Source organism: Brassica rapa, chromosome A07, assembly GCF_000309985.2.
Source record: "Brassica rapa cultivar Chiifu-401-42 chromosome A07, CAAS_Brap_v3.01, whole genome shotgun sequence".
Taxonomy (NCBI): Eukaryota; Viridiplantae; Streptophyta; class Magnoliopsida; order Brassicales; family Brassicaceae; genus Brassica; species Brassica rapa.
This window is the reverse complement of record NC_024801.2, coordinates 7,951,973-8,015,277: the sequence shown is the minus strand read 5'-3', so window position 1 is coordinate 8,015,277 and position 63,305 is coordinate 7,951,973. Positions and strand designations below refer to the sequence as shown.

General features: G+C 33.4%; 7 protein-coding genes, 1 long non-coding RNA gene and 1 pseudogene across 10 annotated transcripts; 5 read left to right on the top strand and 4 right to left on the bottom strand.

The window, feature by feature from the left end:
• Nucleotides 1-12,155: 12,155 nt before the first annotated feature.
• On the bottom strand, nt 12,156-12,693 carry LOC103828566 (protein RALF-like 26). Its single transcript, XM_009104173.3, has one exon. It carries the CDS (start codon nt 12,601-12,603, stop codon nt 12,379-12,381), a length of 225 nt encoding a protein of 74 aa, XP_009102421.1. The 5' UTR covers nt 12,604-12,693; the 3' UTR covers nt 12,156-12,378.
• Nucleotides 12,694-19,809: 7,116 nt separating this feature from the next.
• Nucleotides 19,810-20,339, top strand: LOC117126814 (uncharacterized protein At4g04775-like). The gene is made up of 2 exons (XM_033275933.1): nt 19,810-19,965; nt 20,037-20,339. The coding sequence occupies exons 1-2, from the start codon at nt 19,810-19,812 to the stop codon at nt 20,337-20,339; spliced, it is 459 nt and encodes a 152-aa protein (XP_033131824.1).
• A 9,395-nt stretch (nt 20,340-29,734) lies between these two features.
• LOC103828855 lies at nt 29,735-34,320 on the bottom strand. Of its 2 annotated transcripts, XM_033276139.1 has the most exons (7): nt 32,666-34,256; nt 32,399-32,531; nt 32,137-32,321; nt 31,923-32,043; nt 31,645-31,821; nt 31,397-31,450; nt 29,735-31,312 (listed from the first exon to the last, which is right to left on the bottom strand). In XM_033276139.1, the coding sequence occupies exons 1-7, from the start codon at nt 32,779-32,781 to the stop codon at nt 31,283-31,285; spliced, it is 816 nt and encodes a 271-aa protein (XP_033132030.1). In that variant the 5' UTR covers nt 32,782-34,256; the 3' UTR covers nt 29,735-31,282. The 2 variants fall into 2 exon arrangements, with proteins under 2 accessions (XP_033132030.1, XP_033132031.1); XM_033276140.1 differs by lacking the exon at nt 31,397-31,450 and having other exon boundaries at nt 32,666-34,320.
• On the top strand, nt 29,980-30,642 carry LOC117126893 (kinesin-like protein KIN-7F). Its single transcript, XM_033276141.1, has 2 exons — nt 29,980-30,164; nt 30,251-30,642. The coding sequence occupies exons 1-2, from the start codon at nt 29,980-29,982 to the stop codon at nt 30,429-30,431; spliced, it is 366 nt and encodes a 121-aa protein (XP_033132032.1). The 3' UTR covers nt 30,432-30,642.
• A 606-nt stretch (nt 34,321-34,926) lies between the features above and the next one.
• On the top strand, nt 34,927-36,653 carry LOC103828565 (pentatricopeptide repeat-containing protein At3g25210, mitochondrial). Its single transcript, XM_009104172.3, has one exon. The coding sequence runs from the start codon at nt 35,193-35,195 to the stop codon at nt 36,333-36,335; it is 1,143 nt and encodes a 380-aa protein (XP_009102420.1). The 5' UTR covers nt 34,927-35,192; the 3' UTR covers nt 36,336-36,653.
• Nucleotides 36,654-38,294: 1,641 nt separating this feature from the next.
• Nucleotides 38,295-40,499, top strand: LOC103828854 (annotated as a pseudogene).
• A 2,798-nt stretch (nt 40,500-43,297) lies between these two features.
• Nucleotides 43,298-51,702, bottom strand: LOC103828562. Its single transcript, XM_009104170.3, has 17 exons — nt 50,952-51,702; nt 50,514-50,883; nt 50,353-50,427; nt 50,199-50,261; nt 49,898-50,083; nt 49,199-49,822; nt 48,374-49,108; nt 47,993-48,274; nt 47,634-47,786; nt 46,958-47,343; nt 46,228-46,675; nt 45,716-46,033; nt 44,675-45,425; nt 44,527-44,585; nt 43,944-44,408; nt 43,824-43,862; nt 43,298-43,675 (listed from the first exon to the last, which is right to left on the bottom strand). The coding sequence occupies exons 1-17, from the start codon at nt 51,305-51,307 to the stop codon at nt 43,502-43,504; spliced, it is 5,484 nt and encodes a 1,827-aa protein (XP_009102418.1). The 5' UTR covers nt 51,308-51,702; the 3' UTR covers nt 43,298-43,501.
• A 3,710-nt stretch (nt 51,703-55,412) lies between these two features.
• LOC108869089 lies at nt 55,413-58,423 on the bottom strand. Of its 2 annotated transcripts, XR_004449627.1 has the most exons (3): nt 56,325-58,423; nt 56,075-56,262; nt 55,413-56,002 (listed from the first exon to the last, which is right to left on the bottom strand). It is a non-coding gene; the product is annotated as an uncharacterized LOC108869089 (long non-coding RNA). The 2 variants fall into 2 exon arrangements; XR_004449626.1 differs by having other exon boundaries at nt 56,075-58,423.
• A 1,169-nt stretch (nt 58,424-59,592) lies between these two features.
• LOC103828561 (serine/threonine-protein kinase OXI1) lies at nt 59,593-62,016 on the top strand. Its single transcript, XM_009104168.3, has 2 exons — nt 59,593-60,833; nt 60,910-62,016. The coding sequence occupies exons 1-2, from the start codon at nt 60,475-60,477 to the stop codon at nt 61,793-61,795; spliced, it is 1,245 nt and encodes a 414-aa protein (XP_009102416.1). The 5' UTR covers nt 59,593-60,474; the 3' UTR covers nt 61,796-62,016.
• Nucleotides 62,017-63,305: the final 1,289 nt, after the last annotated feature.

Here is a 63,305-nt window from a genome sequence, read left to right as displayed (position 1 = left end):
TATAATTTGTATTGTGATGCATTTACGTGATTTCTTTATAGGTAAGGTATCAAGTACGACAATATTTTCTTTTGATCAAACAAGTAGGACAATATACTCAAAAGTATTATTATCAGGCCAAGCCATTGATTTAGAAGAGTGAATGTTTAACTGTGATGGATAAAACACACTTACAGGAAAAAAAGGAATAAAACAATAAACCAGCACAATGAATTACAGATGTGAATAGCAGAAACTCCAAAAAGAGAAAGCTTGATAGCATTTGAAGAAAAGGATGTATTGCTCTGAATATCATAATTACCCATGGTTTAAGTAATCGGTGACTACCATCTCCAATTGGATGAACATTGTTTGGTGACAATACATCTATCTACATATATATATATATATATATATATAATATTTTTGTTCATCTAAATAAATACCTAGAAATGAAAAGATATTTTGTGAAATCATTTTAACAGTAATAAAAAAGTGAGGAAACAACCAAACTTATAATATCTACGAAATAAATATCAGTCCCATCTCTTACAACAATATTATACGTCTATCACCGTAGCTTGAATTTGCGAGCATGTAACTTTGTTCAGCATGGACAACTGTGTAGTTACGGATACATATGAAAGAAAATACCTTCAATAAAATATCAATTATGACCACTTTATTTGAAAAAACCACAGATCAAACCTAAACAACTTACATGGATTCATATTTTAAGTACACAAATATACTGAATGAATGAAATGTAAAAAAAAAAGTTTCCTAAGCAATAACTCAGTTATAACTCCAATCTATAGAAAGAAAATAAGAGTAACTAAAAATTAAAACAACACAGACATATAACTATATTTTCTTCACCAAACATAATTTTTGTATAACGTTGATATTTATCTATATGGTATGATATAATTAAGAAAAAAACTCTACCATGATTCTTTTATTAAAATTGAAGTTAAAAAAAATATTTGCATAGTTTGGATGAACTTGGTAAAATACAATGAACATACAAAAATACATAAATCTAACATGAATGTACATAACTTAATAAAGCGACTCTAAAAAAATAGCTCTTCGTGTAAATCAAAACTGAACAGTGCTCTCTTTCGAACCATTTAAGTATTGTATTATAAATTTAGCCAAATAAAGCGACCTAAAGATCCAGCCTCCTGTCGTTCAAAAAAAAAAAAAAGATCCAGTCTCCTTACATTCAACAAAAAATCTATCCCTTGAAATTTAAAATTCACACATATAACCAAACAATAGAACTAAGAAAATAAAAAACAAATATCAAAAATAGCTAATGAATATAAACGATTTTTTTATTAAAATTAATGTTTATCCATTATTTGTTCGTTTATAATATTATTTTCAATCAATAATAATTTTAAAATGTATAATAAATTAATATAATATATATATTTATTTATTTATAATATATATTTATTTATAAAATAATTTTTAATATAACTTCCCGTCCGTAGAGCGGGCTAACCCCTAGTCCTAAATAAAATTTGATAATATAAAAAAAACTTATTAATATGACAATATTAGTTTATTTTCGTCATTAATAACATATTATAAGTTTGTGTTTTATTTTAGATTTAAAATTTTATTTTAAGATAGTTTTTAAAATATTATTGAACACTCGTAATTATCATATCAATATTATTTATAAAATGACATTATACATGAAAAAATGATATTCAAATATGTATATAATATATGATGTAGGATATAGGATTTTGGTTTGTATTGAAAATCTGTATAATATTCAAATGATCTATTTTGAATATTGATATGTATATTTAAGAAAATAATGTTTTCATGTTTGTTAATTTATTTATAGGTCATAATACATTTATACCTATGTTAAATTTATAGTTAGTATATCTTTTAAATATATATATATATGGGCTCATTATTTATAGATTCATTTAGGTATATATGTAGGTCTAAAACCAAAAGACTTAAATACCATTAATGAATTTTATTATTCTTTTGTAAAAATAAATGGTATTTTTTAGAAAATTGCAATTTTCATTAAAAGTATAATTTGGGAATGATCTTTAATGGTATTGATTAAAAAAAATCATATTTCAATTTTATTATGTATGCTATAGTTGTTCCTATTTCAAATATATTTATTATATAAAATGAAATTCATAAGTTTTTTGTTTCGTTATGGTGAACATACTATTAGAACTATTTTTATATATTTAAACTGATATATAAATATGTATATAAATATGTACATAAATATATGTTTTGATTGCAGTTTCATTATTGATGCTATAAGGATTTGTTCAGTTACCATTAGATGATAATGAAAAGGTGATATAGCATAAAACAAATTGTGTTTAAAATGACAAAATAGTAGTATATTATTTATTGACGAACCGTTATGAAACAATCACTATTTAATACATTTTAATATGGCAATGGTTGTTCAAAAAAATATATATGGCAATGAAGATTCGGAGAAAAAATAGGAACACACATTTCTTGTTGTAATATCTTAGTTTAATTAGTTGTGTATAATAGTGTAATTAATGGAAGTAATTAATAGTAGAACCAAAATTAATTAGTTAATGAATAGGTGCAGCAACTTTTTTTAAGTAGATTTTTTAGGACTCCTTCCCTTTTAATAGTATTGATACTAGATTTTGACCCGCACTTAGAAAGCGCGGGTTTGTTTGTTTTTATTTATTGATTGAAAATTGATTTATAAACTACTAGTATTTTTGTTTTGAACCATAACAATTGAGTTTTTAGGTTTTTATCATTTTTTTTTTCAAAATATAGTATTTCTTCGAAATACAGTAGTTGTTATATAATAATGTTTGAGTTTTAAGATTTGCTTTCATATCCGACCTAGATTTATGGTTGAACTTATAGACCCGATACATTTTATATAATTTGGTTCAGATTTAATCAAAAATTTGTTAATTAAAAATCCGATATACCCCGGTAAAAACAAAAAAAAAACTCACTATTAACATGCGATATGATACCATTGATACGACAAAACATAAAATATATGTTAGTATTTGTAAAAAAAATTGATTAAATTACTCATATTTTTTTTTAATATTACATAAATTAGTGATTCCTTAAAATTTGATGAAATTTTATTATGTCATCCAAATAAAAAATGATAATATAAAAAAACTTATTAATATGACAATATTAGTTTATTTTAGTCATTAATAACATATTATAAGTTTGTGTTTTTATTTTAGATTTAAAATTTTATTTTAAGATAGTTTTTAAAATATTATTGAACACTCGTAATTATCATATCAATATTATGTATAAAATGACATTATACATGAAAAAATGATATTCAAATATGTATATAATATATGATGTAGGATATAGGATTTTGGTTTGTATTGAAAATCTGTATAATATTCAAATGATCTATTTTGAATATTGATATGTATATTTAAGAAAATAATGTTTTCATGTTTGTTAATTTATTTATAGGTCATAATACATTTATACCTATGTTAAATTTAAAGTTAGTATATCTTTTAAATATATATATATGGGCTCATTATTTATAGATTCATTTAGGTATATCTGTAGGTCTAAAACCAAAAGACTTAAATACCATTAATGAATTTTATTATTCCTTTGTAAAAATAAATGGTATTTTTGTGAAAATTGCAATTTTCATTAAAAGTATAATTTGGGAATGATCTTTAATGGTATTGATTAAAAAAAATAATATTTCAATTTTATTATGTCTGCTATAGTTGTTCCTATTTCAAATATATTTATTATATAAAATGAAATTCTTAAGTTTTTTGTTTCGTTATGGTGAACATACTATTAGAACTATTTTTATATATTTAAACTGATATATAAATATGTATATAAATATGTACATAAATATATGTTTTGATTGCAGTTTCATTATTGATGCTATAAGGATTTGTTCAGTTACCATTAGATGATAATGAAACGGTGATATAGCATAAAACAAATTGTGTTTAAAATGACAATAGTAGTATATTATTTATTGACAAGCCTTTATGAAACAATCACTATTTAATACATTTTAATATGGCAATGGTTGTTCAAAAAAAAAATATATATGGCAATGAAGATTCGGAGAAGAAATAGGAACACACATTTCTTGTTGTAACATCTTAGTTTAATTAGTTGTGTATAATAGTGTAATTAATGGAAGTAATTAATAGTAGGACCAAAATTAATTAGTTAACTAGATTTTGACCCGCGCTTGAAAAGCACGGGTTTGTTTTTGTAATTAAATATATTTTAACCAAATTTCTATATAAGATAATGTATAAGTTTGAGCACATTTATCCAAAAACACGGACCAATCCGTACTAAACTGAAAAACCAAAATTGAACTGAATTTGCATAAATAATAGAGCAAACTATATATCTATGACTGAAAAATTGAAGCCAAACCGAGAACCAAATGAGTATCTGAATTTTCAAATAAAAATTATATATTTAAAAATATTAATTACATTCAATTTTAAAAACTAAATATCCTAAAAATACTATTTATAAACCGGATAACTCGAAAACTTGAATTACCCGAATATTTTTATTTGGTTGATAAATAATTTAGTTAACCAAAAGTATAAATTATGTATATAATTATTTATTTACAATATATATATATATATATATATATATATATATAATTATGTTTAATATAACACATAGTATCAAAACTATTTTCAAAATAATATTATGTTTTAAAATAAGTAGATTTTGTTCTAAAACACAATTCTATTGCTAACCTATTTTAAAGTATCAATATAGTGTTGATAAATAACAATGTGTTTTCAAAGTTTTTATAAGTTATCACTAACCGATTTATAATTGGTTAGACTAAATATTTAACGGAACCAAAGATAAATAGCCATTTTCTGAAAATATAGGAGATGGAAAGATTGAACCGGTTTTATGTAGACCATAATCATATATATGAATTCGTATAGGAACTGGTTTGGTATTAAATGGTACAACCAATTTGGAATATTAAGTTGTGACAAACATCGTTTAGTTTGTGAATGATAATGCTGAAGTGTTCATATATATAACATGGTTAATGAAATCAGTTTAGTTAATAAGGTTGGTATAAAATAATGGTTGATCTCTGTAAAAGATGCAAATTTTTTTTACAATGGATATTGTATTATGTTTATAGTTTTCGAAGGTATTTATTATTAAATAAATCACAAGTAACCATATATACAAATATAGGGTGGACATTATTTAATAATAATACAAAATAATTATGATGGAATAATGTGTATATAGTAAATGTATATGTAGAGAATTAGGAGTATCATTTTTTATGACTAATTTGTCTTTAATGAAGAATAATGAAGTTAGTAGTATGAGAAATAATAGGAATTCTAGTTAAATGAAATGGTCCAACCATGACTTGTTTTAAGTAGATTTTTTAGGACTCCTTCCCTTTTAATAGTATTGATGAATAGGTGCAGCAACTTTTTTTAAGTAGATTTTTTAGGACTCCTTTCCTTTTAATAGTATTGATTTGGTGATAAACATGATACTAAATATTATTTAATTAACAAAAGAAGTTTAAAATTAATATGATACGAATTGTAAAAATATTTATTTAAAATTATTTATTAATAACTAAAATAATTATTTGATAGCAATTTATTTTTTTCTGAAATTCTAAAGAGAAGATAATTGTAATAGGTTATATGACAATAATTTTCTTTTTTTCTAAAATCTTAAGCAAAATTGAAAAAAGTATTTAATATTATTTTTAATTTTTAATTTTAAATAAATAGGAGATTTATAAAATAGAATGTTTTCCTTTTTTAAAAAAAATAATAGCAAAATAAAATTGTAAAGACTTATTTAATAAAACATTAAATTAATACATAAGAACATGTATAATGTTGTTAGTGACTCGATTGGTGTATTTGACTTTCATTTTTTTTTCATTCAATTTTTATTTATTTCGGGTTTTGTTCAGTTTAAACGTTTAGGTATAGTATTTTCTTTAATCCTAAGTACAAATTTTATAACAACTAGGTGTTGTGCCCGCACATGCGGACATAATCATCTTACGAATATTTATTATTTTATGTTTTATTAATCCAAAAATCGGTATTATAAAACTCTAATTGGTGAACATGTCGAAGGAAAAAAATTAGGGTGAATTATTTGTTCCTCAAAATTTATACCAGTTATGTTGAAATTTTAGTAAAATTATTGAAAGATAGATCTTTTTTTTTCATCTTCTAAATTCTCCATGGAGGAATGAATTTATAAGAAAAAAAAATTCCCTATGCAATTTTTATAATGAACAAATTAAACAAAAATTCATATTTTTTTTTTACTTTTTCAATTCCTCAAATGAAATTTTATTTTTTATTTTGTTCATTTTTTTCATTCTTCTAGTGTTCCCCAACTGAAACTATAGTGTTTCACGTATTAAACGTAAACTGGTTTAAAGTAAAAGCAAGAAAATTTGTTTTGAACTTAGTCACAAGTTATGTTATTATTTATAATTTTAAATAGTTAAATCAAATATCAATTTATTTATATATGTCAAAAAAACGTTCATCAAACTATGTACTTATTATTGTGTTAAAAGTTTTAAAACACTCATATATATTTTTTTTTACAGCAAAAAACATTTACAGACTCAACTTGACTCTGTAAACCAAATCGGTAATTCCACATCCATGTGAACGACGAAAGACGGTTGTTTCCTCACTGCGTGCTAAGCTATCCGTCCGTAGGTTCTCCATCCGTGGTACATGAACGATGTTTGAGTTGAAGAAACTTCTTTTTAAGAGCTTAATGTCTTCCAGATAGCTTTCAAATGCTGACCATTCTTCTGGTTCCGAAACCATCTTCACCAATTGAGAACAATCCGTTGCAAACGTCACCTGAAACTGTCTTAAATTCTTCATACATTCCATTGCCCAAATTAAGGATTCCACCTCCGAATGAAGTGGGAGAAAACTGCAACAGAAAAGCAGCAGCTTCAAACAGAACGGACTGGCTTACAATCTGATGAGTACAGAAGCTGAGCTGGCAACCTGAAGAAAGAAGAGACTGTTAAGAGATATTATAAATAGACCTCTTGACCTTTACGGCTAGATCATCTTGTAATTGGGATCTTTATGCAAATCAGAGGAGTGTCTCTGCACTTGAGGCAAGTTCAGAGAGGTTTCTCTCTGGATTTGAAGGACCTTGGTTGGCGTTAGGGTTCATAGCCTTCTCGTCTTGGTATTGTTACGGTTTGTACGATAAGAAATTAGATCCTCTTTTCCATCTTAGAGTCTTATCACAATCATTGTAACTTCTTTCAACCTCCCAACACTTTGTTTCTTTTGTTTCATCCAAATTAGTAATAAGCTGATTTTTTTCAGTTGTGCAGAGCTTTGTGGTTGCGTTATTGGCAATGGTGATTGCAACATTTTCGACAGGAATAGACTCGCAATGTTTCCGATTCAAGAAAGATGTGTGTAGTGAAGGAGAGGAGGAAGATGGTGTTCCATATGGATATGGATTCTTCCATTTTGTGTTTGCGACAGGAGGAATGTACTTCGCTATGCAACTCATCGGTTGGAACACTCATCACCCCATGACAAAGCAGATTTTTTTCAACATTCTTATTCATACTAGCGTCAGTACAGGCTTGAGACTTCTACGTATACTAACTTTCTTTTGGTTCAGGTGGATAATTGACGTGGGATGGACGAGTACTTGGTGAGGATTGTCAACGAGTGGGTTGCGGTTTGCGTATACAGTTAGTACAAACAACTGAGATGAGAGACAATTAGAATGAACATCCTTAAAACTCCAAGATTGGGAGACAGTTTTTAGTATTTTGTTGATGACATGTTATGACAGTAAGGATGCCAATCATGTTGAAGTGCAGAAGACAAAGAGCAAGTGGGACATGAGCTTTAGGTTATATCCCCCTATATATTAAAAGAGAAGTCATTTTAGTGAGGTCTGGTGACGTGTCGCTCATAAGTGAAGTTTCAAAAAAATTGTTATAATTTGATTGGTCGATTGTTTTTAATTTTTATTTATTTAAATTAGATCTAAAAATTTAAGGTAAGTCAAAAAACATTTAACATCACTTGCCATATAATCTTAAAAATATTACAAATAACAATTTATGGCAACTAAATCTCGAAATTATAGAAAGATTAATAATGTTATATTTATTACTTTAAATATTTATAAACTATAAAATATAATGAACAAATTTTTATATAAGATAATTATAATAGTTTTATACTCTACTTAATGAATTGTATTCAAATATAATTATATAATAACTATTTTAAATATTACAAAATCCAAACATGTTTATTAATATGATTTTTTAAATTATTTATCGTTGGTTACAGAATAAATTTATCAGAAGTTTAAAATTATTTATATAATGTTATAAATTATTTATAAAAATATAAATCCTACTATATATTGATTGAGAAGTCACATAAGTGATTTTTTATTACGTGTTGATCAAAAATGAACTCTTTAAATTGTTATAATTTGATTGACAGATGATTTTTAATTTTATTTATTATAATTTTATCTAAAAGGAAATGATAATTCAATTACCACTTTCCAAATAATCTACATAATATTAGAAATAATTATGTACGGTAATAAATTGTTGAAACTATGAAAGAGTAATAATGCGATCAATTTTTTTTTATATATTTATAAATTACATAAAATAATAAACAAAAGTGTTAATTTGAATTGATATAATGATTTTATATTTGTATAGAAAGAATTATATTTGTATATAAAGTATCATAATAACTATTAATGTCTAATAATTCAATGCATGCTTTATAAATCATTTATAAAATTATAAATACATTTATAAAAATCAGACATTTTAAATTATTATAAGAGGTTCTAACTCATTTATAGAAGCTTATACATTAATTTATAAAATGTATTTTGAAAATTTATCCTCCTATTACAATATTTTGAATTTTTTTCATTTTAATGGTAAAATTCCTCAACTATGTTTACTCAGTATAGAAATCACTAAACTAAAGATTTACTAGTAGTAATAATAATTATGACCTATCAGAGTTTAATTCATTAAATAAAGTTAGTTTAGGGGTTTTTTCGTTAAATACTTAGTTTGAGATTTTTACTCAAAACAAATTTAGTTAGGGGGTTTAACATTAAAATTCTTTATTCTTTTCTTATTATCTATTATTTAAATCTTTATAGTGAGATTTGTTTTATCAAAAACCAGTTGCAATCAACTGACGAGATATATTTTTTCCTAATATCATGCATTTAATATTTAAATATATATATAGCAAGATTTGTGTTACCAAAATTATGCATATTATAACCAAAATATATTTAAAAATTTATTAGAAGATATTCTATCTCATAGCTGAATTAAAATTTATTAGAGAATATTCTATCTCATAGCTTCTCTCGAAAACTAGGCATTTAGAAACTTAAATTAATTTTCTATATAAATATCATGCCACCCCCCATTAGTTTCACGCATCTATCTTTTAAGTTTTCATATATTTTTGATCGTTATAATTTAAATTCTACTTTTGTGATCTTGCGCAGGTGTATGATAATCAATAAGTAACTCATAGACGGGAACACCATTACTGGTAATTTTATGGGAGATTCTTCTTCTCCGTTTATTTTTGTTCTCTTCCTCTCCATGTTGTATTTCTATCTATATTTTTGCATCAGTAGTGATTCAACTAACAAAAAGAAACGACTTTGTTTATCCAGGAACTGATCATCCATTTCGAAAAAGATAATTCTTTTTTTTTATAAAGTTAAATCACTTATCAAGGATATAATATAAGATATGTATGCTAATCAAGTGAAATTTATTTATTGTGCGTGATCTTCTTCGGTACTTCTGAGAGCCAAAGGTAATCTCAAAGTTTTTTAAAAACTTTGAAACTCATTGACGTTGTTCTATCAATTATATAATTTTTTATTTTTTGGGGATTGTTTACATCTTTAAATATTTTTGTTAGAATTACCTCTTTTCTGACTCAAGGCTTAGAGAAGGAGACCGTAAATCATATCTGCTATTACAATGAAACCATTGATAATAAATCTCAGGTAATTCAAATCTCTATTTTATATTTCATGGCTGATTTTTTTTTGGGGTTATGCGTGAAATATTTATTTTTTCTCAATTATATTTTTTTGATGTTTTAAGATTAATGTTAAATGTGATTGTTTTCTAAACATTCTAATGTATTCTTTGTTCATATGAACATAGTATAAATATCAATATGTAAATCAAATCTTTCATATTAACCATATACATGTAACATAAATATTATATAGTTGTAAATATAATATCAATTTAATATTAATGTTAATGCCCGCACATGCGTGCGGGTGGTCCACCTAGTTTTAAATAAATACACATAAATATGGATTGTTAAACATTTATGTATTATTAAATAATCAAATTTATCATATAGAAATTTGTTAAAATAATTGAAACAAAAATTAAGTACATAAATACCCTAGAATAACATTAAAAAGTTTATATCACAAATATAGACTCTAAGACTTAAAATGATCAAAATGTTTCATTAAAGAGGTAAATATACACTTATACTCCTAGGGTTAACTAATCCAAAACTTAGGGTTTAGAGTTAAGGGTGGAGATTTGAGTTTGAGTTTTAAAATTTTATAAAACAGAAAATAAATATTAAAAATTTGAAAATAAAAATTTTAAAAATAGTTTCAAAAAATATTTTCGAATTACAAAAAGAAAATTTGAAACAAAAAAATAAAAAACAAAATTTCGAAAAAAACAATTCAAAAAAAAAATTTATAAAAAACTTCGAATTTGAAAACATATAATCTAAAACTATTTTTGGTTATTTTTATTTTTTAAATTTTTTATATATCTATGATATTAGTGTCTTTTTACCTATTAAATGAAACATTTTGGTTATTTTCCTCCTTGTGGTATATTTTTGTGACCAAAACTTGAAAATGATCTATTTATGAGAATTGCCCAATAACCTAATAAATGATATAAAATTTAATAAGATTCTAAAAAACTTTGATATTTTTCAGATACACTTTTTAAATATTCTGTGTACAACGCGGATGAAACTCTAGTTAACAATAAAACAAAGATCTAAATGATGGAGTACTAAACATATTTTAAAGAGCTATGGCGCAATAAAAAGCAAAGATTCATTAACATAAGCATCATCAAAGTATAAGAAGAGTTCTCGACCAGTTCTACCGAGACTATTCGACCAAGCAAGGTCAGGTCGATCCTAACAGACAACAAGTTACATGAGGTCAATGAAGCATTAGTACAACTCCAAGTCCAAAAGAAAACCAAGAAGAATGCAAGAATTGTCTAAAATTCCGCAAATCACAATCTTCCAAGGAAATATATATTCAAGAATGATGTTATGACCCCTAATTATAACTAATGAACATATAAACCTGTGGATGGATAAGAATGTTATGACCCCTATTTCACATGATTGTTGTGATCTGTCAGGTTGTTTTTGCATGATCATTTAGATTGGTAGAAATATTTTATTCGGTATAGGGCTTGACAGACTAAAGGTTCAAAAACATTTAGAGCTAAGATAGACTAATCCAGACTAAGTTTGAAATATAGGTTTACAATCATGAATAAAATGTAAAAAAGAGGAGCTAGGTCATCTCTTCATAAGTAGTCAGATACTGGAAAACCAGCGATCCTTGAGAAACTTGAGATGGACAAGACCAATCGAGTATGATCCATAAGACAAAGGTTCTTTGATGTCACCAAGTACAACCCAGTTTTCCTAGATAAGTTTGTTACAGTGCAGTTTACTCTGGGGATATTTGTATTTTGTTAGTTTTTGTAGGCATAACACATTTCAGTTTTTAGAAAAACGTGTTTTGATTACACCTTTTTGTTGTTAAGAAGATTATAGTTCACTAGAATCAGATATTATATATATATATATATATATATATGAGAGAGAGAGAGAGAGAGAGAGAGAGAGAGAGAGAGAGAGAGAGAGAGAGAGAGAGAGAGAGAGAGAGAGAGAGAGAGAGAGAGAGAGGTTGTTAGGATGAATGCTCATAAAAAATCTCAACAATAATAACACACTCATACCAGTTTTAACGCAGCAATTAAATTATTATTAAAAAAATATGAACTTGTGAACTGAATTTAAAAGAATAAATTTATAAATAAACATATATAAGTTCTCATATACATGTACTTATGCAAATTTGTATATCAGTTATACTTGGTGTTGACAAAAAAAAAAATCAGTTATACTTGGTATAAATCATATAAGAGAAATATGGATCATGCAAAGGAATATCATGTTAAATTTACCCTCCACCTCGGCATCGGTGAATTTTTGAGCAACCACGCGTGTATTTGTTGGCAGGGACAGGAGGTCCATCGTGAGGAGGATGACATCCCGCTGGAGGGTTAGGACCATGGCATGGGTCAAAGATGTGTGGACTTAAATATTTCCTGTCTTTTTTAGCCTCCGATTGCTCCACAATCACAGCGGCACAAATCACCAACATTAATATCACACATGCCTTCATTTTCTCTTCTTAGGAGAAAGTGATATTTTCCCCTGTTGATCTAATTTCTCTTATTGATCTTTCTTCTTTCTGCTTTTTGTGGGAATTAGGTGAAAGGGGGTTTATATACACAAACAATTAGGCTGTACACTAAACTTAGCCAACCTATGTTTGAAAAATCCAATCTAAATTAAAGATGCTAAAACTGAAAATCCAAGGTTGTGTTTGGTTTTGGTTCCTATTTTTAGTAATATGGTAATAATATCCATTTTTGGTTTTTGTTCGATAAACAGATTATACATTTTCTTAGATACAAAAACATTTGCAATATCGAAGACTACAAAAAGATGAGATAGGTGAAATACAAAACCTTTTTATGCCTCCAAAACTACTATAAAACATAAATTCAAGAGTTGTTGGAGGTGGGTTTACTCAGACAAAGCCCGTCAATTAAACTGAACTCTGCCACTTAGTCAAAGGACGGTCAAAGATTGTGCCGACTTAGAGACAAAAATAAAGTAATAGGCTATAAAAGAGGAAGACCGGACGTTGGGGATAAACAATCCAAAAAATCATTACTTCTGATTCCGAGCAGGACGCTGACATTTGATCTTTGCCTGGAGAAATCTCGGCTCAGTACCTAGTTTCTACATCCGGATAAAATGGAAAACTTCCAAAGAGAGATCTGCACATATTAATTTCTAACTACTACGAACAAGCTATATAAACAATATATAGCCACATAAATAACGTGGCAAATCGTGGCTATAAAAACAGTCACCGAAATGACGTGGCGACGTAATGGCTAAAACTATAGCCACATAAATGAACATGGTAAAATCATGGCTAGATGTATAGCTACTATTATTCTGTGGCTAAACTGTCCCTATTTTAGCCACATTTATTATGTGGCTATATCGTAGCTATTTTAGCCATGTCGATTTTCTTGTTGTCGTAGCTATTTCTAAATCATGTCTAAACCGTAGTTAAACCGTGATTTCTTTGATTTAGCCACGATTTTCCTTGCCAGCTTCGTGGCTATATCGAAATTTTCTAGCAGTGTTGTTGATCGCTCTTTCATTTTACTGTTCCGGTACTTATTGTATAAGTGAAAAGACTAGACATCCGAGGAAAGTCTCTTTACAACTGGTTAGAAAAGAGTGTTGTTCAAGTACAGTATATCTAAACTCGAGATTAATAATGGGTGTGGCGCGGATAATAGTAACAATTTTGTATGATTTTTGATATTGTTCTCCAATCCGCTCCACACCTTTTCTATTGGGAGTCTTCAAGAAAATATTTATGCATCGCCACATGTAGTATGTATTATAGTGGCCACGGACCTACGAAAATTAAGTGAAAATAGCCAGACATCTGCTTAAAGTCTCTCTTATAATTGGCTACTCATGCAAGCAAACTAACTCTAGAAAATTTACCCAAAACGTGAGTGCAACGACTGTTCAGAAACTATAAAGCCTATTGTTTTAGTACTCCATATCTTAAATTTAGACTAGTTTAAAAAAAAAATTAGACTAGTTTTTGATTTACAGGAGAATGGTTTACTGTAACTCTGACTGTAAGTAACCCGCCGTAACTATTATAATAATTTGTTACGGACCTAAGAAACCATATCCTTTATTTACAATCTGAAATATAGAAATAAAGAAACTATGACTTGAAGGTTGAAAGTTTGAAGAAAATGTTGGAATGCATAGATTTACATCAGATATAGTCTACTCAAGTAACTTTCGGTAAACATAATACAAAGAATCTTTGTAATTATTCCACAAACCACTAACCACGGTTAATACCATTTCAACAAATCCGTCGAAAACTTTCGGCCATTCCTCAAGAAATTGATTAAGCCATGGCATTCCTTTCTCACTCACATTACCGATCGTCAATAAAATCAAATCTGATATTTTCATGGCTCGTCCTTTCGCCAGGTCAAACAATGTAGTAAACATTTCACTGATTACATCAACACCTAGTTTGCATAATTTGAGAAAACAAGACTCGGATGTATCTCTTACCAGCTTGATCAAGGCATAAATGGCTTCCCCTGGAATCTTGAAGGTCTGAACAAATAGACAGAAGGAACATGCTGCGACGTGGAAGATCACATAAGAAATCGAATTGGACAAGAAAGTTACAGTTGAAAAGATCAAATTTGCTAAAGCAGCTATCATCTTCTTTGATTTTTGTACTCTTTGTTTATTTTGAGAAAAGGGGAAACAAGTAAAAAAAACAACGTGCACCGCTTATGACAATTTATATGTCAATGCTTCGATCCTTAAGACTATGTAAATGGTGACATTCACAATTTATTAAGGGCTTAGTTTATTTGCTTTGATCAGTAAAACATAATTAGTTAATTGACTTTGAGGCTTTCAAAGACAGACTAATATCACTTTATAAAATCATAATATACAACAAATATATATATATATTAAAATAGATTGTCCCTTTGCCATAATATAAATTATAAGTTGTCCCAATGCCATATTTTTTTATGTAAACCCAATTAAACCCCTAATCTAATCTTTTAAACGTTTTTATTAATTTAATTATTTAAAAAAAATAAAAAAAAAATAAAAATTTTTGTTAATTTAATTATTAAAAAAAAAGAATTACAAAAGGGAAAATTGACAAAGCCCGACGAACCCGAATTGTTGTCTCCTCCTTTGGCGATAGAGAGAAAAGACGATTTGAAGTGCTCCAAAAGGGGATCTCGCCGTCGCCCGGTGTCCTTCTGGCCGGTAATACTCCGCCGGTATTCTTCTTCTTCTCAATCGAAGTCTCAGAGACCTCGTCTCACTTCGCGACTCGTTCTCAAGTAAGTCGCCGAAGACCACTGAAGCTCGTACCTCGCCGATAACTGAACTCGTGCCTCACCGCTCCGCTCTTACTCTCTCAGCCATAGTTTCAAGCAAACCAATCGATTCTCCTCAGGTTTGTTTATGAATTTTTGCATGTCTTTGTATCTTTTACTTGAGTCTTTTTAAGAGCGATTTTGACTGTCATAGGTTTCGATTTTTGTTTCTGTGAATTATTTAGGCTTCAATCTTATCAAATTTTCCTACTTTTTTGAGTTTTGGTTAAATTGTTTTTGTGGCAACCGATCTCTTGTAACTGTTGTTTTATCTTGTGACTTGTATTATGATGCATTTGTTTTATGAATATTAACTGTAGTGATTGTGTTTCTTTCATTGTCTATAGGTATGACGATTGATCAGTTGCCTAATTATTCAAAGAGGGAACTGAAACACAAGTTGAGAAGGTCAGCAACAATTGTCGAACTTCCATACTCCAGAAGGTGGAGAAGTACTGTCCAGACGAGTACAAAGAAGTGTCGGAGATCCGCTATTTGCTCAGGTTGTGGCTATTTATGTACACAAGCTTCAGTTTTTGGCAAGAGCGATCCACACCTTCGTTTGTAAGCAGCTTCTGACCGCAAAGCGTTATGAGTTGTGGTTCCATTATGCTAGGAGGCCTTTCAGATTTTCAATGCAAGAATTCTATGCGATCACAGGTCTGAAATACAAAGACGAGCCTGAGTTGGAAATTGATGACTGGGAATGATCGAGGGTTTTGGAGTAAGTTGCTAAGGAGACAAAAAAATATTTCGGTTCAGCAAATCATGAAGGTGCATCTGAAGTTGTGTAATACCTGGTCTCGTGTTGATAGGCTGAGGTTGGTGTATTTGTGTGTGATTGCCGGTATTCTTATGGCGAAGGATGAGAAGATGTGGATCCCACACAAGTACATCAAGCTTGTGATGGATTTCGAGAAGATGAGGAAATATCCGTGGGGTCTTCACTCTTTTGATATGCTGGTGAGTTCCATTATCAAAGTTAGGGACAAAGTGAAAACGCAAAAGAGTTATGTCGTAGATGGATTCTCGTATGCACTTCAGATTTGGTTGATGGAGGCTGTTCCAGACATTGGGTCTCTTTTGGGTTAGAAACTGAGAGAAGGCGTAACTACCATGAGGTGCAGGAATTGAAAATGATCTGATAAGATTTCCTGTTAGGATATTATTAGCATATAGTCTAATTTTGCATTTACCGTAAGTTATGTTTCCTTTAATTGATGTTATTGATGTCCATAGTTCTTAAATTGTTGTGTCTTTAACCTTTTTTTAAATTGTATATTTTTTGTAGGGAGATGTGTTTCCATGCATTTCTACATCTGGAAATTTCACTGACGTGATTATGCATGCTTAGTTTGCTCGACCCTCTGAGATGAAGGATGAAAGAGTCGATCTAATCATTGACATGCAGCGCAATATGTATGATTGGAGTAAGCATGTTTGGGCTTATAAGAAAATAGTAAAACCATTTCAGTACAGTTCTGAGGAAGATGGTTCATATGAAGAAGCGGCTGTAGAGACAAGTGATACTGAAATTGAAGATAAAATAGAAAGCACCCGTGTGTCTCCTGCTAAGAAGAGGAAGAACAGGTTTCAGGATACTGGTGCCGAGTCAAAGAAGAAGAGGTTACTTTGCCAAAGATCAACCGAGAAATATAGAGATCTTGAAGAGGAAATGAAGTCATATATCCAGAGTATGTTTAACTCTTCTTTTACTACCTTAGGGCTCGAGGTACGCGAGTTTATTAAAGACCACTTTATCAAATTAGAGGAGAAGATCCTTTCATCTCAGACTCAGGGTGGTGCGCCTGCTAATACGCAGACTTGTGGTGCTGATCCGTTTTGGACTGCTGCTGCTACTGCTCCGGCTCCTACTGAAGCACCTCCTTCAGTTTATGATCGTGCCCTGCTCCTACTCTGGCTTCTACCAAAGCTCCTGCTTTGGTTTCTACTCGTGGTCTTGCTCCTTCTTGCAGTGCAGCTTCTGCTCCTTCTCGCAGTCGAGCTTCTGCGACTGCTCACACTGGTGGTCATGCGAATGCTGCGAAGACAAGATCTCAGACAAAGGTAAACAAGAAGTAGATCCTTTTTCATGTCTTCAGTTGCTGTTCTATTTTCATGTCTTCGGTTGCTATTATTTTTCCTGTCCGTGGTTGATGTGCTTGCGGTTTGTAATATTATTGTAAGGATGATGTTGTCTTTTCTATGTGTAATATTTATGTAAGGATGATGTTTTGGATCATGTGTGTAATATTATTGTAAGGATGGATGTCTTGCTTTGTAAAATATTTCTTTAAAAAAATATTAATGTCATGTTTTGTGTTTTATAAACAGGATGCAGACTTATCTGATGTGTTTGGCAGCTTATTTAGCACCTTAGAAGTCAATGTAGGGACCCAAGAACATTTACATAAGACAATAGGAAACCTTACACAAGAGTTAAATGTTGACAGTTTTGATCTATCTCAAGACAAGCAGTCCGAAGAACCTTCTGCTTTTACTACGCCAATGACTTATTTTCGGCCAGAGATCTTCAAAACACCATTCTTGACTGATAGTGATGATCTAGAAGTCTGTTGCAAAGCCAAAGACTACGAATTGGTTTTCCTTCCAAAAGAAAAATGGGCCAAACTAATTGAATGGACCTTCAATCCCACATAAGTTGTATTTGAGTTGTTTTACTTATTTTTCTCAAATCTACCTCATAAACATCATCACACCAATGCTTTCTCTTTACAAAGTACTTCAGATAGGGCCATCTACATTTGATGCAGAGTTAGCTTCGCGGATAATTGGGCCTAATATATGGTTGAAGAACTTTGTAAGTTTAGCTCAGAATTATTTTGCAGATTGAAGTTTGTTGTTTGTTCTCATTTCTAAACAAAATAGTATTGTATTTTTCAGGACATGGACACCATGATGTATTTGTTTCGGGAAAGAACCGCATTGCGTCGGTGGAGGCCAGACCGAGTCGCATTTATGAACTGTATGTTCAGTAATCATATCATCACGGCCTATGGCAAGTTTGATGAAAACAGGAGAGGGTACAAAATCGACGACAATTTTCTCGAGTATGGAAGAGGTGAGCTTCCATATCATGGAATCACAGGTTCAGTATGGAGCGTTGATGATGATCGTCTCTACATCCCTATATGTGTTAACCAAATCCACTGGATCTCCATTTGCGTCAATCTTGTGAACCGGACAGTTGATGTCTTTGATTGTGCGGGTAAGAAGAACAACAGGGTCGTGGAAGCTTTTGCCGTCCTCATTCCACGAATCGTCAAGGCTGTCCAGTCGCCAGAGAGGAAGAAATATTTCAATGTGAAACAGTATACTGTTTCATATGTCCCCATGTGCGGTCTAAACATGAGTGGTAATGATTGTGGTGCTTATTCGTTGAAGTTCATAGAGTGCCATCTACTTGGCTTAGATTTCTCTTTGGTGAATGACGAGAACATCAAAGAAGCCCGACACAAGATAGCTTATGATCTTTGGGAAGCAGCAAATGATGCGGTCTTGCAGTTTCGGATGTCCACATTTAAGCCTCCAAAGCGTGCTCCGATGAAACCTGTTGAACTCGGTTGAGTTTATGATGTTTTTGCTTGATGCTCTTAGATTTCTAGTTTGTTTCATGTTTGGGTTTAAGACATGGTTATTTGATTCTTACATTACTCTTATTGTTATAGAATTATCGCTTTGCTACTATTTTATTGTTTTACGAATTAATTTTAGGAAATAAATCACATAGGATGGATACCCTAAACCCTAAAATACCCTAAACCCTAAATTAGCTATGATTCATACCCTAAAACCTAAATTAACTATGATTCATACCCTAAACCCTAAATTAGCTATGATTCATACCCTAAAACCTAAATTAACTATGATTCATACCCTAAACCCTAAACTAGCTAGGATTCATATCATAAACTTTAAAATAGATAGGGTTCAAATACAATACCCTAAATCATATAAAGAATGAATAAGAATTTTTTGTTTAAAAATTAAGAATTAAGTATAGTAACATGACGATTTTATAGATTATTAAGTTATAGTTATAGAAATTAGTATTTTCAAATTTTGTTTTCATATAGTTCTCAGATGTCGATTTTAGTGTATTAGGGTGTAGTATTTTAGCAGCCAATATAAGGGTTATAGAGTATAACCGTTTATGGTTTATACCCACTAGGCCCACCCGAAAGTTCTTAAAACCCGACCCTAAACCCGGATCCTCACACCCCCCTACACGTGATTTTCTTTTCATTTGTCGAAACTTAAGAAAATAAAGTTGAGAGAAAAGGGGATTAGGGTTCTTTGTCTGTGAATCCTGTGAATCTCGAAACAAAATCACAATGAGAAGTTCGTCGACTTCTTCTGCTCGTTTTCCTCGAATCTCTAATCATGGTGTGCCTACAAAATGTTGGTGTGGCGAGGGTATAACAACTTTTGGTTCATCGACGGCGGAGAATAGGTATCGACGATTCTACAGATGCCAAATCGCAAGAGATGTAAGTCCATGTTTCGATTTCGTGTTGCAGTAAAAACCATACTGACTGATTTTTGGTTTCCTTTACGATAGAGAAAAACTGAGAATCATATATTTAAATGGATTGATGAATCTTTGATTGACGAGATACGGATGGTAGATGCGAAACATGAGAGAGTTGCTCAAGAGATTACAAAGTTTGAAGAAAGGGTTATGGAAAAAGTGAAGTCTGAGATTGTTAGAGTTGAAGCTGATTTGTCGGAAAATCTCAAAGAGAAGGTGAACTTGGAGATTGCTAGAGTTGCACAGGGGACGAAACAGAAGCTAAAGATTGCGACGGTAGCTATGGTTGTTGTGGGAGCAATCGTAGGAATATGGACTTCTCTTACTGTCTGAGCAAGGTCCAGTGATTGGTTGCTTGTTGTCTGAGTTTGATTGGTTCAAAATAGCTTAAGTTTGCATTGTTGTTTTCATTATGATCGACTATAATACACCTGATGGTTTCTTGTTTACTTTCGGTTGCTGACTATTATCAGCTTCAGTTCACAATCTAATACTTATCGTTCGTTTTCTGTTGTTTCAAAGCTAGTAGCTTCAGTTAATTGCTTCAGTTCACAATCTTCTTGTATGAGTTTATTGGGTAGGAAAGAGATTTGTTGCAGTAAATTGCAGTAAAAATACAAGAGAGATAACAAGATGTCTAATATCCATAACGAAGAACAATAAAATCCAAAACCAAGCAAAACAAGTAAATCAAGTAACCAACACCATAATGAATAACAAGCTAATCAAAACCAAGAAAATCCAAAACAATGAACTGGCTAAATAGCTCTGTCACATGTAGCTTTGTTATGATTCTCTTCATCTGTAATGTGTGACCACATTATTCAACAAATGGTGGATGCAAATTCCATGTTGAGAAAGAGAATACATATTCTCTATTACCTTACAAAGTGAGGCATTTCTGTCTGACACAAAAGCTAGAGAATGCTCGTCCGCAACAACAACCTTTAGCTGTCTCATAAACAAATCCCATGAACGATCATTTTCTGAGTCCACAACCGCAAACACAACAAGATACAAGTTAGAGTTTCCATCTAAAGCTGTCGCAGCAAGTTATACCCTTTTGTATTTGCTCTTCAAAAATGTCTCATCAACAACAAGAACTTGGCGCATGGCTGTCTGAAAACCTCGTACTGATTGGCCAAACGAAATGAATATAAATCTGAATCTACCATCAACATCGGTTTCATAAAACGTATGCGTTCCTGGATTAGCTTCTCTCAGCATGTGCAAGTACTTTTGAATTTTTCCAAAACTCTTCTCCATAATACCTTTAACCATGCCAATTGCAAACTTCGAGCATCCCATGCTAAGGACTTAGATATCTCGCATCCATGTTCCATCGTCATAATTTGTATGACATCATTAGTTTTGGGACCTTCTTTCACACCATCATACCTATGAATTATTAGACCGCCAATTGTTTTTGCAGAAGCTGTCCGACCACCATTATTTATACTCGACGCAGCACATGTATGATCCATCGCATATTTTTTGATGATGAAATATGTGAAACCTGATAACCCCTCAGCCCGGACACTCCATTTGCAATGGTTGTCAATGCATCGGATGTACCAAAGTTTTCTGTCAGATTTCACAACTTTGTAATCGAAGTTATGCTTCTTTGCTGACATTTCTAAAGCTACTTTCAACATGGTTTTGTTTTGAAACGTTGGACCCCTCTTCACAACATCCATCAAAGAAAACCGAACACTTTTTCCACTATCATCTTCTTTTGCACTTATGGCGAGAACATCATCTTCTTCATAGCCGTTTGAGTTACAATTATCTTCAACATCCTTGCTTGATTCAGGTGAACTAACAGTGTCATCTCAAGGAGGAAACGAGGTATGTTCACCTTGCTCTCTGAAAGGCGAGTTAGATTTCTCAATATCAACCCCAATGTTGCCGTTGTTTCCACTGATAGGTGAAGTATACACATACAACCTTGTAGAAACTTTTCCACATACATATGTAAGAAATTTTTTAACTTGCCGATCACTGTCAATGATAATTGGGGAACAGTCTGTTGAACTGATTAACTCCATAGGTAAGTAGCTTAACTCAAGCCCGACAAGGTTTTGGTCAATTCCAAAATCTTTAAAAGCCATATACACCTTAGGTCTTCAAAGGAACTTGTCAATTCCATGTACAGTACTCTACATCGTTTGTTCTTATCAACCGCAAATCCCCATCCTTTAAGGGGATCAAACTTTCACAACCCACAAGAAGCATAGATATGCATCTTTTTCAACAAGAAATTCAAAATTTTTGGATGAAAAAAAAAATAAAAATCGTCTCACCAAGAAGAAGACGACGATATTTTTTAAAAAATTTAACTTGGAAAAAATAAAATTTTAGGAAAATAGATTTAGAATATATTCTCTTAACAGGTTTTGGAGATATTTAAGGAAAATATACAATTCAAAATTCGTAGAAGATACATTACGTTGTCCGTAGAATGAAGGAATTTGGTAGATTATGGAATCATATTATCGCAGAGTCATGAGACATGGCAGATCTTGTGATTTCGCCTTTATAGATATATTGGAATTAATTAGTTAATCAAATCTACCGTAGTTCAGAAATAAAAGAAATGGTAGTCGATTATTCCACCTTGTCTACTGTAGTTCAGAAATAAAAGAAATGGTAGTCGTTTAATTCTACCATGTTAGAATTATAACAAATGCTTGATTTAACGTTCTGCTAGTTGCAGATATTCATGTACTTAACCGAATATGCAATCTACATCCTCGTAGACACTATATTATGTTTTCTGCCATCGGTAGACCAAAATATGAAATTGTGATCCACAAATATTTATTCAACCAAAGTATTTTTCATATGTTTATCTCTTGTTTATATGCATTTTGTATATTTTTCCATACTTTTCTGATTCTTATAATAATTGATTTGATATTTTAAAGTTGATCAGGGGTATCTAAGTCCAAATCTGACCAAAAAGAGATTTATGGCAAAGGGACAATGTACTTGTTTTTCTATTCCGTTTTGGCAATTTTTTCATTAAAATATTGTTTATTATATTATAATGTATGGTATATATCTTGACTTCAATATAAAAGCTAACAAAATTTAAACCTGATGTTGATATGCCTTAAATCTAGATGTTATATCTAGGCGATGGATGTTAGATCACATACATCATACCGACTCGGTTGCATCAATAGTGTTGCATCAAGTTATTATGTATGTTACATCTGATCGTGGGCTTATGCCCATGAGTTTGTATAGTCTAGGGTTTTAGATGCGAGATGCTACTATATATATCTTGTATTCGAAGTAATCCTAAACTTGCACATTGTAAGTCTCTCTTTGCCTGTGAGCGTAACCCTAGGGGTGAACCACGTTAACTATTTGTGTCGTCGTTACTTTTTTTTTATTCATCTGTTTCCGCATATGTTCCTTCTCACGCCCGTTACAACAAACTGGTATCAGAGCTAGGTTCGGGGCTGGTGATCTGGTGAGATGATGTTTGCAATAATCGCAAAGATCGACAAGTTTGATGGGAGAAATAGCTTCAGTCTTTGGCAGATCAAGATGCAGGCGTTGCTGAAGCAACAAAGCATCTCGGGACCATAGTCAGAGAAGAAATCTGAAGCATCTGATTTGGAGGCTCTGGAAGAGATGGCGTTTTCAACAATTTTGTTGTGTCTAGCAGACGAGATTATCATCGAAGTGTCGGATGAGAAAACGACTGCTAGTTTGTGACAGAAGTTGGAGAGTTTGTACATGACAAAATCTCTGACGAACAAGCTACTTCTGAAGCAACGCCTCTTCGCCTTGCGTATGCAAGAAGGTATTAAGCTTCGCGACTATCTTGACAAGCTAAATTCGATAATACGGGAGCTGCGTAACATCGATGTTAAGGTGGAGGATGAAGACGCGGCAATAATCCTATTGGTATCTCTGGTAAACTCCTTCGAGAACTTCGTGCAATCGTTCATTGTTGGCAAAGATACAGTAAAACTGGAAGAAGCTAGGTCGGCGCTTCATAGTCGGGAATTGCGCCATAAGGCATCCAGCTCAAAAACATACAATCAAGCATCAGGGTTGTTTGTCAGTGGTGTGAAGGGACATGAGAAAATAAGGACTTCGAAAGATAGGCAGTCGTTTCCAAGAAGTCCTAAAGCATCTGATATTTGCAACTACTGCAAAGAGAAGGGACATTGGAAGTCAGGCTGTCCCAAGATGAGGGAGCAGCAGTTTGGGTCTGCTGCAGTAGCTGAGGATGAAACCAAGTCTGACGACGACATCGCTCTTGTTGTGCACGGACACACACACTCTTCTAATGTACGGGTTCTTGATACGGAAGCATCCTACCATATGACACCGAGGAGAGAGTGGTTTTCAGAGTACACATAGATACTTGACAGCAAGATTAAGATGGCAAACGAATTTGTCTGCAAGATTGATATGATCGGTTCAATCAAGCTCATGACACATGATGGTAGATTCTGCACATTGAACAAGGTTAGGCATGTTCATCAATGACGAAGAATTTGATATCCGTGAGTCTTCTGGACAGCAGAGGGTTCAATTCTTCGGGTGGCGATGGAGTTTTGAATGTCTACAGAGGTTCTGATGTGATTCTGAAGGGTTTCATGAACGATACTCTTTATTTTCTGAAGGGTACAACGGTTACTGGTTCAGAAAATGTTGCATCACCAGAGAGCCCAGAGGAAGATATGACTAAGCTATGGCATATTAGGCTTGGACATATGGATGAGCGTGGGATGCAACAACTGTCGCAGCAAGATCTGCTTCATTTTGATATTGGTTTGGAACTCTGCTCGGAAGAATTCAAACAGTTATGTAAGAATGCAACATCTGCCAAGCATCTTACAGACATGGGAACACCACAGTGGGATGGTGTTGCAAAATGGATAAACCAGATAATGCTAGAGAGAGCGATGTGCATGCTCTCGAGTGCTGGTTTGGAGAAGCGGTTTTGGGCTGAAGTAGTTAACACGGCTTGCTACTTGATAAACCTCGGTTCCCACACAGGCATCGAGTGTAGGATATCTTCTAAGGTGTGGCCAGGTAGATCTGCTGAATATTCACTTTTAAAAGTGTTTATGGGCTACGGTGATGGAGTCAAGGGATACATGGTCTGGTCTCCATCAGAAAACCGAGTGGTTCTAAGCAGGAATGTTGTCTTCGATGAAACATATATGGTTAGAAGCTCAGGGTCCAGTTCAGAAGCAGAAAATGGTAGCACTGATAAACAGGTTGATACGCCCTAAATCGGGAAGGATCACTTTAGCTGGATGTTGGATATGATCCGAGAAGGCAAACAATACTTCTGGAACTGAGATGGATTGAAAGGATCATCAAGAGATGCGAAAAGGCTCTTGATATACCCACGATCTAAGGCTAACCACCCAAGAAAGAACGAATGTGTTGGCTAACCACCAAACAACACACAAAGATGAATTGGCTGACCACCAAATCAACAAGCCGATTCACACCAATGAACTAGCTAAAGAATTCTCTCTCTCACTCAGAGAAGAAACGAAATAAACTCAAAAACATAGACTGATTTTATTCATAGAATAGTTTACATATTTTTTACTAGATGTGGTCAAAGAAAGGCATAATTATTTGTGAGAATCACACATCTAGGAAATGAGAAATTTGACTAGAAAATAATAAATGAGTCAAAGTTAATGAGTTTGAGGTGGACTGGAGACCTTTCGACTACTGTCCAGGTTCATTCTGGTCGTTCTGGTCCATGGTGGTAAGGATCAAGACGTGGACTGGACGATCCGTACGGCCCAAATTCGCGAGAACTGAAGATCACCTGATTTGCAAATTGCATAACTCCCACATCTGAACTCCGTGTGATCTGATTCTTCTTCAAAGAGCTCTGTAATTGAGTTGACCATATTCCCAAAGTAATTTCATGCGTAGAAGCCCCGTGGTTTGGAAGATATGAGTCAAACAATGAACTTATATCATTATTGTTTTCCATGATCAAGCCATGCATGTCTGTTTTGTCTGGTGCGCCACTCAAGGGCACATCACAGGTGGAGCTGCAAGATGATCATGAAGTGATCGATATGCAGGAACTCACAAAAAATCAAGAGGAGCGTGTAGAAGATGTTCAGTTGGAGCCTACGAAGACTCAACGGCTTGATACTACAGAGCGTAGCATCGCGAAGGATCAACCAAGAAGGGTTGATGTTAGGCCACCAGAGAGATAATGCTTCAAAATACATAGGTTTGGATCTTGATTGTAATCATCGTTGTCGATAAATTGTTGCTTTGTTCTTATCATTTTGGTGTGTATTTGGAAATATTTCACATGATTGGAAGTTTCCAGTGTTGGTGTTTTTGTTTGCGACAATTTTGGTGTGGTTTCAAAATACATAGGGTTTGATTGACCTGACTATACGCAACACGCAAGAGTTCCTAAGACCATGATTAAGAATCATGAGTTAAAAATCCCAAATTAAGACCATGTTCTAATTCCTATACGACAATTTTGGTCATGGTTTCAAAAGGCCAATAAAACCCCTTCAAAGATATGGACTAGACCATGGTACAAGGAAAAGATAAACGAGGTGGTCGAAACCGTGGATACCATCCAATTCCCTATTGATTTGTTTTTTCCTTCTCTTATTTCAGTAAGTTTATGTATCATAAGTTTTTCACTAAAATAGTATGTGTACAGTGTACTTACGGTTATTTAGGGAAATATCAAATAAAAGTTACAACTAGACAAATAAATGTAACTAGGTGAATCGCCCGCACGCATGTGCAGACATTAACATTAATATTAAATTGATAATTACATATTTACAACTATATAATACTTATTTTACATGTATGTGGTTAATATGAAAGATTTGATGTTACATATTGATATTTATACTATGTTCATATGAACAAAGAATAAATTAGAACGTTTAGATTAAAAATTTCAGTGTTTCATATAAACAATATGAGTTATGGAAAATACAAAGTACTTTAAGTCTATAAAGTAGAGAAACCAGACCTTAAGACCAATGCTTCGAGTTCTGTCTAGATTAAGGTAAAACCCACACATCATATAAGATCATATTTCTCATGTCTTGAGCGCCAGATCATCATGAAGAGTGCTCTCGATTTTCTTAGCACCAACATATTTCCAGTCTATTGAAAGCACTGTCCCAATAAATTCCACCTGTTGATTGTGCAAAACTGCAAAAGAGTCAATCAAAATGCAAAAAACATTGTAATCTCCATGAGAGAAGAAAAACTAAATAGGAATATATATAGATAGATACTCACAAATAATATCCTCATCAAAATTAAAATATATCTCACGGAAGAACTTGTTCAAAGCAGCGTCTCCTTCAAGGTTATCATCATTCTATTCTTCTTCATTTCAGCTTCAAGCTTGTCATAGTCCTTTACTTTCTTGGAAAAAGGATAAGTCGGTATCATTGAAACCTCTGCACCATTACACAAACAAATAATATAAATTTTAAAATCTCAAGAGTCTGTGCTTCAAACTTCTCATCAGGTGAAACTAAATAATAAGAAAATAGAAAGTAGAAAACCTATTTAAGAAATTTGGGTCTCGCAAAACTAATGGTTGTTTGTCATGTTCAAGAGAGGCCCATGTGATTATCTCTGTTTTTAAAAGACTTTTCTTAATTTTGGTTGATATTACTTCATATCTGCACTTCACTACTGCTATCTGAATACACACTGCAAGGAAAAAAAAGTCAATACAATGTGTACAACTCAAAACATGGCATTGTTTGAGTTTAAAAGGACTGTTTGGTACTATCTTATAAAACGTATCATGTATAACTGATAAAGCGTATCCTTTAGATACATAACTCTTTGAACTATTTATAGGTTAAACATGATTATTTTGTTAGTTCAAAAAGTTAGAGTTCAAAAGGTTTAAAAGGACTGCTTGGTACTATCTAATAGAATGTATCCTTTAGATGTCAATTATCCAATTACATCTATAAACCAATTACCTTTTCCAATAATCTCGGTTTGAGATGATACGCTTTCTCTCTTGGAACATCAGTCACAATACTCAGATGCAAAATCACTAACATAATTGACACAATTTACATAGAAGTGTTTATCATGGAGGTGTGTTCTGAGAATGCATTATGCTTCAAACGATCACATTTAACACTAATCTTAAAACATCAAAAAAATATAATTGAGAAAAAACAAATATTTCACGCATAACCCCAATAAAAAAATCAGCCATGAAATATAAAAGAGAGATTTGAATTACCTGAGATTTATTATCATTGGTTTCATTATAACAACATAGATGATTTACGGTTTCCTTCTCTAAGCCTTGAGTCAGAAAAGAGGTAATTCTAACAAAAATATTTAAAAATGTAAACAATCCCCAAAAGATAACAAATTATATAATTGATAGGACAACGTCAATGAGTTTCAAAGTTTTTAAAAAGCTTTAAAATTACCTTTGGCTCTCAGACGTACCTGAAGAGGATCACGGATAATAAATAAATTGCACTTGATTAGTATACACATCTTATATTATATTCTTGCTAAGTGATTTAACTTCATAAAAAAAAAGAATTACCTTTTTCGAAAGGGATGATCAGTTCCTGGATAAACAGAATCGTCTCTTTTTGTTAGTTGAATCACTACTGATGCAAAAATATAGATATAGATACAACATGGAGAGAAAGAGAACAAAAATAAACGGAAAAGAAGAATCCCCCATAAAATTATCAGTAATGGTGTTCACGTCTATGAGTTACTTATTGATTATCATACACCTGCGCAAGATCACAAAAGTAGAATTTAAATTAGAACGATCAAAAACATATGAAAACTTAAAAGATAGATGCGTGAAACTAATGGGGAGTGGCGTGATATTTATATAGCAAATTAGTTTAAGTTTCTAAATGACTTAGCTTTCAAGAGAAACTATGAGATAGAATATCCTCTAATAAATTTTAATTCAGCTATGAGATAGAATATCCTCTAATAAATTTTTAAAAATATTTTGGTTATAATATATACATAATTTTGGTAACTCAAATATTGCTATATATATTTAAATATTAAATGCATGATATTAGGAAAGAAAATATCTCGTCAGTTGATTGCAAGTAGTTTTTGATCAAACAAATCTCACTATAAGGATTTAAATAATAGATAATAAAGAGAGAATAAGAAATTTTAACGTTAAAACCCCTCAACAAAGTTTGTTTTGGGTAAAAACTCTCAAACTAAGTATTTAACGAAAAACCCAGTAAACTAACTTTATTTAATGAATTAAACTCTAACAGGTCATAATTACCATTACTACCAGTAAATCTTTAGTTTAGGGGTTTCTACACTAAGTAAACATAGTTGAAGAATTTTACCATTAAAAATGAAAAAAAAAAATCAAAATATTGTAACAGGAAGAAAAAATTTCAAAATACATTTTATAAATTAATATATAAGCTTCTATAAATGACTTAGAACATTTTATAATAATTTAAAACATCTGATAAGCCAATATAAATAATTTTATAAATGTATTTATAATTTTATAAATGATTTATAAAGTATGCATTGAATTATTAGACATTAATAGTTATTATGATACTTTATATACAAATATAATTCTTTCTATACGAATATAAAATCATTATATCAATCAAATAAACATTTTTGTTTATTATTTTGTGTAATTTATAAATATACTAGTGTTCCTTCCCGTGCTATGCACGGGCAAAAATCTTTTTTTTTTATTTTGAATAATTTTATTATAAGTGTAAATTTAAATAAATTAGTAATCTTTAAATATATTATAATTATGGATAATATTGAAGTAAATCTGTTGAAACCTTTTTGGCAGTAATATCTGACAGTAATATCTAAATTTGTTTTTTAAAAAGATATGTTCATATCTTTAATCTCAACCGGGATTTGAAGGCTTTTCACCTTGTGTTAATAATGATAATGGCTGCACATGGGATGGGAGGGGGCGATACGTGCACATGGGTGTATTTTAAGTGACTTAATACTAATTAATGAAGGTTTAATGTGGTTGCAGATGGAAAAGCAGATGGCAAAGTTGAGAAAACAGAGGGATCTTGCTGAGTCCATGCTTGAAGATGAAGAAAATAGAAGGAGATGTCTAAGCGTCATCAAGAGGTAACTTGAAAAACATATATAAATAATAGTAATCGATTTATTAATCTTACGATTTATTTTCAACTTTCTTTGTTTTCATTAATTAGGTCTCTAATGAAAAGGGACTTTGGTGTGGACGGGGACTTTGAGAGAAAGCAGCAAGAGATTCTGGTGCTATGGCAAAGCTGTAACGTCTCTTTGGTGCGTAGAACATATTTTTTCCTGCTCTTCAAAGGAGATGAGGCTGATTCAGTCTACTTCAAAGGAGATGAGGCTGAGTTGAGCTAAGAATACTTTTGTTTATTAAAGATCGCTCCTCTCAAAGAAAAAAGACTCGGATGGAGGAGAAACCTTAACATTGTCTTCAAGGTTAGATACCTTTTTGGTGTTTTGTATATAGTGCTTTGGTATTCATATAAAAAAAAAATTTACAGAATGATGCAAAAAACATATTTAGAAATAGTACTGCATAATCAAGCATTATAGTAGAAAGTATTATGATACTGAATAGCTGTATTAACATTAAGAAATAAAACTGAACCATAAAACGTTGGTCTTAATATGAAGTTCAATGAGTTATTTAGAAAGATGAAGGAAGAGATTAAGAATGAATCTAGTGGACACATATATAAGCCTTGTTTGTTTGTGACACATATATAAGCCTTGTTTGTTTGTAATAAGTTCTTATACATTGAGTTTCGTAGCCTCGTTTCCAAAAGTCTCTAATACTTCATAGAATCTCATTTAATGGAATATTGATATATTTGATATATTTGAATATTGATAATAATTCTTAGTTTGTTTTATGAATGAAAGTTACTTGAAAATTACTTGAAAATTCAATACAATTGCACAACTAAAGATTAGTATCCAAGGTTTTAAAGACAGCATCCTCTGTACAAACTGAACTTAGATTAAATAGAAACAGAACCAACGAATTCTACCTGCTCAGACTCCTAAAGCTTAGCCTTTGTGCTTTCTTTCTTCATGTTCTCTACTTTTCTATCACTTTCTCCTTTAGCCTTTTAGATGTACCCTTACGCTTTGTTGATGATTCTTGAATTGCTTCATCATCAAAAATATTACTTCCTTGTCGTTTTGTGCTTGGAGTCATAGGAGAGCAAGGTGGTAAATCATTGTTATTGGCTTCTGAAGATGTATTTTTCCACCTGTAATAAATATACATTCAATATAGATTGTCATGTTATTTAAAGTATAAATGTTAATGAAAAAAATCGTATTGACTATTTAACCTGCATTGCAGAACATGTACGTGAACTTAAAGGGAAATCTGAATGTGTACCAACCTAAAATTTGTAAACACAGTTATGTTCCATAAAAAACATAGCATAAGTTCCATAAATAAAGTTCCATTGACTAAAACACAATGATGATATAGGTGCACTATTGATGGCGATGTTGAATGGCAAATCATCACCATTCACATAATCATTTAGTATGACTAAGTTCCATAAATAAATAGAGAAATATTGAAACATACCTCCATTCTCATATTATCTTGAAAATTATGGATCACATCAGGCGTATCACTGAGTTTGACAACGTTAAAACTTGGTTGTCTGAAATTTTTCTCCGTACCCTTTACACGGATAACCCAAACAATCTTTCTTCCTTCCAAACCCAATAGTTCTTGAGGAATTTCATCCTCACGGTTAAACTAAAAAAGAATGGAAGAACAACATGTCTGAGATTTTATTTTATATTCAGACCATTCATCATACTAACATGAAATAAATGAAGAATCAATGGGAAACACACCTGCACTTGTTGTTCAAGCAATTCATAAGCAGATTTATGAATGAGTTGTATAACTTCTCTATCAAATAATAGAAAAGATGTACTTCCAGTATGATCAGCTACTTTGACTTGCAGTTTGTACCTGATGTTAATATAATAAAAGTCCATAATAAATTTAGGAATATAAGAGTCTTGTTAAAAGTAAAATTTAATATTATATAGAACTTACTACTACCTTATACTTGTGATGGTTTCTTCCTTCTCGCAAGAGTCACATGCATATTTGTTGGCCTCAATTTCCTCAGTCACTGGGTTGAAATATGGTGTAGCTTTCCCACAACAGCCTTTGCACCCAACATAGAACCAAGGAATTGCCTTTTGAATTGCTAAGATAGATGCTAACATAACACAAGTACTTTCCTAAAGAAAAATGAAAACAAAATATATTTCAGTATGGCCAAGATGTATATAATAGTATATAACATATTTATTATTACCTCGATGCACATGAGCTGATCGATTGTTTTGAAGCAGCTTAATGGGAAATCATCAACGGTTACCACTTTATTTGAAGTGGGTTTTACCATTTGAGTAACCGTACATGGAGCCAAATTATCAGTGTTCACCATTCTGAAATTGATTTAAAAGTCTTAGTAAAAAATAAGAAGGTGAAGCAAAATATTTTTACAAAATATTCTGTTAAAGATTAGACATTACTCAAAACGGTTTCTACAAAATATTTTTAGATATCAAAGTGTATACACCTTTTCATCCACAAGGATAGCTTCCATCCCGAGAACAACTTCAGGTTTATTTTTGGAGTAGTAGTTCCATACCCGTGAGACCAACACTCGGATTTTCCATTCTTTTTTAGATGCATTGAGCTGGGAAAGAGGAGTATACTCCAGTGGCATCTTCAACCTACACTCTGCAGAAATAGAGAGTGGATGATGTATTAGATAAGAAGAAAAGAATTGTTCTAAGAATATTGATGGAAAGCAAAAACCTGTGGAGAGTGTTTTGGCTACGATGGTGAGGAAAAAAAAAAAGAGATGAAACGATGGTGGAAAAAAAGAAGGTGAAGCGGTGGTGATAAAGAGAATGGGAACAGGGAAAGCTATCGTGTGTTCAGTTGAGAATAATTAGGCTTAAAGGTTTGTGGGATAATTAGTGGGTAGTTATTCTATATTTATCTATTGTAATTGTTAATTTAATTTTATTGAGTTGGTATTTTATCTAACCGAGTTGGTATTTTATCTAACCTTTATTATATTAGTTTTAATACAATTACATTTGTATTTGATCCGTAGAAACCATTTTGTGTATACTATTCTTTGCAAAAACCAAAACACTCATAGTTTTTAATTTCCAACCATAACAAACCAGCATGTATTTAGGATTACTCTGTATATTTTCGTTAGTTGAAAAGTTTATATTTGTTGAAGTCAGATTTTTTTTTTATAGGTTTCCACTTTGTTTGCTATAAATAAATGAAAAATAAGTAAAATTTATCATGAAAAAAATATAGTTCAAATATAGAAATGATGAATCCTTTCTTCACTGTGTTTAAAAAAAACAATCCTTTCTTCATAAAAATTACGAATTTGACAAAATAATTTGCATCTACCAACAACCCATGAATTTAGAGAAGACAATCATTAAAACACGTTATTTAAAGTTAATTTAATTTGGTTGATTTAAGAATCAAAGCTAATGGCATGAGAGGGTAATTCTTTAGAAAAAGTTAGGATTATTTTAAATTTGTACTTCAGTTTTAATAGTTTAGATAGTACACATGGGCAAATGTAAGCTTTCATAAACACGTGAACCTCATATTACCTACAAAATAGACACACATGTATAAACTGAATGTAATCGTGTCACTTTATCGCTAACAATCTGAAAATTCTCACCTTTGAATATAGGTAGTTGTTGCTGAAGACAAATGAATATAAGAGATTTAAAATATCAAAGTATTAGCTGGTTGTAGAAATAATTGTGAGTAGAATAGATGCATTTATAGGAGATGAAGAAAATAGGAGAATTATATATATCAACGTAAACAAAAATTTATGAGGAAAATAAGGAAATTGTTAGTTTATATTTAAACTCCAGAAAAATAGGAGATGCAAGAAATTTTCAGAACTAACTTCTATAATTATTGCACACAGTTTTTTTTTTTTTAAATTGCTTCACATGATTGGGTCATTTAAAGTTGGTTATTTGTTTTATTTTCAAACTTCCAAATTTTGCAAACAATAACGTGTTTTGCTTTTTGTATTTTTCATTTAAAAAAAAAAAGAAGCTTTTCCACTTGTCATGTTAGGTTGGACGTGCGACTTGCGCTTTAGTATATAAGGGATATAAAAAAATTGATCGCATTATTACTCTTTCATAGTTTCAACAATTGGTTACCATAAATAATTATTTCTAATATTATGTAGATTATTTGGAAAGTGATAATTGAATTATCCTTTCCTTTTAGATATAATTATAATAAATAAAATTAAAAATCATCGGCTAATCAAATTATAACAATTTGAAGAGTTCATTTATGATCAACACGTAATAAAAAAAATCACTTATGTGACTTTTCAATCAATATATAGTAGGATTTATATTTTTATAAATAATTTATAATATTATATAAATAATTTTAAAACTCTGATAAATTTATTCTGTAAAAACGATAAATAATTTAAAAATCATATTAATAGACATGTTTGGATGTTGTATTATTTAAAATAGTTATTATATAATTATATTCAAATACAATTCATCAAGTAGAGTATAAAACTATTATAATTATCTTATATAAAAATTCGTTCATTATCGTTTATAGTTTATAAATATTAAAAGTAATAAATAAAACATTATTAATCTTTCTATAATTTTGAGAAATAGTTGTCATAAATTTTTATTTGTAGTATTTTTTAGATTATATGGCAAGTTTAAATTTTTAGATCTAATTTAAATAAATAAAAATTAAAAACAATCGACCAAACAAATTATAATAATTTTTTGAAATTTTAACTATGAGCGACACGTCACCATAAATCACTAAAGTGACTTCTCATTTAATATATAGAGTAATCTTTTTCATATCATAATTATAAGATCATAATAAATCGGCCTTAAAAAAAAAAAAAGACAAATAAATAATTATGGTAAAATTTAAAATGCGATAACCCTGACACAGAACCCAAACGGCCACACTGGATCATAGCTTCCTCCTCACTAGAACACAATCGCCGACGTCGATCGAAGTCTTGCTCCACCGCCGCTGGTACGATGTCAGCAGCCCTCCGTCGCATCATACTCCTCTCCTCCGTAAAGCGCGCCTGGAATCTACCTCCGCCTTGCCTTTCCTCCGCCGTGAGTCGCCTACCCATATCTTTCTCCTCCGTCTCATCTCCGCCTCAATCAAACCCGCCCCCTTCCCGGATCCGAACCCGGACTCCCCTCGAAACCCAATTCGAGACGTGGATCCAGAATCTGAAACCAGGCTTCACACACCCCGACGTGGTGGCGGCGTTGCGTGCCCAATCCGATCCGGATCTCGCCTACGACATATTCCGCTGGACAGCTCAGCAGCGAGGCTACAAGCACAACCACGAGGCTTACCACTCTATGATCAAGCAAGCAATCGCCGGAAAACGTAACAAGTTCGCCGAAACCCTAATCGACGAAGTCGTCGCCGGCGCTTGCGAGATGAGCGTTCCTCTCTACAACACCATCATCCGATTCTGCTGCGGCCGTAAGTTCCTTTTCAATCGAGCTTTCGATGTTTACAACAAGATGCTTCGATCAGATAATGACTCGAGACCTGACCTTGAGACCTTTACTTTGCTTCTGAGCTCACTGCTCAAGAGATTCAACAAGTTGAATGTCTGCTATGTGTATCTCCACGCCGTTAGATCGCTCACTAAGCAGATGAAGTCGAGCGGAGTGATTCCAGATACGTTTGTGTTGAACATGATTATTAAAGCGTATGCAAAGTGTCTTGAGGTTGATGAGGCTTTAAGGGTGTTCCGTGAGATGCCTCTCTACGGGTCCGAGCCCAATGCTTATACGTATGGTTACTTGACGAAAGGGCTTTGTGAGAAAGGAAGGGTGGAACAGGGTTTAGGGTTCTACAAGGAGATGAGAAGCAAGGGAATGGTTCCTAGTGGGAGTTGTTACATGGTTCTGATTTGTAGTCTTGCGATGGAAAGGAGATTGGACGAAGCGGTCGAGGTTGTGTTTGACATGTTGGCGAATTCTCTGTCTCCGGATATGTTGACTTATAATACGGCCTTGGCAGAGTTGTGCAGAGAGGGAAGAGGGAATGAAGCTCTTGAGCTGCTTGAGGAGTGGAAGAAAAGAGATCCCGTGATGGGCGAAAGGAACTATAGAACGTTGATGGATGAGGTGTATTTTATGAATAAGGGATGATCGGGTTATGTTCATCTGGAAGGCGATCAGATGAAAATAAAAGATGGGTTACAAATGATCCAAACTATGCGGGTTATGATCAAGTTTTGTATCTTCATGATTAGATACATTCAGGTTGATTGAAAGAATGAAGACTCGGCCATAGGGTAGACATATATTCTGTTGTTTCTAGGAAGACAAGGATTCAAGATCATGTCCTAAGAATGATGTCTGAGGTCTTATGACCATATTATATGTACGACTTTTTCTCTTCAAGAATACCAACATTCGCTCATCTTTATATAAAATAGTTCCATTATTTATGGACGCCCTTTAGTATTGTGATTTTGGCTGTTACAAAGCTGTCAAATTCTCATATTCACCAAGAGAAGAAATGCGTCTTTCAGGCAATTTACTAGATTCTTTGTGAACTTGTTTGGATTGATCCTATCGTAGCTTAATATTTGTGTAGTTATGTATATATAATCCACTTTTTGTATCCCATTTGTTTGCACAATGAAGCTTTAATCAGTTAGATTGTTGTGCACAATGTTAACGACTTATGTTTTGCTCCGTCTCTCTGCTCTGCTCATACGTTATATGTCCCGCCATTTGAAACACGTTATTCAAGAGTGACATAAAAATTCTGGATGTGATTGATTACGAATTTCATGGGCTATATGTTTAATGTGATGTAGATCCATTATACAGTATTCACTTCATTTTATCAACGCGACTGTCCTGAAAAAGATCTTCCGTAAGAAGACGACAATGAGCCATGCATCTTCCATGAAAGCTGCTGGAGTTTTGGTTCTGTTTTTCTGTATATTCTTTTCCATCAACCTTTTTTTAAGAAATTGAGGTTGAATAGATATGGTTGCTATCAATCCGATCTTAGTTGATCGTTTCGTTGTTTCTGATGATATTCTTCAGCATATGCGAAGAAGAAGACAGCTGATGTGACAGAGCAGCAAACTGGTGTCAGTCAAGGTATGCGAAACGCTCTTTTGGGTCTCTTCATTGGGATTAGATTTGTAATTCATTTGTTCCATTTTACAGTCCAAGCCTCATGAATGTGATCTCCAGGCTCACGAATGGGATAAGATCAAGGTCCACTATCAAATAGTAAATATTATTGTCAAAGCTTCTACAATTTGGTAACAACATCGTTCTCTATTGTTATTGCATTGGTTTTAAAACGCTCGCCTTTTTTGACTATATTCTATGTTGTTTGATTTTCTCTAATGATGGGATTACAGATACAATGATAATATGATGAGTATGTGTAGTGCACCAAGGGCCCAAGGAGATGCCTCAGGTCGGCGGAATGAACGACGACGACGACATGGACTTGGGTGAGGACGCATCGTTTCTCAAAGTGGGCGAGGAGAAGAGGATCCAACAAGGCTTGAAGAAGAAGCTTGTTAAGGAAGGTGAAGGATTCGAGACTCCTGATAAATTTAAGGCGATGAAGTTGAAGGTAAAAAATTGATTCCATTTAAAAGCTGCTCCAGATTTTGTCTATGTGAGGAAGAAGCTGAACTTGATCCATCTCTTTCAAACACTGGTACTTTGCTTGATGGACGATTCCAGCCGCGACAGACAGAGGAGGCACGCCTTTCAAATTCACTCTAGCTAGGACAAGGTGACTAGTGCATTGAATCTCTTATCTTTGAGGCCATTGTTTAGCTTACTGTATCTTGGATTTGAGATTATGCTAGTATCAAATGTGTAATATGGAGACTAGGTTTGGAAGATTTCAACTTGAAAACGAGTTCTCTGAATTATCAAGTTGAGATGTAGTAATTGTTGTTAAGCTCGAGTTCTCTGAATTATTGAGTTGAGATGCTATTGTTCATCTGTGTCATTGTTGGTCAGGTTATTGAAGGATGGGATATTGGTATCAAGACAATGAAGAAAGGAGAAAACACTCTGGGTATGAATGGTGACCAAGAAACGATGAGGAACAAATGTATTCTCTAATATTCCTTAAAAAAATCACCATTCATAAGGAATAATTTTTCTTTCACATTCCCTACCATTCCTTTTTTTTGTAGAGAAATAAAAAATAAATTAATTCTTTGTTAAATATGGGATGGAACAACCATTCCTCTTTATTCCTGCAATTCTATTCCTCTACGTTTCTTTCCTATTTGTTCCTGTTGTTTACTGAATGGTCACCGGTCGGACCCAGATCTGTTTTACTGTCCCTTCGGAGCTGGCGTATGGGGAATCTGGCTCTCTGCAAATGCCACACTTCAGTTTGATGTGGAGCTGCTCTCGTGGTCTAGTGTGAAGGACATATGCAAAGATGGCGGTGTCTTTAAGAAGATTCGAGAGAAGAGGGAAACCCCAAAGGATCTCGATGAAGTTCTTGGTGAGTATCCACTTTCTTTGTGGCTTACGTTAGAGATTGGTGTGCGCTTCCATTTCTTTAACCGTATGTTCCTGCGTATCTGTTTATTCAGTGAAGTATGAGGACGGTACGGTGGTTGGGAAATCTGATGGTGCAGAGTTTCACTGTTAAAGATGGTTAGTGCTTTGATTACTTCTGAGTAATGATGGGTATGTCAGATAGTGTATATTCCTTCTCTGACGTCCTTTGTCATTGATAGGTTATTTCTGTCCTGCGCTTGCTAAGGCTGTGAAGACCATGAAAAAGGCTGAAATGTAAGACAATTTTGATTCGATTGTAATTTTTTTTTTTTTTTTTAAATCTTGGTATGGAGTTCACCTCACACCTCTTGCTCCAACTTGCTTATAAATGAGGCAGATGGTTTTCGGGAGAAGGGCAAGCCAGCCTCTGGTGGGTGAAGGTTGCAGTTCCCCCAAATGCGACACTTGAGATCACTCTGGAGTTGGTTTCTTGGAAAATAGTTTCTGAAGTAACTGATGATAACAAGGTTATCAAGAAAATCTTGAAGGAAGGGGAAGGTTATGTGAGCATCCCAACGATGGGGCGGCCGTGAAATGTTTGCATTTCGAAATTCGGTGCATTCATCCAAAATCAGTTTCTTATGTCTTTTATCTGTTCCTTTCTGGCAGTGAAATTGATAGGGAAACTTCAAGATGGCACTGTATTCCCGAAGAAAGGTCACGGTGAAGGCGAGGAACCCTTTGAGTTCAAAACAAATGAAGGTAAACTACGGTTCTAAAAGTATCTTCAAAACTTTCTGTGGGATGCTCCGGACTTTATCGTTGTAACTCATTTCCTGGATGCTTAAACAGAGCAAGTGATCGATGGACTTGATAGAGCTGTGATGAAGATGAAGAAGCAAGCAAAAGCATTGAAAGTGGCTTGCAATCTGAATGATGCAGCCTGCAAACCGAAGTTGCAAGACTACAGGCAGGCTGAAAAGCTATGCACAAAGGTAAAACTATTTGGCTGTTAAGACTACATATGCTTTCTTTTAGAATTCAAAGCCTAGCTAGCTGAAACAAGGGGGTAGTAATGGAGAAATGGTTGTTTTGATATATTTAATAAGTGTTAGAACTGGAAAGCACCAATGTGAAAGCCCTCTACAGGAGAGCGCGAGCTTACATGGAGTTAGCTGATTTTGACTTGGCTGAGTTTGATGTCAAGAAGGCCCTTGAAATTGATCCCAACAACAGGTTTGTGTTTTTTCTTATACTACTAAGTGAGCATTATGCTAGAAGATAAAGGGAAGTTAAATTTAATTGGCATTTTGGATATTTTTTGTATCAAAATGATATAGGGAAGTGAAGGTGGAGCAGAGACGGTTGAAGGAGAAAATGAAGGAGTTCAACAAAAAGGAGGCCAAGTTTTACGGGAACATGTTTGCGAAGGTAAATGTAAGTATCTCTAGTTTTAGGTGAAACATGTTCGTTGATGCAGTTATAATGGATAACCAAATCATTTTTTTTTTGGGTGGGAATATGCAGAAGTGATAGCATCATGGCGGGAGAAGAATGGTCTACTGGCTTTGGATGTTTTTATCTTTCTTAATTTCGATTTTTAACTTGGGTTTTAGATAGACTTCTCGAGGTGTTGTTGTTCTCAAGATATTTGCCTGTACTTGCGTGAATCGATTAAATTCATCAGGCAAAAAGATGAGTCTTAAATGGACTAAGAATCTTTCTAGTTAAATAGTTTTAGTGGTATTTTTGTTTTGCAAAATTGCAACTTTTCTTGCAAAATATTTCAGGCTCCTTTTTCCCGTAACTCATCAACATGTTCTTACTAAGATAGTTTATGTGATGTGATGAAGCGCTTTTGTTCAAACCGTCCTATTTTAATTGCTGTGACCATTGAAGAATCACAAATGTCAGCGACTGAAGCTTAGTATTGTGCGTGGTGGTACGGTACGTCACCTCAAGGCACGCTCAGCTTCTTTTATTGTGGAATTTGGCAGTTTAATAAGCAATAATCATCATCGCTGGTTGCTTCCGATGATACTGGACGTTAAAATAGTTTACAATGGATGTGAATGGTAATCAAAGAATAACTTCGAGCTGATTCTTGATATTATGGAGGGCGTGCTTTACATCTTGTCTTCAACCAAAAATATCACAATGCAACAACTTTATTTGTTCGTGTTGGTTGGTGGGAAAGTTTATAACTTCACAGTCTTCACTATTCAGGATGGTGCCATAATCTGATAGAAAAAGAGGCAGTAGAAAAAATCTTCGCTATATGAAATATCTTGCTTCGCATAAATTGACAATTTATATACCTTGACGTACTATTTATTGCTAAGTGATATTCCGTTACTAATAGATAAATAAATATCTGAATAATGTTTTGGCCTAATAACCTAAGAACTCTCTCTTTCTTTCAATCAATGACGTTTAAAATGAATGGAGAGAATACAAGATTAGAAGTATTAGATGATGAAGATAGTGAAGATGATGAACACGAGTGAGAGAGAGAGTGTGTGTATCAGAATGTGTAAAAATGTTCTTACTCATTTTAACCGTATCTGTACAGTGTTAGTTCTACTTATATACAACATCTAATACCGGTTTAATCATATTTGTACATCCGGTTTAATAACGTTAATAAGAAGCAATAACCTCTAAGCCATAATTTCTCTACTTCTTCTATTTGATTGTGCATGAATCTCCTTTGTATTGGCTAACTCTTTTATATTTCTCTTGACAGCTTTCTTTTTTCTCAAACCGGTTTTTATATTTAGCCGAGTTCATCATCTCATGAGATGGCCCCGATGAAAGTTTGAAGTCCATCTCTAACCATCGTTACAATCATATCTAAGAGTTATAAATATCCACGCAGTTGTAGTTGTAGTAAACGAGACCATACTGTGTGTCCATATATTATTCTTTTGTGTCTCTTTCAATTTTACTAGTTCAAAGTTAAAATTTAGATTGAATTCGTAAGTTTTTAGTATATTTAGTCATCTCTTTCAATTAAAAGACTTTCCATGACTCAAAATTTTTAAATAACTAAAGGCAATTTAGAACTGATCTCAAATAGAAACATCAATTTCTCTCATATGATTAACAAGATGAACGCAGACAGAAAAAAAAAAAAGATTAACAAGATGAATATAGAGAAATTAAACATGATCAATCAAATTGACGTTGGTTTTACATATAGGAGAATTAAGAAGAAGAACAACGAACAATTAAGCGTAGGGATTAATTAGCAGAGAACATGTCACTGACGTAGCCACCAAGCAAAGGATCCATCGTCACTGACCTAATCTCCCATGTAGGATCAAACGCTTCCCATGGCATACTCTTGAGATCTTCCACCGAAACACCCAACTCCTCAAGTGACACGTGTCGAATACCCTTATTACTGCTATTATCAGTACTCTCACCGACAATCTCGTCCTCTCTAAAACCAATGAAATTATCACCGTGATGATTTGATGATGATAACTGGCTTTCGTAATCCTTGTTTGTATTTGTCTTCTTCTCCAGAAGACCAGTAGACGAAGAAGGAAAGGAGGAATCCACAGGAGTTACGATGTCTTTGACGTAGCCGCCAAGACTTGGAAGCGACACGTGGCCATATCCTAAACGATCTTGATTTACCTTGTTGTTACTAGTAACACTATCGCTGTAACCAAGCAAATTCTCATGATCACTTGAAGACAATGATCTCTTATCCTCCTTCGTCTTCGTCTCGGGAAGATTAGTTGAGGAAAAGCTTGAATGCATTATTGGTAACCTCTTGAACACGGAACTTAATTCGTCGAAGGAATCAACCTCGTCCCACCAAGACCCCAATCTTGGCTTCTTCTTTGAAGGCTCTTCCTCATCGTCGTTTATGATGATGACTCCACCAGTACTAGAAGGTATCAACGAGTTAGAATCGAGGTTCTTTCTCTTCTTCGACTCTAGGGTTTCCTCTTCGTCATCGTCGTCTATGATGATGACTGCACAAGTAGAAGGTACGGACGAGTTAGAATCGAGGTTGTTTCTCTTCTTATTTGTAGAAGATGGTGATCGCAAGGATGTCTGGAAAACGAGAGAGAGTTCGTCGTCCGAACGAGAGCACTCTTGTTTCTCTATCGCCATGTTTCGCTTCGAACGAATTATTGAGCCAAAAGAATATGACTGAGAGAAGAAACTTGGAGAGATATAAAACTAGTTGAGACTTCTTATAAGAGATACTAAAGCAAAGTCCTTAATCTGGTGTTTGGTGGTAGAAAACGTATGCGCTACTTAGTTTATATAAAGAAACGCTAGAGGTTGGAAAAAAAAAAAGGAAATAACGCAACCTTAAAAAAGAAAATTAATTTCTCAGATAAGGCAACAAAAAGGAAACTCTTTGATATCGTTTCTTAATATTTTTAATTTAATAATGTTACTACTATCCTAAACTGTTAAATCTATCGCATAATTATTCTTATTTTGATTTTTAATACCAAAAAGCACTATATTAACCAGTATTCTTTTATTCATAATTAACACTAAATCCCAAAAACAAACACTAAATCAGTAAATAAATAAGTCAAACCTATTTTTTATTTGAAGTTATTTGTATCATACACTATGGTTAATGATTAATATTAAACTTGGTTAAATGAAGCTGTTCGACCAAGAAAGATTACATTTAACTTTGTTTTGAAAGATGTACATCTTCTATAAAATGCTACTTCAGACTATTTTCCTAAATGAAACTTGAAAGAAGCATACAATATTCTTGAAGATATGAATCTAGAAACAAAAGTGAATTATTGCATATCTTACTACATTCATAAGGTAAAGAGTCCCTTGGAGTTGGCAAACAAGTGTTTGCGGCTGATAAGCTCCTGTTTTTTGGGGAGACTGTTTAGCAGAGACGGAGGACCGGTGAACTTGGTTTGCATCATTTCCCTCACTTTCACATACCCATCGAGTCTCATCAACTCCAGAAGCTTCCTACAGCTCTGAGAATTGCAAAAAGAGATACATATATAATGTTATCAGAGACCAACCACAGATCATATATATAGAGACACAAGACGAGCATTAATAAGTTTCTGCATATGAAACCGTTGGAGAAGAGGTTTAGGATACAGATGGGTTGTAAATTACCTGAGGATTTAGTACATCCATTAGGTTTATGATCTCGTCCTGCCACAAATGGAATGATTTTGATTAATAATTAATAAAGATTATATAGTTGTGAGGAAAAGGGAGAAGCATTTTTTTTACCTCAGGTATACCGGGATTTTGCATCACGGTACCTAGAACACGGCGAACAAGTCCATCAAAGACGACTTTATTTATGGACCCATCTGCGTTTACCCATGGATATATAGGCACAGGTGATTTTTCACAAGTAGATTCCTTTGTTTCACCTCCGAAACTCATTCCAAATGTAACAGATGGACTTTTCATAGATGCTTCGTGCAAACCGCTTGTTTGAGCCGTTTCAGGAAGGTTAAGAATTGTAACCTTGTGAACGCTGTTACCAGCAACGTGCTCACGCTCGTTCTGTGAAGCAATGCCGATCCTAGAGACATCGTTTGACCTATGTTCCCCAACAGCTTTCTCTAGGTAATTCACTGGTAAAGGCCGTTGAAGATTATCGTCTGAGGTTTTCCCTTCCTCCATTGTCAAGAAGTACTTTGATCGGTAGAAGGAATGGACAACACGGGAATCATCATACCCATTTACCTGGATGTTAACATAATAGAGTCTTGTTTAGAAAGTTCCTTGTTAAAAAAGGATACAAACTGTAAATATTCCGCAGAATATGGAAGTGATTGACAAATAAGAGATGTAAAGAAGAAACCTTCAAAGCTATCCGAAATGTTTGAAGAACATTTACAACACAATCAAAAGTTTCCTCGCCTGCAGATGAACAAGCGGCAGAGGTTAGAAATAACACTGAAGAAACTAGTTAACACATGCGTACAATCCAATTTGCCTGATGCTTTTACCTGGAATATCAATAAGACGTTGAACTTCTTCAATGCTCAGACCATGGTCACCAGCTTTCTGAAGGGCATCGGAAACGGTTTCAAAAACACCAGGAGTGAATACACCCACTTGCTCGCCTGCAGATTTGGCCATAACAACACTAGCATAACTGGCCATCGCTTGCCAGGGAGAATCACCTAGACTGCCTGGTACGACTGTAGCATCTGTAGAGTCGAAAAGTTCCTTCAAATCATCAGATTCACAGCCACTATTTGCTACTACCCGGTTGAAGTGAAGTTCACCAGTGCGAGAGTCATCGTCTTTAAACAACTCTATTGCGTTAGCTGTTGGTAGAGTTACACGGCGAACAGATACTGCTATACCAGGGAAACCCTTTTCCTTTCGGAAGTTGATTTCACCTTCTCCGAGTAGCTTTTGTTTCTTAGCACTATCCGCTTCAGATTCCTCTATCTCATCAGATCTTCGTTTTAAACCTCTTCGATCTCCGGGCTCTCCAACACCTTCTTCGGGCAAGGATACAGATATAGAGAGTTCACCGGAAGAAACCAGTGAAAAGAAATTTAAAACATCGCCACATTGCAAATCCGAAGTAAGAGCGACTCCCCCAGCCATCAGGTCTCTTTCATTTTCGAGAAGCCAACGGGAGAACTTGGCTGCTCTTGTCCCAGTATTAACCGGGAATGGAGACTTTGAAATACTATGCAAGAAGTTCTGCGAAAGCACAAATGGCTGTCCACCACTTCCACCAACCTGGAACGTATTAATAAAAGTAATGACCTTCAGTTTGCTTTGATATAGAATATTAAGAAGAAAACATCAAAGTGAGATTAAGGAAGGTGTTTCTCATCCACCATGTCATCTAAACATCAAGTATGCACGCAATGTGGTTTTGACAGCAAAATCAAACCAACAAAAGGAAGAAAAGATAATACATCAAAGTCAAACATGGAGCTTCACCCGGACACTCATATGCCTCTTCATAAAATCTAGAAGTAGCCATCAATTTTAGTTCTGCAACAGGAAAGTGATAAGTAGTTTACCAGGAACTTCTTGTCTCGAAGGTAGCTATAGGCTGTAAACAGGTCTCTCTCTGAATATCGTCTTAAGGTATCTTCCAGCAGATTTGGCATACCAGGTGCAGTGGGCATGCTCAGAAAGACAAGCTTTAACAGCTCTACAGCAGTAGAAACTGCCAGAGACTTCCTTACTTGTATATTACCATTGCCGTTTCCATCTAAAGGGTTAAAGGTTTGATGAAAACGATAGTGTCCAGATCGTCGAGATGTATCTTTAACTTGATCCACAGAAGGATTTTCAATGTCGTCTGAGCGAATTGCAGGTGGAACAGTTTCACTCCCCTGCAAGTTCATAATTTTAGTTTATCATAAATTGCCCAAAAAGGACGAACCATTGAAATTAAGACCTTCCAGGTGAGGACGAATGAGATGGCAAAAGGCTCCAGTAAATGTAGCAATAACATGAAATATCAAAGTGAGGCGAAGTAATTGTAAGGATGGTGAAAAAGAAAAGAAAAGGAAGTAAAAGTATGCACCTCATCAACTATATCTCTGTTTGACCATTCCCGAGAGCTAGGCTTCGCCCGTTTAGGGGCCACCAGTTTAGCCATCTTCTTGAGCTCAAGAATATCATCAAAGGCTTGACGTATACTATTTTCACTGAAGTCGTCCCATTTTTCATCATCAGAAAAAATATCTTTACCATGCTCAACAAAACCAGAATCCGTTCTGACAAGAACATGTGAACTACTGCTCTCAGGCAAACACTTCTGTTTCGTCTCTAGATGTTTTGCGTAGCGCTCACTGAGTATATTGCAAAGCCTCAAAACCGCCTTCCGAAATTTATCATTCTTCATCAATGTTTGAGTCCGTCGCTTGCAAGCTAAAGGAGGTGCGGGCAGTTCACGAACTTGAGCCCAGTTTACTCCATGAAATTTTGCCCCCAGAGCTGCGCGGTGTCTAACATATTGACTCAACAATTTCCTGACAAGAGAATATTTGTCAGTGGTGTAACCCAATCAGCTATAATACCCTATCTCAGATAGGAAAATGCCTAAAGCATGAATTAATGAACACTCAATCGTATGGAACTCTTAAGGTATTGAGCCCACCAAAACATAAAGTCTCTGAAGAGAGACTCCTAAAACCAACATTACATTGGACATTTGCAATAAGAACACGTTGTTTTTTTTTTTTTTCTACCACTACTCATATAAACACATAGCTATCTATACTACTGAAGTTTCATTGGTGTGTCAAGCTTACCTGTCCGCCTCATCTGTCCATGAAAATCTTTGTGCAGGAGTTGATGCGGTCTTTGAACTTGCATACTGGTTGATTAGAGAAGAACACTGCCCCTCATCTTCAGTAAGATCCCTTATCTCTTCATTTTCTTGTTGATTCATCCGAATGTGGGTTTGGTCTTCTTGTATCGTATTTCGAATATTCTCACTATTTGAGGCATCAATAGCATCTGAATTTAGAACGTTCTGTTCATCTATTATTTTGGATCTGGCACCTTTTCCAGTAGCCTTTACGGGAGTTTCTCTTTTTCTTTTCCCAGAAGATGGAGAAGGGCTATTTTCTACAGCGTGATTTTTATCTTTTGATTTCAGGCGTCTTCCACGCTTCGCATGATAGACATGCATAACCTGAAGTATGCAAACAAAAATATAAGATATCTCACCCAAAAATCAAGAAGAAAAAAAAACAGAGAACATCCAGGTCAGCTTTATTCCTGAACCAGAGATGAGAAAGCTTTAAATAGATCTTTAATTAGATTCAAACTGAAAAACTACAGAATGAAGGTTCCCAGTCGGCATGATTTCTAAGATCAAAAAGACCATAAGAAAACTAGTGGCGAAATTACCACCTGGTCTCACATAACGAAGTGACCATGACATTTTTAACAATTTATACAGCACCGCACAAACATATTTACCTGCTCTAAACTCAGGTTCAGATCCTTGGCGATCTTCTCACACTCTTTGAATGAGAGTTTTTCCTTCTCATCAGTTGCAATACGCTTTAAGAGCATAGCACGCTGTTCTGCTGTCATGACGCAATCTGAGGCCCAAGAACGAAAACGGAAAACCTAGAAGAACTGACAGTTAGAAGCTGTTTTCTAAATACCAGGCAGCTGAAAATTAACATCACATGATAATATAGAAGACAGATATACGCGTAACATGCATATATATTATGATGAGTGTTATAGTTTTTTTTTTGTCCATGAAAAAAATATACAATCAGCTGTTGTATCTATATAATAAGCCATGCTATAGAAGATCAAGCTTATACCTCTTGAACAACAGATCCCGGAAATGCTTGCTTAGCAGCTCTGTGATCAGCAGCGGCATAGCAATACTCTAAAGTTAGCCAATATTCATCTACAGCATCTCTATTTGATAGAATAAAGTCATGCCGAATACGTGGGCGAAGATCAAGAGACATGACACTAGGTGTAGCAGCAACAAACACAGGTTCCTCTATATAAGGCATAAGCTCCATTGCATGTGTCAAATTGGCATACTTCTCTTCAATCTCGTCATGTCTGAATCTATTACTTACCATCTGAATCAACTACAAAACAAAAATAGGCACAAGCAATAGAATTACCTGGTTTTTGAACTGCACACTTTCATGAAATATGTACTTGAGATGCAATTCGGTTATTATTACCTTTAATCGGCGTAAAATATCAATAAGCATTGATAATCTACCAGTCGCAAGAGTATCCATTAGAAGCTTATACTCTTCGCTAGGAAGCTCGGAAAGACGCATACCCTGTTTGCATTTCTTCATCATATCATCAGCTTTCTGAGTAGATCCAACAACTTGTAAAAACAGTTCGAGTGGCATGGCTCTAAAAGCATCTTCAAGTGCAAACAGATTCTCAAATTTATGATCATGTGAAGAAGAAAAGGCATTGTCCCAGCCAGGTAAGGAGCTAAAATAGTCCCAAAGGAAACAATGTAGGAGCTTCACGCGAACCATCTTTGCAAGCACGAACCCGTTGGCTCGCATGGCTCCTGATTTGCTAGCTCGTGCATCCAAATCCACATTACTTTGACCTCTCTGAATGTCATTCAATATCGGAATTGGTTCGTTGTTTTTTCTCTTTGACAAACTCTGGCCACGGAGTCCCAGTTCAAAAGACCTAATCTTATCATGAATAACACCAAATTCTTCTGGAGTCAATCTTTGAACAGATGGATGTAAAACTACCACAGAGCTACGGTTACGACCACAATTAGTTACATTTGGGACACTAACAGCCATGCATTCACAGAGTCCTTCTTGTTGAAGCCTTCTAAGAAGTCTGTCAATGGTTTTTCGATCCACCTTGGTGCTCCTGTCTTTCTCAAGACTGACAAGCCATTTGTGTAGTTCTGCTCTCAAAACAAACTTCTCCTCCTTTGACCAGCCAAGAAAGAAGAAACAATCAGTTAGTTGGAAGGGAGCAGAAGAAAATTATGGAGAAAATATAAAGTGAACAGTGAGTACATTCAAGCGCTCAAGTATCCTCCGCTCTCTTCGAGCGTTTTCAACAGTGATAGGAAGTTGTTGATGCATTTTTGGTTTAGACGGCTTCGGTAGAACGAGATGATTCATTTCAGATAAAGCCAAATCAGCGGATCCCATTGCAGTGTCAACCACCTTATCACCGATCTCATGGAATGATTCTTGCAGGTTACGACATGCAAGCACATTTCTTCCTGTGGCATTAGATGGGGAACAATGGAGGACTCCTGAACTTCTTTCAGAATCAGTTAACCGTCCAGGTGTAGCAACTTGGCCTGAGTTGCATTCAGAATCAGTTAACCTTGGAGGCGTAGCAAAGTCAGCATCAGCCACTGCAAGACTGTGTTTGATGAAAGGCTGAGCCAATCCACCAGTAACATGAGGTGTGCTGGAATCATTAGTCGGTACGTTACTTTCCCTGCTAATAGTTTCAGCTCTATCTGGAAACAAATCAGCAGAATCGGTCCCCGCATTACGAGAAGTCCAAACTCTGTACACTGTAGTCTTTTTGTGGCTTTCTGCCTGTAGATGCATCCCGACTCGTGAACAGATACTATGAAGCCGAGAATAGCTCTTCTTCTTATCAATGCCAAGTCTTTCGCATACCTGGTAAAAGTAACAATTTAAGACTCTTCAAGTATTCAAATTTCTCCAAAAGACTGTAAGCCATCAAATGAATACCTCCGTCACAGCTAAGCCTTTAGATCCTTCAGCATCAACCATATCATAAATTTGATTATCTATTGGAAGTTCCAAAGTTTGTTCTGTTTTTTGAGTACTCCTTCCAAATTTCAGGAATTGCTTTTTCCCACAATAGATAAAATCTTTTTCTGAAAAACTTTTTAGCAAACGGAGGCATCTTTCCACCTACAAAAGGAAAACCCACACGGAAAACAGTATTGAATTCAAACACAGAAATGCTTCATAAAAGGCAAATGGCCAGCATATACAGAGAATGACGGAATGAGATAATATAGCTCACCTTATTGTTCACCACAGCATCAAACTCCTCTACTATATGAGACTCCGTCAATCGGCGACAAACCTGGTGTCATTCAGAATATCATCACTGAACTCGAATTAAGTTCTAAAGATATGTCTATACAATTAAACAAGAAGAAAAAGTTATATATTACACTTCTCCAAGCTCTATGCCTTGAATGTGAACCCAGATAACCAAGGTCTTGCTTAACGTCTGAGACGACTAGAACCTGCACAACAAGAATTTTTTTTATATGGAGCTAGAAAGATCCAGCTTGATTTAAAAAAAAAAAAAAAAAGAGTAGTTGCACTTAACCTTATCATTAGCTTCTTCAAGCTTATCACAAATTGCTTGCATTGCTGGTAGAAAATCTTTTATGAGCGTATCCTCTTTTGTAATCTCAGACTGAGTACTTTTTTCTCCGGGAGCAGTAGGGTCCTCTTTACAGATTTCAAACCTCTGCTGAGAACCCAAAGGCTTGGAGTAACTACTTAAGTAAATCATGTTGGTGCTAACGCATGAGGTGGTTTTGGAATCTCCTTCACCATCAACTTCCTTTGTTCTCACAATCGCAGGTTGCCTAACAATCAAACCTCGAGACTCGAGCTGCTTCACGATATAAAAGAAGTTCCTCCCTTGGATGTTAAACTCTTTAGCAAGTAGATTTTGTGCAACACCGTTGGATCTGCAATTACAATTCAAAGCTCTCAATAGAGTAACTAAACTGAATTTGAAGAACCAAAAAAAGCTTACCGAGCAACAGCTAGCCGCTCGAGAACGCGTCGTTGAACGGCTGAGATAGTCGTGTTATTGGACTGAGCGTCGTACAAGCCTACGAAGTTACCTCGGAGCTTCTCATTCGCGATGATCCTCAAATCGAGTCTATGAGCATCTTCCAGCAGTTGAATCGAAGGATCTGATGATCCGTAGACAGTGTTCTTCGCCTTGAACTGGAGCTGAGGGATTGAGAGCAGGTTTCTCCAGACATGTGACTTGACGGAAGGAGATAGAGGAGGAGGAGAGAGCCGTGACCAGAGGGAAACCAGAGGGATCCCTGTGTTTCCCTCACAACAGATTTCCTCCAGTGCGGTGCATACAATCGAGTCCATTCCACGGTGAGGTAGGTCAACGGGAAACTCTTCCCTTACGAAAATTTCTCGCCGGTGAGGTTTTTGGGAAGTTACGCGACGATGACGGGGTCAGAGGAGGGTCGCGAGAAAGAGAGTTTGAGTTCTTGGTCACGGGATCGATCCCATTGAGCTGCGAACAATAACTTAATTAGGAGGTTATTATCAATTAGGGGTGTGACTTGTGAGAGAGATAGGGAAAATCAAAATGACGATAATGCACCTATTCAATAAATTGATTTCACCCATTCATTCTCCCTTCAAACTACGTGTTGTTTATTTTAGGCCTTCACATTCAGGGTCCCAATCGGGTTTTAGATTAGTTCAATCAGGTTTCGATTTTTCGGATTTATCAAAATCAGTCTCATTCGGATTATATGAATATTTGGTTCTGGACCGGTTCGGGTTCTATCGGGTTTGGATCGGGTTAGTAAATCTTCAAAGAACCGGTACAACCCGATGTACTTTCGGGTTCGGGTCTCAATCGTTCTGCGGTTTAAATGTACATGATTTATATCTATTTTGTAACTTTAAAAACAGTTTCAAAAAGTATTTTTAAATTACAAAAAGAAAATTTGAAAAAAAAAAAATTTCAAAAAAAAAATTTCAAAAAAAAAATTATAAAAATTTCGAATCTGAAAACATATAATCTGAAACTATAAAAAAAATTTATTTTTTATTTTTTTATTTTTATTTTAATTATTTTTATTTATTTTTGTTTGTTTATTTAATTTTAAACCAAGGGTATTAGGGATATTTTACCCTTTAATGAATGTCATTTTTGTGACTTTCTCCTTCTAGTGCTATTTTTGAGACATAAACTTCAAAAGGTGTTATTATTGACAATTGCCCTTTTAAAATACTTGATTTGTACATATTTTGTAATCAAAACATAAATAAAATCGGTTCAAAAAAAGAAAGGAACATCAAATGTGTTCATTCAAAATCAAGTGAAAGGTAAACATAGTTATTGATTAAAAAAAACTAAATAAATGAAAGCATAAAAAGAAAACTAAGTTCTCATGAAATGAAAAACATTATTCAATGAAAACAAAACCAAAATCTAAAAACTTCAACTTTCAACTGCCACCTTCAACCATCAATCTTCATATAATAGATAATTATTTTAGATGTTCAATATATTTTGAATACATATTAGGAATTGAGATCATGTTATAGAAATTTTGAATGTTTCGGATTCTATCGGGTATCCATTTAGGTTCGGTTCGGATAATACCCATAATCCGAAATACCATAAAACAAGATCCATTCGGTATTTATGCCGGGTTTGGATTTGTTTTTATCGGATCGGGTTTGGTTTGGATTTTGGGTTCCCCTAGTTTATTTACCCTCAACTGCACACTAGGCCTGGGACGGATCGGCTATCCAGACGATTTTAAGGTATCTGGATCAGGATCCTTATCCGGCGGATCCATAAGTTTACTATCCTTATCCAGATCCGGATTTGGATCCTTAAAATAAATAAAAAATAATATTAATATATATAAAATATAAACAATAATTTAAAAATAAAAATATATCTAATGTTTTTAATTATTTCTATGTATAATATTATAAAATTTATATAAGATTTATATATACTATTATAAAAATGAAATATGTTAAATAAAATTAATTTTTATATATAGATATTACTATTTTTGAAATAGTTATTAATAAGACTTACGGATCCGGATATCCAGACTAAAAAGTTAAAATATCCGGATCCAGATCCGGCTTTGACGGATCAATATTTTATTATCCGGATCCAGATTCGGTCCCTCCGGATATTCAAATTTTTGGATCGGATCGAAACTCGGATTGAATTCCCAGGCCTACCGCACAGTGTTCTTGAATAAAAGTAATTTGTATTCGGTGGAAACGGCATTAACTATGGTGCAGTGGTGCCACTGTCAACATTCCGACCACAAATATTGTAGAACGGTTTAACTGTGGTTTGTGCATGAAAAACGCGTTGTGCAAAACAATTATGATTTTATCTAAAACAAACTGTTTAAAACAATATATGAATGGTAACATATATAATAAATAATGTACGACAAATGTTTGAATGGTGATATTTATTTTAATTGAGTGTTTTGAACCCGTCTAGTAACCGATAATTTTTCAAATCTGTTCGCATCAGTTTTTCTGTTTTTTAATAAAATTCAAAAGATTATTGAATCACATACGGTTCCAATTTGGTTTTGGTTTAAACTAGCATGGCCATTCAAGTTAGGTTTGGATTGGGTTTTTTGGGTCTTGGTCCTTCCAATCCTAAATATTGGGATCTAAATAAGTATTTGGAAATTTTTGGTTTAGACTTGAATCGGTTTTCTTCGGGTCTGGATCATAACAGATTTTTTAATTAAAATAAATGTAAAATATTTGTAATTTTCGAATACATTTCGTGTATGGTCAGTTCTGATATTTAAAATCGAAAAGATTCAAAGTATCTGAACCATCAAAGTTTTAATTAAATATATTTCAAAATAATCACATGATCATATGAAATTGAAATTGACAAATTTGTATATGATTTATGAGTGTAATATTAAACTAACAAAAAATGATTAATAACACTCAAACCAAACCTTATAAACTACTGTAAAGTGCGTTTTACTAAATTTCTTAGCATTTTAAACCACATGTGTTTTGAATTTGACATTTATAATATTTAGTCAATAAATAAAAACTATTAACTTATCACCATGTGAATGGTGACTTCATCATATCCCACATCATCTCCCGCAATCTCATGCATTGAACATTTATAGCCTTAATAATATTGTTACTTATTAATTTTTGATATAGTAGTTAAACAATAAATTACTATATATCTATATATATAAAAAATTGTTGGTCTCACTCCTAGCCTATTCACGTGGAAACTCACTTTCTATAGCAGTGACACGTGTTGGCGTATTGAACGTATCGTACCACTTAATCGGGTGTCTGATGGGCTTTGATCCGTGTGCTTATGTGTTTGGTTTCAATTAAATATGTCTGGGCTTTCATTAAATAAAAAGTGGCTCATATCTTCAGTGAATGAGGTGTATGTGGTGCTCTCCTTTTATGGTTTTTGATAATTTTGAATCCAAAATTGGTTGGTTAATTGTGGTTTACTATATTTTAAGTTCTTAAGAATACGTTTGTGGTTCTCTTGATTATCATTTGTATGAATATTGGGTCAACATGATTGCATTTCGTTACGGTAAATGCTAGGCTAGAAATAAATATAAAAACCGAGTAAAATAGTGAAAGTATAAATCTAATTCTTTATATTCTAAATTAACACTTAAATATATAACTATAAAATTCTGTTTCAAATATTTTAATTCGTTAAGGTCGTTGCATAGGTGTAAAGCAGATATCTTTGATGCATATGTAATCTATGTCTTTGTTTACTATTACATAAATAGTTTAGTTTTATTTTTTTTCTATTAGTTTCTTAATTTTTATAGTTTTGATTGAATATTTTGTAGTTTTTTGTAAATGAATAAAATTATTTAATTTATTTGTGCTAAGTTTAAGTGATTTAATTTAGTAAATTATTTTCTTTATTATTTTCTTTATATATATATATATTACTTTATTATACATTGTATTGTATTTATCATTATATTTAAAATATGTTTTTTTGAAGAGTTTCAGTATTTATAATATTTTGTTTAATTTATTTATATAGATGAGAAAAAAAAATTATTGTAGCATGAAATTTATGATATTGTAAAATGGGTATTGTAAACAATAAATGGGTAACACCATTCACAAATGATAAAAAAAAAATAACTAAAGGTTAATTTTCTTTTATGATTTGCGTAACATTTTGTATGATTCATGTAGTTAATTCTAAATGCTATTAATTAATTTATTCATGTGCTCCAATGAATACAATTTTCATAAGAAATGGTCTTTGATTCATTCATTCAAAACAACCTTGAAGAAAAATCTAGTAGCCTATTCATATACTTAATGGTCAAGCTCTCATGACTGAATTTATTTAAAGTTCATGAAAATAACCATGACCTTTTATCTATACATTGAACAACAAATAATAGTGACAAAAGGGATTAGAGGGTGCAAGTGAGCCTGATGGACAAATATATAATTAGTGTGAGAGGTTCAAACCATGTAACCATAAACTGATTGTATAATTCTTCAAAAATCTGAGACAGTCTATGTATAATCTTCTGAACTTAAATACTATCATACATGCACCATTGAGAATCTAAAGACCATGATTTTGTTGCTTTTCATGATCGTAACTAACACACTATTATTTGAGCATCTTACTTACTGAGGAAGCATTGACCAGCACCGGTTTCATAGTCAAACTCTGCAAACACATAAACCTGAGCATCAAGTTTAGAACGCTTCTACCGCCGCCACCATCAGCTCTAGTCCAGAGAGGTTCGTTTGTGTTAAAAAAAGCCTAAGCAGTTCTTCCATCGCAGTCAAAGCAATGTCGTTCATAAGAGGCTTGTCCATGTCTGATATAGTAACGAAATTATTAGGCTGAGGATGCATAGAACTACCTGGAAGAAGATCAAAATCCAGTGAAGCACCAGTCATGGACAGATCCAACGGTGAGATGTGCATTGGGTGTAGCGTTGAGAGAAGGGAGGAGATTGGTCTTCCCATGTACTTTCATGCAACCGTTGACATACTTTCAAGCTGTGCAATAAAGATCAGATTCAGAAATGAGGAGGGCGCTTGAATGATTAAACCATAATCGATAAACAAAACCTCGTCTCTAAGATGTGCATTTCAATCCGGAGCTTATGCTCATCGAAGTAAGGATCTTCACTAACGGGAGGACCTCCACAGTTAAGGCATATAACATGCTTGAGTGTTTCTCTAATGGCTATGTTCTCACATCGAATCTTGTCGTTCTCTGCCTTTAGTGCATTGTTATCTGCTCTCTCATGTTGTGCCTACTATCTTATTCAGACAACATTTTAAACACACAAAAGGGAGAGAGATTAAGACACATAACCTTAAGCTGAGTTCTTCTGTTCTGGAACAGAACTTGATTTGTCTTGGAGCCAAACCCAATTCTCTGCTAAGTTGGTTCCTCTGCTTATCATCTGGATGAGGACATTCCTTGAAACTCCTGCAAGAGATTCAAACCATTATAAGAGTGTCTGAATCAAAAAAAAAAAAAAAAAAGAGAGAAGAAAATACGATTCAAGTCGTTGAATCTGTTGAGCGGTGTGACGATGGTAACGTTTCTTCTTCCTATCAGTTTCAGTGCCGTCATGATATTGGCTACCACCACCACCGTCTCCTCCACTAACCTTTTCAAAACACCCTAGTCGGTGTCAATCCATATAAAAAAAATTATATTGAAAAATTTCTATTGCTATTGGAATGTGAAGATGATTTTCAAGGGATGAGGCTTACTTTTTTACAAGTGGAGATTTACTGATTGATGAGGGATAAGAGTCACTGAATGAGCTATCGTGGTTCAGTGGGTCGAAATAGCCAAGACTTCGTTAATGACATGAATCAATGCAAGTTTTAACGCCTAAGAGAAGATGAATCGAAAAACAAACAACGCTAAACGACATAGACATACAATTACTGATGAAGATTCATAGCTGTGAGATTTTCAAAACCTTCACTGACGTTAAACCTAAACAGAAGTCAGTGAAGATCTAATCAGGAACACTTGGTAATAAAAATTCAACTTAACGGAAATGTAAAAAAATATAACTAAAAAAATTTCAAGCTATGAAATCAAATGGAGGATCAGAACAAACCTGTGGGCATATCCACTCCATGAGTTCAATACCGCGTCTGACGTTCCCGGCCTCCCAAAAACGGAGCAATCACACTTGAACGGTGGAGGAGCATTATCCCGTCTTCAAATCAGAAAGAAATACTGTTTCTTTAGCCATTTTGATGAAAATAAGATTACTGGTTTGTCTCAACAGAATGAGGATATGGTTCTCATGGTACTATGGTAGGAAAGCTTACCCTTTTATAGTCGCAGTTCCACCTCTTTGCATGTGTGAAGATCGCATTGAATGCTTTAATAAGTAAGTTTTCTGGTCACAGGTAATAGGAGGAGCATGTCGATAAAGATACCGAACTTTGACGGTGGTGTTACAACGTCCTGCCTTCAACGCCGCAAGCAGATGGGAAAAGGTTGCCATTCCGGGTCAATCGGTTTGCGAAGATCCCAATGATTTAGAAGAAAGTAATGATCTTCCCATCTCTAACAACATATTATCAGCAATTTAAAATCAGCAAACACAACAAATGAATTAGCCATTGTACTAAAGGAAGTTTTTCTAGTATTAGGAATGGTGAGGATGTTGTTCAAGGCATAAGGTCTAAACCTTTATATAGCAAGATTCCACTGACTGTGAGGGAGATAAGGAGCAATGAATGAGTAATCTCCCAAGTAGGGGCGGATGTAGCCAAGTGGATTAAGGTCCAAAGAGTTAACAAAGATGTTAATGGCGATGATTCACCTCATCCCGTAACGAATCAGAGGAGATGAATCGCAACCGTAACTACAGGAACGGCAATCGACACAAAGTATCCAAACGAATATTTGTCTCGGACAACACTCTAGAACCTCCATGGTAGCCTGACGTAAGCAGATACGTGAACCCTAGAATCTGCAGTGGAGACTATCGAAGAAAAATGAAAATTGAGATATATTTTTGTCTTTTATGTGAAGCCCAACTATTTAGATTAATATTTTCTTTATGTTATGTGAAGCCCAATTAATATTATTTGTAGGTCACAAAGCAACAACTCATTAAAAGCCCATAAAAGAAGAAGAAGAAACATTATCGTTATGGCCCAAGAACTAAACGAAAGAAAGAAAACGCGAAAATAACTGGCTACGTGTCAGCTTCTGATGCTCTGAGTTTATGACATAGAATTCCATGTGGCATGCTTAAGAAGGAGAGAAACATATTTTTATATAGATAGATATAGATATTGCTTTATTTATATATCTCTGATTTTCAAAATTTTATTTTAATGGGCCAAAATCTTCTTTTCGCTTGAGGCTTAGAATTTTTGTATTTCTCTCTATAAACAAAAAAAAATTCTTCACAAATATTATAACTAGCTAGACCATTAAGGAGGCGACTGGTTTTCCTGCTACCACCCGCAAATGCAGCTTTTGCAGTTGGTAGCGGTTGTCGGCGGTTTGCAACAATCACTCAAATCGCTATAAACCGCTTCAAACCGCTCTGAATCTCATAAATTCAAAAGCGGGCTCCAGCTAGCGTTTGCGGTTGCGGGCGATTGCGGGAGGGTAAAATTTTTTTCTTTTTTTTAAAACAATATATATACAAAAGTAAAAATATTTAATAAAAAATTTAAAATTAAAATTATGAAAATATTAAAATATATCTATTATATTTTAGTTAATATTATAAAATTTTATAATAAAAACAATTTCAATAAATTTTCAAAAATTAAAATTATAACTTTCTAAATATAAATTTATATTTATTATAATTTTATGATTTTTGATATTTTTATAATTATATTAAATGTAAATATTGTTAATTTATTATTTGACTGTTACCGCATTTGGTTGTTAATCAGTCATAAGTCACCCGCAAACGCACCAATTTTTAACCGTAGTACCAGTCATACAAATCTCTTAAAATCGCTAAAAACCGCAACCGCCCGCATCAACAAACTCCCGCAACCGCAGTCGCAACCCCTGCGTTTGAACCAGTATCGTAGACTTTTAAGATATATTTAAAACAACAACACAAACTCTAGGCATTAGCACCATGTCAAGTAAAAAACACATGTAAACTTTTATAGTTCTTTTATATATATATATATATATATATCCTATATAGAGTATGCTTCTGCTTGAGCTATTTAAAAGAAGTTTACCCCGGAAAAAGAAAAAGAAAAAAAACTCTTGACAATATTAAACGAGTTATGCCTCGGTAGGTTCATCAACCAATAATATTTTGTTATTCCATATTCATTATTTTCTTAAAAAGAAAATAAAATATTTTCAATTTATATTATATTTTTAAATAAAATAAATAAAAAATAGTATTAGTTGCAAAAAAACATTTTTTATAAATATTTTTAATGCTGTGAGAAAAACACTAAACCCTAAATCTTAAACCCCAAAGGGTTTATTGTTTAGCTTAGTATTTAGAGTTTAGTGTTTTTCAGACGGCGTTAAAAATATTTTTTTAAAAATTCTTTTTTTAGAAGCTACCAATATTTTTTATTTATTTTTATCCAATGGTTTAGGGGTTAGAATTAAAGGTTTAGGATTTTAAGATTTAATGTTTAGTGTTTTTGATTTATGGTTTAAGATTTATCCAAGAGTTTAGGTTTACCTAAGGGTTTAGGATTTATGGTTTAGTGTTTTGTTGACGGCGTTAATTTTTTTTTTTAAGTCTTTTTTTTTTGCAGTTATTATTATTATTTATTTATTTTTATTTATTTATTTTAAAATTAATATAATATAACTTGAAAATATATTTTTTAAAAGATATTGAATATGAAATAATAAATTCTTATTGGTGGTGTGAATAACTCATAAAACAGTTAGAAAATTTGAACAATCCTGTTTGGGCTTCGTATACCAAACAGAGACTAATGTTAAAGCCCATTTGGATCCCATAACTGACGGGTCATACCTTCTAGTCTTCTACGCTCGGAGGCCGCCGCGTCTTCAATGGTAAGTTGGTAACCGAAATTTCCATCTTCCAATCCACGCTTTCCAGATGCTTTCGACTCCACGAGAAACGTCATTCATGACGTCACATCTCAAGAAGCAGAACGTGTGTGTTTCAGACAACGGGGAACATTCGGTCTTAACCATTAATAAAGCATATATTTATTCTTATTAAATAGTTTCAGATCTCAAAAGCTTAACCTGGTCAAACGCATGGCAACGGATCTCATGCGATTTTTCGTTTCTCTTTTCTGACTTTCTAATTTATTTTAACCCTACCAATTTGAAATCTTCCCCGGCAAGGCAAGGCAAGGCGAGAAATCAAACCAGTATTTAAAAACTGCGTAACTTTTCTTTTATAATAAGTTGCCACCAACTACCACAGAATCAAGAGAGAGAAGAAGAAAAACAAATCCGTCGGTCCTAAAATCTCAAAACGTCGGCGTTTCTTGAAACTTGTCCGATGCAGAGCCCGACTCTGGATTTTAACAGACTTGAGGTTTTGTCATTGCTTGGGCGTGGCGCGAAAGGGGTTGTGTTCTTGGTTAAAGACAAGGAAGATGATAAACAGCTTGCTTTGAAGGTTATACTTAGAGAAGCGATCGAGAAAAAGAAGAAGGCCACAAAGAAGGATGAGTACAGGCGCGTGAGTTTCGAACAAGAAGTATTGAGCAGATTCGATCATCCTCTCTTCCCTTCTCTTCACGGTGTAATATCAACAGATAAAGTAATCGGTTATGCGATCGATTATTGTCCTGGAAAAAACCTCAACTCCCTGAGGATTATGCAATCGGAAAGCATGTTCTCCGACGAGATCATCAGGTAATTATTAGTTATCACTGATCAAATTAAATGTAATCAATCTTTTTCGTTGCTAAATTTGCCGGTTTGATTTCAGATTCTACGCGGCGGAGCTTGTACTCGCGTTCGAATATTTGCATAATCAAGGAATCGTTTACAGAGATCTAAAGCCAGATAACGTGATGATCCAAGACAATGGACATTTAATGCTCGTGGACTTCGATCTCTCAACGAATCTCCCTCCGAGAACGCCGTCACCGTCACCGTCCACGGAAACAACTCCGTCGCCTGGTAGGAGGAAGAAACGTCTCTTCCGATTCGCTAGTTTCTGCAGCTCGGGAATCTCCTCGGAGGAAGAATCGAATTCGATGCGCTTATCATCATCGTCGTCGACACTGGCCGTGTCAGATTCTTCAGGAGAGAAGTCGAACTCCTTCGTCGGAACGGAGGAGTACGTCGCGCCGGAGGTTATCACCGGAGGAGGTCACGATTTCGCCGTCGATTGGTGGTCGTTAGGTGTGGTTCTGTACGAGATGCTTTATGGGACGACGCCGTTTAGGGGATCGAACCGGAAAGAGACGTTTTTCCGGATTTTATCTAAACCGCCGAATCTTGTGGGTGAAACGACGTCGTTGCGGGATCTGATTAGAAGGTTGTTGGAGAAAGATCCTAGCCGTAGGATTAGCGTTGAAGAAATCAAGGGTCATGAATTCTTCAGAGGGGTAGATTGGGAGAAAGTGTTATTAGTTTCTAGACCGCCGTATATTCCGGCGCTTGATGATGGAGGTGATCAGGGTAAAGATGGAAATACGAAAATGGATGTGGAGAATATTGTCCAAGAGATTTTTGCTGCCCGAGATGAACGTGAGAAACAGAAGGATGATAATAGTAATGCTGATATGAAGATTAAAGGTGGAGAATGGGTGAAGGGGTTGAATAACAATAACGATTTGGAAAGTGATAATAATTTTTTGGTATTTTAATTTAATTTTTTTTCCAGTTTTAACACTGAGGAGAATGTTTATGTTATGAGGATAATCAACTATTATGTGATTTAGACTTAATTAGTACTAGGCGATTCTTCAGAAATTATATACGGATATAAATATTTAAATAGTCAAATGATTATTATTTGTTTTCATTTACTGATAAGTTCTAAATACTTTTTTCATGTATAATTAAATATATTATGTTTCAATCTTAATTAAATATATGATCTCTAAATAATTAAGAAAGATTCAAATTTTCCAGTATATTAGGATATTATTCTCAGTTGAGCTAACATTTATTTTGGTTCTAATTAGATTAAAATTAAATTATTTTAATTGAATTTGGTACATTTAGTTCTCTTAGATTTGTATAAAAAATTTATGAAATTTTGTATACTTTGATATACATTGATTTTACAAAAAAAAAACAATTGTTTATGCGATTGGAATTGTAATAGTAATAAATATATAAAAACAAGATATGAGCTCGTTACGTTGCAACGAGTTTTGTTTGATTTTTAATTTAATAAAAATATAAAATAATAAATCTTTTATTATAGTTTTATGATTGTTTTTTGCATATGTCGTTTGAGATTTATTTTATAATTAAAATCCGTTTTCACACATAAGTTTAAGTTAATATTTGTATTTTATAATCATGGTGTATAGATGAATTGTTATAAACTTTGTACTTAGAATTAGAGACAATACTATACGACTATACCTAAATGTTTAAACTAAACACAACTGTAATAAAAAATTGAATAAGGAACTGAAATCAAATTCACCAATCGAGTCAATGACAACATTATACATGTTCTTATGTACTAATTTAATGTTTTATTAAATATGTCTTTAAAATTTTATTTTGTTAGTTTTTTTTAAAAAAAAGGAAAACATTCTATTTTATAAATCGTCTTTTTATTTACAATTAAAATAATAATAAAATAATATTAAATACTCTTTTACAATTCTGTTTATGATTTTAAAAAAGGAAAATTATTGTCATATAACCTATTACAATTATCTTCTCATTAGAATTTCATAAAAAAATAAATTGCTATCAAATAATTATTTTTAGTTATTAACAAATAATTTTAAAATTACTATTATACAAATCGTATCAATACTAATTTTACACTTCTTTTGTTAATTAATTTTTTTAGTATCATGTTCATCATCAAATACTCTCTTTAAAATATTATCAAATAAATTTTCACAATTCTCTTTTAGTTATGACTTAAGAATATGATACAAATTTCTTTTGTTTAGGATTTGTTTTATAAAAAAAGGAAAACAACTATCAAATATTCTTTTACAGCTATTTTTAGGATTTTAGAAAAGGAAATTAATATGACATAATATTTTACAATTATATTTTGTCTAGGATTTTAAAAACTAAAATTTCTATCAAATAATTATTTCCAGTTACTATTAACTATTTTTAAAAGTTGCCATTTTCAAAAATATTAGTATTTTTACAATTTTTCTTGTTGATTAAATA

Excerpts from the sequence above, each read along its gene's own strand:
- LOC103828855 (XM_033276139.1), bottom strand. The coding sequence starts at position 32,781 with ATGCATCTAAAAAAGAATGGAAAATCCGAGTGTTGGTCTCACGGGTAT. Across the intron at positions 32,532-32,665 it reads CTATCCTTGTGGATGAAAAG|AATGGTGAACACTGATAATT; the intron begins GTGTATACACTT and ends AATCAATTTCAG. Across the intron at positions 31,451-31,644 it reads AAGATAATATGAGAATGGAG|GTTGGTACACATTCAGATTT; the intron begins GTATGTTTCAAT and ends TACAAATTTTAG.
- LOC103828561 (XM_009104168.3), top strand. The coding sequence starts at position 60,475 with ATGCAGAGCCCGACTCTGGATTTTAACAGACTTGAGGTTTTGTCATTG. Across the intron at positions 60,834-60,909 it reads TTCTCCGACGAGATCATCAG|ATTCTACGCGGCGGAGCTTG; the intron begins GTAATTATTAGT and ends GTTTGATTTCAG.
- LOC117126893 (XM_033276141.1), top strand. The coding sequence starts at position 29,980 with ATGGGATGGGAGGGGGCGATACGTGCACATGGGTGTATTTTAAGTGAC. Across the intron at positions 30,165-30,250 it reads TGTCTAAGCGTCATCAAGAG|GTCTCTAATGAAAAGGGACT; the intron begins GTAACTTGAAAA and ends TTCATTAATTAG.
- LOC103828565 (XM_009104172.3), top strand. The coding sequence starts at position 35,193 with ATGTCAGCAGCCCTCCGTCGCATCATACTCCTCTCCTCCGTAAAGCGC.
- LOC117126814 (XM_033275933.1), top strand. The coding sequence starts at position 19,810 with ATGAGAAGTTCGTCGACTTCTTCTGCTCGTTTTCCTCGAATCTCTAAT. Across the intron at positions 19,966-20,036 it reads GATGCCAAATCGCAAGAGAT|AGAAAAACTGAGAATCATAT; the intron begins GTAAGTCCATGT and ends CCTTTACGATAG.
- LOC103828562 (XM_009104170.3), bottom strand. The coding sequence starts at position 51,307 with ATGGACTCGATTGTATGCACCGCACTGGAGGAAATCTGTTGTGAGGGA. Across the intron at positions 50,262-50,352 it reads GGCATAGAGCTTGGAGAAGT|GTTTGTCGCCGATTGACGGA; the intron begins GTAATATATAAC and ends GAATGACACCAG. Across the intron at positions 47,344-47,633 it reads TGAACCTGAGTTTAGAGCAG|GTTATGCATGTCTATCATGC; the intron begins GTAAATATGTTT and ends TGCATACTTCAG.
- LOC103828566 (XM_009104173.3), bottom strand. The coding sequence starts at position 12,603 with ATGAAGGCATGTGTGATATTAATGTTGGTGATTTGTGCCGCTGTGATT.